At 38.8% G+C, this 72,089-nt stretch overlaps 2 protein-coding genes across 2 annotated transcripts in view; both read left to right on the forward strand.

The window, feature by feature from the left end:
* The first annotated feature begins 1,306 nt into the window (after positions 1-1,306).
* Positions 1,307-24,125, forward strand: kcnj19a (potassium inwardly rectifying channel subfamily J member 19a). Its single transcript, XM_079605925.1, has 3 exons — positions 1,307-2,322; positions 16,389-16,605; positions 21,863-24,125. The coding sequence occupies exons 1-3, from the start codon at positions 1,654-1,656 to the stop codon at positions 22,483-22,485; spliced, it is 1,509 nt and encodes a 502-aa protein (XP_079462051.1). The 5' UTR covers positions 1,307-1,653; the 3' UTR covers positions 22,486-24,125.
* A 23,869-nt stretch (positions 24,126-47,994) lies between these two features.
* Positions 47,995-72,089, forward strand: part of LOC306994931 (uncharacterized protein) — a 47,637-nt gene continuing 23,542 nt past the window's right edge. The window contains exon 1 of the mRNA XM_079605933.1: positions 47,995-48,129. The gene's annotated coding sequence lies outside the window, so the exon portion shown is untranslated. The remainder of the gene's footprint in view (positions 48,130-72,089) is intronic.

Below are 72,089 nucleotides of genomic sequence, written 5' to 3' on the forward strand. Positions count from 1 at the left end.
TGTGACTAAGAAGAGACAAAGACGAGCTTGTGACTAAACTTGGAAACCTCAGTGGCTCCTCAAACCTCGTCCACCTGCCAATATCGTGAATGAAGTGATGCACACATTTGGACCATCTGCTTGTTTGCAATGCAAAGTTAAATAAATAACTGGTTGTTTAAGTACAGCGTTTCCTTTATTCAAGAAACACTATGTAAATGTGTTACTGTAAGAGTGTCTTGGTCTAGCATTTGTCGGCGAGTCATAGCAAATACGGTCTTAAATATAGCCTATAGCACTTCATCTAACATGAGATTGACAGAATCTTAAATGACAGAAAAAAAACTGAGCGCCCACATATATAGCTACAGCCATGATAAACCTCATAACCCAACCTAATGGGATGCACTTATATAAATATATGTGTGTGTGTGTGTGTGTGTGTGTGTGTGTGTGTGTGTGTGTGTGTGTGTGTGTGTGTGTGTGTGTGTGTGTGTTATTATTGTTAATATTAGGTATTTTTCTGTTTTTAATTACTTTAAGGTGAATTATTAAAGGGATAAGTTAATTTGTCCGCACAGCTGGATGCCCACAAATAAATACAACACATTTTAAACTGCTAAAAAAAATTGTTTTACTGCACTCGCTCATTTCAGTCAGCAGATGGCGCTGTGAGTTGATTAATTGACTGCGGAGAAGCGTTCAATTTTGAAGGACAATTGAGTATGATTTTCTTCTTACCTTCAGTGACAAGAAATATCATTTGAATTTTTTGATTCAAATACTAACATGACAAAACAAGATATTGTGTCAGCTTTACCAGAACACCAGACCGACCGAGCAGCGTATTGATTTCTACATTGGACTGGAAATCCAATCTTCTTCTCATGCTGGGGAAACACACACACACACACACACACACACACACACACACACACACACACACACACACGTGTTGTTTTTTATGGTTTATGGGGACTTTCCATTATATGCTGTAGCCTAGCCTACAAACTGTATATTCTACACTTACCCTTACACTACACTTACAGCACAGTTGGATTTTGCATTGCATTAGCCTACTGTACAAACTGTTCCCCTAACCCTAAACCTTCCCATCACAGACAACTTTCATAATTTTTACATTTAAAAAAAAACATCACTTGATTTATTAGCTATATTGTCATCTTTGTGGGGGACATTATGTTCTCATAACGTTCACCAGGACCACACACACACACACAAGCATATTTTCCAGTAAAAATAGTATTTCGCTCACACAAGCCCCCTCCTCCCACCCGGTCGTCCATCACACCCACTCTCTCTTCTCTTTCTTCTTCTGCTGTTCATGCCATATCATGTGCAGAAGAGCTGAAAGTGCACAGAGAACACAGTCCGTGCATTTCACACGGACATCCAGAGAAACCCGACCAGAAGAGAGACTAGTGCAATGATGCTACAGTAAACTGACATTATAGCAGTGCACCTTCAGCTTTCCTGACCGTCCGGAGGGGTAAAACTTGGCAGACAGACATTGCCCTGCCTAGCGACCTTGTCAGCTACTTTTGAAAGTGAAAAAGGCACCAAAGCCATGCTACAGAGAAAGTAAGTTTCCTTTTTGTGTTTTAACTTATGAACCCCTTCCCACCGGTTTCATGAAACAAACGTGCTGAAGTTATGGCAGCGCTAAGGCGTAAATTTGGAGAGGACTACCAGGTGGTGAACACGAACAGAGCCGCGACTTTCCCCATCGCGCCGGTGAAGAAGAAGCGCCAGCGCTTCGTGGAGAAGAACGGACGCTGCAACGTCCAGCACGGGAACCTCGGCGGAGAGACCAGTCGCTATTTATCCGACCTGTTCACCACGCTGGTGGACTTGAAGTGGCGCTGGAACCTTCTAATTTTCATCCTCACCTACACCATCGCCTGGCTGGTCATGGCCTCGATGTGGTGGATCATCGCCTATATAAGAGGGGACATAAATCATGGCCGTGACGCTTCGTACACTCCGTGCGTCGCCAATGTTTACAACTTCCCGTCAGCGTTCCTCTTTTTCATTGAGACCGAGGCGACCATTGGCTACGGTTACCGCTATATAACTGAAAAGTGCCCTGAGGGCATCATCCTGTTCCTGTTCCAGTCTCTGCTGGGATCGATAGTAGACGCGTTTCTCATCGGCTGTATGTTCATTAAGATGTCTCAGCCCAAGAAGCGCGCGGAGACGCTCATGTTCAGTCAGGACTCGGTGATCTCACAGCGAGACGGAAAACTCTGCTTAATGTTCCGCGTGGGGAATCTGAGGAACAGCCATATGGTGTCCGCGCAAATCAGGTGTAAACTCATAAAGGTGAAAACACACACTGCACTTACAGCGCAACTCGGGCATGTATTGGCCTTTATAATTCGTTTAGTTAGGCTATAGGCTACAATACAGTGAAGCATCAAGAGCAAATAAACTTATTTTTTTAAGAAATGCAGAATTTTAGACTTCTACATGATGATGTGTCATCATCTCTCCTTTTTAGACGCTCAATTTATTGAACCTCAGCCACGAGTGTAAAAAAAATAGTAGCCTACATTTATATAAACAGCTGGCTTGACAGAACCTTTTCATAAAAGGTAGCAATCATTACGGAGTGGAATTAGGTGATTGCATACACTAATATTGTAGGCTAGCCTATATTATAATTATCATGGCATATGGCAACTAAATGGCATATGCAACATAAAAACCACCATTACTCACAACAAACGGAGGCTTCTGTGAATTAAATTATAAGGTGATTTTTTTAAACAATAGTTTACAGTAAAATCGTGTGCTGTATATGCCTTACAGTTACAGTTAACCAGTTAACAGTTTATTTTACCACTGTGTGTTTCAACAAATCGCATGAGAAGAAGTGTTGCTAATTTTATCTTTAAATCAGCAAGCTGATTTAAATTGAAAACAATTATTTTATAGTTTCATTAATTAATTAATTAATTCAAGGTTCTTTATGTGCCAATCTGTAATAATGGAACAACTCGTTATAATCTTAGTTGCCGATTTAATGTTGTTGTTGGAGTATGTGCATAGGTTATGGGACAGTTAGTTTACTCTTTAGCTATTTAGTATAGTGGCATATTAATTGTTATCCTTGTAAGATTTTCATGTTTCTGTTTGGTTTCCACTGATGTCAGCCCACTTAGGTGTTTTGGTATTGGGACTGATTGTAACACCTAGTCCTATTAAGCAAATTGTTGTGTAATATAGGTGGAATTATTTTTGACTGTTAGAAATGTATGAGCATTAGTTGTGCTTCAATATCACAATATGTCATTGAGATAGCTAAGTGGCGTGACAGCGTTGAACTGTAAAAAGAAAGTGGTTTACTAGAAATGTATTCATCCATCCATCCATCCATACATCCATTCATTCATTCATTCATTCATTCATTCATTCATTCATTCATTCAAGTTAAAAATATGTTTTTAAATATTGTGTAAAACATTGAATTGCAGAAATGTCAGGGAGGTATTATAAGGATTTACTTTTCTTTTCTTTTTCTTTTTTACCAGGAAAGGAACAGGCCGTTTACAAATATTTAAATTTTAATCACATTTTGCATTGCTGAAATCAGTAGGAATAACTTGTCTGTTCCTCATAGAAAGTTTAGCAGGTTTTAAAAGATTGGCTTGATTCATTTCTCTCCTATTGTCATTCGTTTTTGATTCAGTTGTATGACAGTACAAATGTTATTAGCATTAATTAAGCATCTACACTTTAAAAAGCCTCTGGATCAATTCTGTGAGACGGGGTTTCCCAAACTGGGGTTTACGAACCCCTAGGGGTTAGTGGGGGAACTGCATGGGGTTTGAGAGTTGATGAAAAGCTAATAATTACTTAAATCATAAAAATTTAAATACATCATTTAAAAATGAAATCAAACAAAAAGATTCCAACATGAAAAAAGAAATCAACATGTTAAATGAATACAATATTAACTAAAATTGGTCATTTTTTAATGCCACATGTTAGACTGACAAAAAGTTTATGAATCCCTGGCTCCTGTTAGGCATAGTTCATTGAGTTAGTTCATAATTTGCAGTTCTCTATCAGAGAAAGCATGGCGTGCAAAGCTTGTTCAGAATAAGTGGCAATCAAGGGACCTGTGAAATGCGATTTAGCGGGATAGCTGTGTAACTGGAAATTCGAGGCGCACAGGTACCCCCTTCACAACTGATTACCAGTGATACATGAAAAGGCATGACATTTTATTATTGTAATCTCGACACGGACAGCCATCGTTACAGTTGAATGAGATGAGACTCCAGTGACAAAAGGATAAAAGAGTTTTACAGACGACTAACCGTGTCCAACATCTGCCACTCTGTAACTGGTGACATTTAAACCGACCTGCTCTGTAATTGGAAGGCTGTTCCACGACAGCGCACGGTTCTGTCGGTTTTAGAGGGTTTGTTTCCAAATGCAAAAAGTTCAGAAAATGTCTCTGGATTTTGAGCTCATAAGCCTCTCTAAGACTCCTGCGAGAGCTGAGGTCACAGCCAGAGAGATGCCGGAAAATCTGCATTTGCACACTTGTGAAGGAGGATTTTCTTTTTTTGTGGCTTGTGGCCTCAAGCGCTAACTTCCAGAGCCTTAGAAAATGCAGCAGAATAATTACAGATGCGCACGAGAGTGCAATGCTGGAGTTGTACAAAATATATTCTGAGGCGGAGAGGAATCGTTCTTGTCAATGGAAGCTTTTTCTGGAAGAACAAGCTTACATAACAGCTCTTGTAGAAACAGTATGCGTTTCGAAGCTACTGTGTGAGTCTGTCTGTCTGTCTGTCTGCTGTTCCACATCAGCTCGGTCAATGGATCAGGCTTAAAATGAAATTAATAAGGCATGGAAAGTTGACATGGACTGTAATTGATGATTGTCAGTCAAAGGCCACTGATAAGGTGAACAAAGAGGTCAGTGTAATAGAACGGAACGTTTGTGGCTCATATGCCTTGAAATTGTGAGATAATCTGAATCTATCCAGTATAATAATGTTAGGATAACTGATCTCAGCTCTCAGAACAATTGCAGAGTTAAAGCAGGTGAATATTCTTCAAAGGTATGGATGGATGACTTCTCAGGCCCTCTCCAAAAATCTTTCACAGAGCTCACACTAATCTAGTGCCAATGCCAATGATTAAGAGTCTTTGGTCAATGGCGTCTGACTCGATGAGAGAAGAAGAGGAGGAAGAACAGGGGATAAGCAAAGAAGGCAAAGTGGGAGATAGTTAAAGGTTTGCCAGAATAGTATAAGGTTGAGAGAGGGCATCAGGGAACACAAACAAAATAGAGAGGGAAAGAGAATTGAGTTTAGAAGATTAAGAAGGCAAAATGAAGAGCCAGAAAACTGACTCAATAAAGAGAAAGAGAGTGATGAAATGTGAGCATAAATTGGAAAGAAGAAATTTCTCTTCGCCCCCATAACTCTGTTCTCATCAGCATTTTATTATAGAAGCAATATGTGGCTTATTTAAAAGAACCCTTATACAAATTATTAAAGTACACAATATGTTCAATATTTATGAAATAAAAAATAATAATTGTAAAGGCAGACGGTATGTCCAAAGATTTCTGCTGTGACTACAGCACTGAACATCACAATACCAGTCTCCTCCGTCGCTGAGTTTTTATTGTGTAACTGAGGAGTTGAGCACCGCGACTCTACAGGGCATTTATTTGGAGAGACATTTTAATGGCATCCGTTTTGAAAGCCTCGTCACACATACACCTATGCCGTTACAAAAGAAAACCATGCAGATAGGTTGGTTATGTCTGGACACACAAATATTTGATCACTTGCAATTAATAGTGCGAACAGTCTGCCTGAAAAGATCTGATTTGCAAATAAATTCAGATTTGCCTGCAGTCGAAACATAGCCTTTGACACTGAATACCTAGGTGGCATTGCTCTGTGCTTTTTAATCACATATGCTATATTCTCTCTCTCTCTCTCTCTCTCTCTCTCTCTCTCTCTCTCTCTCTCTCTCTCTCTCTCTCTCTCTCTCTCTCTCTCTCTCTCTCTCTCTCTCTCTCTCTCTCTCTCTCTCTCTCTCGCCAATTTTTTGTTAAAGCCGGCATATCCTGTCCATTTAGACTCAGTCGCCCACACACACACACACACACACACACACACACACACACACACACGTCTCAGTCATTCCCAGTCACCTTTTGTCAGATCATGCCTCATCCTGCCGTGTGTGCTTTGATAATATTGATCATGCATTTGTAGTTTCATCTGTGAGATGCACACTCACATTGTATGATTAAACACGAACATTTACAGTGGATTCAAGACATATTGTGTTGTGTTTTGTGAGTGTATATTATGCATCATTCACTGAAAATAGTCACACCATCGGAGCCTTATACCATTCTCTTAAAGTGATAATTCACTTAAAATGTTTAATTCATTCATTAATTACCTTCATGTCATTGCAAACCAATGTGCTGTATTTTTTGAATGATTAAACTAATGAGAGATCTTTCCATGTTCTTTAATGAAACGTCACTATATCCCCCCCCCCCCCCACCCATCTGCTTATTGTATCTTCAGTTCCAAACAAATGAAATGTATCCATCAACCTTCCTCTCACCCTGAGTCACTGTCTCCATTGTTTGTGAATTAATAAACAGAGAACATAGTGAATAGGAAAAAAGAACAGATGAAAAGAGCAGAGAGATGAAAGGGGAAGAAATCGTTATAATAAGGGACAAAAAAGATAAAAAACAAGGAGAAGAGGAGACAGAGAAATTGAGTTAGCCATGTGTTTCTACACAAGAGCATTCTAATGCAACATGGAAGAAATGAGGAAAACTCAATGAGAAACATGAGCGGGAGATGAGAGGAGGAGTATGAATGAATAGAATAGAATAGAATAGAATAGAGCTCACTTGACGGTACCACAAGAAGTTTGATTTTTATACAGTGTCCATCAGGTTAGAAGCTATTTTTTTAAATATATATATATTAACAATCTAAGGCAGGGAAAAAATCGGGGAATATCTGACTTAAGTTTTATCATCATCAAATTATTTTTTAAAAATATATATGGCTCCAGAAGTATAACACTATAATAGAGTAAAAATAAAAAAAATAGTAAGTAATATTTGTGTAGCTCTTATTTCTTACTGTTGTTCCGTTGTGCCCCCTTAATTTAACTGAGCAGCAAAAAAAAAAAAAAGTTTAGTAACCATCATATCCAGCTCATTATGTTGATTCAAACTTGAAGTGGTTAATTTCAAATGTGGAAAATGTTGTAATTTGTCGATCCATTTTCAGTAGTTTTGCACATTATTTTTTAATGTATTGCCTCCTTTTCCACCTCTGCTGATATTGGCACTAGGGATGCACCGATATGAACATTTTGGTCAATACTGATCACCGATAATTCGTTATATTTGAAAGGCGATATATTGGCCGATAAATCTAAATACAAATACGAATTTTTGGATATGGTGGCTGATATATCGTGCATCACTAATAGCACATATTCATTCTCACATAAATTTGTTAAGTAAATAAATAAATACATTTATAAGGTGATGTGATTACCCAGAGAGACAACCCGTTTACAATTTAGAGCTGAACATCCTTGTCAGACCAGACCATGCACGCACGCACACGCACACGCACACACACACACACACACACACACACACACACACACACACACACACACACACACACACACACACACACACACACACACACACACACACACACACACACACAAAATGGAGTTTAGACATAATAACCTCATAAAAGCTGAGGAGAAACACACTCCTCAGCGTGTCTTACAGCGAAAACAAACAGATATTTGCTGTTGTGCAGACAGTCACATGTGCGCTGTGATGAATGAGTTAATTGCAGATAATTTGATTACAGAAGACAGGCTTTGACTCAGGAATCAGCTTGTGAGGTTGACTGCACTGCAGTGCTGGTCAGAATTATTTGAAAATATGATCAAAGATGGCAGTAAAAAATAAATCTGCATTGTTAATCCTTGTGATATCACATTATGAAATAAATGTTTTTCTCCAAAACACGTTTGGGAACAATTATTTGTCCCCTTTTATTAAATACTTTTTGCAACATCTTTTTGCCAAGATAATAGCTCTGAGTTTTCTCCTATAATGCCTGATGAGTTTGGAGAACACCTGACAAGAGATCAGAGAGCATTCCTCCAGAATCTCTCCAGATCCTGCAGATTCCCAGATCCATGTTGGCGCTTCTTCTCTTCAGTTCAGCCCACTCATTTTCTATAGAGTTCAGGCCAGGGACTGGGATGGTCATTGCAGATGCTTGGTTTTGTGCTCAGTGACACATTTTTGTTTGGATTTTGATGTTTGTTTTTGGATCACTGTCCTGTTGGAAGATCCAAACATGGTCCATTATAAGATTTCTAGCAGAGGTTGTCAGGTTTTGATTTGTTATCTTTTGGTATTTGATCGAATCCATGATGCCATGTATCTGAACAAGATGTCCAGGACATCTGGCAGAAGATTAGGCCCACAGCATTAAAGGTTGTATCAGCGATTTCAGGCCCAAAAATAAATGATCACATTCATCTAATCTTTCCTACCGATCGGCTAGCTGCCCGCCCCATAAGCAGGCTGTCAAAAAAACGCGTCTCTGTAGGCAGCCTAGGCTCTGAGATCTGCAGACAAAACAATGGTTTCACTAACCACTCAAAACCAAAATAAACAGTGTTCCAACCAATCACCGACAGAGGCTGGGTGTTGAGAGGTTTTGTGCTCGTGCACGGCTGCACGCGAAGTCGGAGCTGAAGAAGAAGCCGTGTCTTGGAATAAACACGATGGTATTCCCTCGCCCTAATCCTCCTCCTCCTCTTGGGGATTGACTCAGCCATGTTCAATTTATCTTGTTCATTGATAGACGCTGGCTTCTTCTTCATCTCCGACTTCGCGTGCAGCCATGTACGAGCGCAAAACCTCACAACACCCAGCCTATGCTGCCTACAGAGACGCGTTTTTTTGACAGCCTGTTTATGGGGCGGGCAGCTAGCGGATCGTTAGGAAAGAGTAGATGACTGTGATCATTTATTTTTGGGCCTGAAATCGCTGATACAACCTTTAAAGATACAGCAGAGTATTTCATTTAGTGTTTAAGTGGCTGCTGGCAAAAAAGTTTATTTACTTGTAAGTTCAAGTATACTTTGAAACATTTTATTGACAGATGAAACAAAAAAGAGATTTTTGGCAGCAAACACTTAATATTGGTTCAATGAAAGGTTAGATTTTAGCTTTTTTTTTTAAGTAAAATATGAAAAAGGATAAACAATGCAGATTTATTTTTTACAGCCATCCCTACAGAGAGAGAGAGAGAGAGAGAGAGAGAGAGAGAGAGAGAGAGAGAGAGAGAGAGAGAGAGAGAGAGAGAGAGAGAGAGAGAGAGAGAGAGAGAGAGAGAGAGAGAGAGAGAGAGAGAGAGAGAGAGAGAGAGAGAGAGAGAGAGAGAGAGAGAGAAAGATTGATTGATTGTTGAATTGTTGAGAGTTGAATTGATTCTATTGATTCTGTTCTGAAATTGAGTAGAGATGTCTGGCAAAGAATAGAATCAATCTGAACAATGTTCTTTACAACAATGTTCTTTAGAGTTCTATAGAGTTTATATACAGTACCGTTCAAAAGTTTAAGGTCAGTGAGAATTTAAAATATATTTTCAATGCATTTTTAACTTTCTATTCATTAAAGAATCCTAAAAGCAATCATGGTTTCTACAAAAATAATAAGCAGCGTAACTGTTTTCAATATTGAAAATAATGTTTCTTGAACAGCAAGCAACTCAGCAAGTCAACATTTTATATATATATATATATATATAAAATGTTATGTTATGTAATGTTATATTCTACTCTAGACCTAGTTCTATAGAATATTCAGAAATATGATTGATAGATAGATAGATAGATAGATAGATAGAAAGTAAAGAAACATTGCATAGAATACAGTAGAGTTGCGGGGATAGAACAATAGAATCTGACTAGAATTGTATTCTGATTACACTGGTCATAGCTCAATAAGTTTATACCAGTTTAAATTAAATTCGGGTTACAGTGGCTCCTTATTAATAGTGTGAAAGACATCTATTTCCATGTGAGTGTTCACATGCACAGCCCCACAGCTCTGCTGTCAAAGTGAGTCAGAGGAAGGCAAAGCAGTAAAATCCCAGCTTTTATTCACCCATGCACATGACTGAGTCAAACGGATGGCTGCTGGTACCTGCTGCAGTGGAAAGAGGATTCGATCCACGGTTTCTCTCTTCTTTAAGAGACTCCTTCTATTTCTCCTCTTCTTTCCTGTGGGATATGAAGAAGAACGACATGTTTGATCTGGCAGCTCGTTAGTCTACAAGGCACACATACACACACACAGATGAACGTTTGTGCACACAGACACATTCAAATGGCTTTTTGAATAACGGCTTTTTCACTTTAATCATGGAGGTGCTGTTTTTAAGATTACTTTGGCTGTCTAGCTCTGTGCTTTAAAAGTCAATGGATACTGAATTACGAGTACAGCCTTTAGCTTGACATCAATCAGCATTAATATAAGCATTACAAATGTACAACTTATCAGACCCATACAGACATCTCATCACTTCACATGTTATTCACATTAAGTAACTTTCTCATATTAAGCAGTTTAATATTATCACTACTGCCCACTGTGATTTTGTGTGAATGTCTGTATTTAGCTGCATTTTCCTGAAATGAGCAGGAAAGGTAATGTATGTGAGATATGCTCATCTCCTTGAACTCAGTAATCTGTGCTATTAAGCTTAACTTAAAGAGACAGAAGTAAAAAGATACCATTGCCTAGAGTGGATTTACAAAGCAGAAGAAAGCAACAGAACATTTGTGTTGAAATGACCAGCTGGAAAACAGTGTAATACCTTTCATACTCAATACCACAAACCTCCCAATGAACCCCACATCATGTGTAGGACAACGATGGCTTGTGTCCCATGGGTTGTGTATTTTAGTCACATGCCAAAAAATGGGGAAACCAAAAATCAGAGCAACAATCAAAGGTATGGTGACAAGTGACTTTTTCTAAACTTATCTCAATACTACATTTCTTATTTGTCTTTCTCATTGTCATGAAATCTGTTCAATATACATTGTGAGGTGAGCTTAATATCTACTTTTTAGTGCCCAAAATAGCAAAGATTGCACTACGTATGATGTTTGCCCTGTAGGCAATGTAAGGAAAACTTACAGTAAAGCTAATAAAAAAATTAAAACACCACAAAGTCATATCGAAAGGTAGCTACTACAAGACATTTATGGTAGAGATGTATTTTTAAAAAATCATTGTTTACAAAAAAAAATTATATAATCAATACTTATATAACACAAAACAATGATAGTTAACTAAAAGATAAATACCAAAATAATATTAATAACAAAATAAATACTAAATTGAAAATTTATTAAAGGGTTAATTTTGTCATTACTTACCCAAGTTGTTACAAACCTGTATGTTGAACACAAAAGAAGATATTTTGAAGAATGTTGTTAATCAAACAGTTGATGATTGCCATTGACTTCTATTGAATTTTTTTCCATAAGTCAATGGCAACCGTCAACTGTCGAGTTCAACAGTAGAAAGAAACCCAGGTTTTGAACAACACAAGGATGAGTAAATGATGACAAAATTTTAATTTTTGGGTGAACTATCCCTTTTATAATTGAACACTCAAATTACTATATCTGACTTGAAAACAATTGTAAGCATTTATCTACAAAAAAAATAGACATACACTACCATTAGTAAGATGTCAGTAAGTCCGTTTTAATCTTTTTTTATATTGATTTTATTTATTTGCTTAAAAATACTGTAAGAATAGTAATATAGTGATTGTAATTATGATATTATTGATATTGTGAAATTTTCAGCATCATTACTCCCGTCTTCACTGTCACACGATACTTAAAAAATCATTCTAATATGCTGATTTGCTGCTCAAAAAAACATTTCTTATTATCATCAATGTTGAAAACAGCATGCATGGGAAAGAAGACAGGAGTGCTGCTAAAAAAAATAGTAGTAGGGACATTGATATTTGGCAGGGATGTCTGTGTGTGTGTGTGTGTGTGTGTGTGTGTGTGTGTGTGTGTGTGTGTGTGTGTGTGTGTGTGTGTGTGTGTGTGTGTGTGTGTGTGTGTGTGTGTGTGTGTGTGTGTGTGTGTGTGTGTGTGTGTGTGTGTGTGTGTGTGTGTGTGTGTGTGTGTGTGTTTGAGAGAGAGAGAGATACACTGGATGTAGTCTGATGAGACTTCCTTGTGGGTTGATAAAGAGTTAGTGCCGCTGCACCAGAACCTCTGTGTGGGTGAAGGTGGTGTATCTATCTATCTATCTATCTCTGTGTGTGTGTGTGTGTGTGGTGTGTGTGTGTGTGTGTGTGTGTGTGTGTGTGTGTGTGTGTGTGTGTGTGTGTGTGTGTGTGTGTGTGTGTGTGTGTGTGTGTGTGTGTGTGTGTGTGTGTGTGTGTGTGTGTGTGTGTGTGTAATTTCCAAAGTATGTTTATTTTCTCCTCTTTTTTCTGAGGCGGAAATGTGTGCACAAGAGTATCTACGGTATGCGTAGAAATTATTGTGTGTGTGTAAGAGGTTAACGTTTTACATCATCATCAAAATTATATCTGGAAAAAAAAAAAGAAAAAAAAAAAGAAGCAAAATCACCCTTGAATAATTAAATAACATTTAACACTCAATATGCCGTTTTTCTAATTGTTGATGTGTTAATTGTTCATGCTGTAATCAATACACCCAGTCAATGGATCACCCAGCCATATCGGTTACTGGATCAATCCCACATTAAAGCTTTAATCAAGTCAACTAACAATCCAATAAAATCTGATCCAAGGCTGGTGGTTCAACCACGAATTCATTATGCCATCACTGTGACAAAAAGATCTGCTATGATGCAATGAAAAGCAGACATATTTTCAGAGTTTGATCTATGTGTGTCGACTTATGGTGAAATTTCCCTCACTGTCTCTGATTTTTTAGCCTGGCCAAGAATGTGTTTGCAAGAGAAAGTACAAGACAAGGAGAGAAAGAGCAATAAGAGTGAGATGGAAAGAATAATGGGGTAAGAGAGAGATAGAGAAATGTCATACTCTGTCTGTATGAGCACTATTAAATTGTTCTGCTTGGGTGCACTGGATGTAGTTATAGGCCCTGTCCAGCCAGCCTTCCCTTCAACAAGCAACTCAATAGATTCATCGCATGCTTTATAAATAAATATTCACCTTTCTTCACCTATCTGTTTAGCTGCATACAAATTTGTACACAAAGATGATTTGTATGTGTAATTGTGTAGTGTCAGATTTTTACATCTGGTGTGCTTCATTCATTTTCATTAAATTTCTTCTATCATAGCAGCCTCGATGCAGAAATGAAAGCACACCAGGTGTGGGTCCTCGGGGGAATTTGCCGAGTTTGTGGATTGGGTGCTGGTGAACTGCGTGTCCCCATGCACCATCTGCTCTGCTGAGGAGGACCCAGAGCCCAGCCAGCCGTCCACACTGCCCAGCACGGACTTCATGCCTGAGCCCACCGCTGTTTAAGGGCATGGTGGGAAGCCTAGCACACATCCCGCCAGTGTGGTTGAGCTGTACCTGACCTCTGGAAATTATTTAGAGGAATTGGAGGAGGTAATTTCCCTGATTCTCCTATCCCTGCTGGTTCCTGCCAGCTCGACGTCTCCTGTGTCTCCAGAGTCACCGCCCAGCCTCCCTTTTCCACCTCCTCATCCAAAAACAGCCAGTTCCCCAGCCCCGCCTCTGCTGGTTCCCTTCAGCCCCTCGCCTCCACCCTGACTCCTCTCCACGGTGTGGATTTACCTCGGGCCTTCCAGTCTCCAGCTCCACCTCGGTCTGTTGACCTAACTGCTCTGCCTTGGCTCCAGCAATTGACCATCGTCCTTGCGGTTTCACCAGGCTCCCTCTGGCTCCGCCTCGGTCAGACGTCGCTCTGCCTGTGCCACAGACTTCTGATCCAACCGCTGCGCTGTGTTTCTCCACTCATTTCGGCTCCACCTCAGTCCTCTGGCACCCTGGCTCCGCCTCGGCCTCCAGGACCATCTGTGTCACCCAATCTCGCTGGCTCTAGGCCTGCGCATAGGGGTCCACTTCCACATGGCCTCGTCTCCGTCAGTCATCCGCCCGGGGTTGTCAGCCAAGTCTCCACCATGGCTCCTCCCTCCCTCGACTCCGCCGTGTCCTGGCTGCTCTCTGGGTTCCCGCCTGGCTACTCCTGCTCCTGGCTCCTTCCACCGTCATCCCCCGCCTTGGTCTCTTCCACACCAACGGCTCTTAGTTCCTGCCATTAACATGCTTGTAACATCCTCCACCAGATCCCCTCCCCCTCAATTGGACTATTACTAATTGGCCGTCCCAGGGTGTACAGTAACATGAATGTTCTGTTTTAGTTTTGTTTTCACCCTGTTCTCGTTTACCCAAGTTTCTGTTTTGTTTCTGTAGTTCCTAATTCCACACACCTGTTCTGTTTTTGTTCTGTTCCTCTGGTATTTAAGCCCTGAGTTTACTGAGTTCATGTTTCTGTATCATCAATGTTATTGTGGCTGTTTATTGCTGATCATATCTCCTACAATCTCCTGTGTTTTTCCATTGTGGATTTATTGATTAAAGATAGCCACAGCATGACGTTATTATTATTATTATTGTTAACATAATTATTAAATACAAATGGTTCACGAGATTACAGCATCGTTGGGAGGACAGAATAATAAATAGGTAAATGGGTGTGTTTTGTCACCATGTAGATACCATGATGTTTAAAAAAATTAACATGATGGTATCTACATGCATTGCATAGACAACAATAAAACTGCATAGACATACATTGCATGTACTACAATGAAAGAGATGTGTCATAGTCAACTCTATTGTATTATGTCCTACTCAATTCAGTAATCTAGAAGTACATGCTGAAATTAAATAAAAATAATTTAAAAACATTTTAACCTGAAGGAAGGAAGGAAGGAAGGAAGGAAGGAAGGAAGGAAGGAAGGAAGGAAGGAAGGAAGGAAGGAAGGAAGGAAGGAAGGAAGGAAGGAAGGATGGAAGGAAGGAAGGAAGGAAGGAAGGAAGGAAGGAAGGAGGAAGGAAGGAAGGGAGGAAGGAAAGAAGGAAGGAAGGAAAGTAGGAAGGAAGGAAAGTAGGAAAGTAGGAAGGAAGGAAGGAAGGAAGGAAGGAAGGAAGGAAGGAAGGAAGGAAGGAAGGAAGGAAAGAAGGAAGGAAGGAAGGAAGGAAGGAAGGAAGGAAGGAAGGAAGGAAGGAAGGAAGGAAGGAAGGAAGGAAGGAAGGAAGGAAGGAAGGAAAATGACGATGACAAAGTTATTACCCAATCACCTCTGTAGGTCTAATGCACTTTGGCTGTTTAGAGATTGCAAATGCCTAGACAGTTTTGTGTGGTTTACATGTGGAATATGATTCCATGTGGAAGCTTTTTAATGCCCCTCTGAGCTGCAGTGTTTTAAGTAATGGACCTATTTATAAAGGGCTGTTGGTTTACATCCCACGAGGCTGTTCTACAGCTGTAGGGCCCTTTAGAGACACTCTTAACCTAAACAGCTCCAGTATGGCCACTGTAATGAGAGAGGAGGATATGGAGACGAGTGAGAGGACGTCTGCCAACTAACTGAATGCAAGAGTGATTTCTTCCACTTTGTATTTACAGCAACATTATTCATAAGAGAGTTTGTGTGTGTGGCTCCATCCTCTGCCTTTCCACACGAGCACAAACCCCTCACTAGCCTGTGTAGAAAGACATATCCTTCTCATTGGAGTTTCCTTCTCTTTTTTAGTTTGACATCGCCCTGTAAATCAGTAGGTCTTAAACTTCACTCGCTCTCTGAAAAGACTCTCGTTATCTTCTTAAATCACGGTTGAAATGACACAATGCTTTGTAGGCATTTTCTTATCTCACCCCAGCCTCCTCCTTTGCTCCGTCTGCGTTTTATTTCACTGTTCTGAGCAGTCATGCTTATCAAAATCCCCCATTCACTCTTCACTCTGTCTCCACTTGCCTATGAGGAATATTTCCCTTACACTCTAAACAGCATGAATGTGTCCCTCAATTTCAATGTATATATTCTGTCATTTTGGGTTTGATTACGATTCAGTTTATACAGCAGAAAAATTGTAAATACACATGCTGACATTCTTCTTTCCATTTCCTTTTTCCATTTCTTACCATCCTTGACTGTTCCTGCTGTAATTTGTCTCAGATATTGAAGGGCATAATCTTAAATTGAAGTTTTCAATGTAAAACGGATACAGATTGACTATAATGATGCTAATGTCTCTCACCAGTCTCGTCAGACCCCGGAGGGCGAGTTCCTGCCGTTGGATCAGTGTGAACTGGATGTGGGCTTTGGAACTGGTGCTGACCAACTCTTCCTGGTCTCTCCCCTCACCATTTGCCACGAGATCAATCCCAAGAGCCCTTTCTTCGACCTGTCCCAGCGCTCGCTCATGAACGAGCAATTTGAGATTGTCGTCATCTTAGAAGGCATTGTAGAGACAACGGGTCAGTCGCATTCTTCACTCCACTCTCCATTCCTTTAGGAACATCATTTGGCTTAATTAAGTTCATTTAGAATGCAACTCTGCTTGCATCCCCTCGGCCATTTTGCAGTAATTTTTTTTCTCGTTTTCATGTAAAAATACCTAAACATTAAAATATTTCGGGGTTTTTTCTTCTTGTATTATGCACTAATCTTAATATTTTTGATAAGAACAAAACAATCTACTGTTCAAAAGTTTTGGGTTACTTAGATTTTTTAAATATTTTTGAAAAAAGTATTTTATGCTACCAAAGCTGGCTGCATTTATTTGGTCAAAAATGCAGTAAAAACATTAATATTGTGAAATATTTTTACAATTTAAAATCATTTCTATTTGAATATATTTCAATGTATTTATTGGCAATGTTCATGGTTTGGTTTTTGCGAACTCGATCTGCTGCTGTTGAGTATTGCTGCAGATCTAGGCAGGCGCTGGGGAGGTGGAGGATTTCAGAGGAACTCTGATTGCTGCAAGACTAACAAACAGCTAAAAATTAACCAGACTATTTAAATGTTGAGCAACCAATCTCATTGGCTGCAGGATCAATAGCGGCCAATCAGCTTGTTCCATGCGGTAATGATGTGATTGCTAGCAGATTGCATAAAAGGACCAGCCTGTGCCCTCTAGAGTTTCATGACTGAACTAGATATTTCAAAATGTAATTTATTCCTGCAATGGCAAAGCTGAATGTTCAGCATTACTCAGTGTCACATGATCCTTCAAAAATCATATACTTATACGCTGATTTGCTGTTCAATAATAATTTCTTATTATTAATGTTAAATTTTTTTTTGCTGATTAATATTTTTTGGGGAAACCATGATATATATTTTTTCAGGATTCTTTGATGAATGATGAATTGATGAAAGTTCAAAAGAACAACATTTTATTTGAAATAGAAATGTTGTGTAACATTATAAATATCAGCCACTTTTGATCACTTTAATATGTTAAAAGCTAAAAAAATCTTAGTGACCCAAAACTTTTATGCCAATGCAAATTTAATTTTCTCATGATGAATTCTCTGAAAACAAGTATTGTCTTATGCAAATTCTCTCCTCAAGTAAATTTATTTTGTTTTAATGATGTTTTGAAGTTTATTGGAAACCATGACACAATTACTAATTAAGAAAATGATTTTTGTAGCAGTGTTCATTTATCATCGTTCATCTTCATTTATCAAATTGAAGTGAGCATATCACTTTTCCCACACTTACCTTCTAAACCTCTCTCTATTCTTCCTCACATCCCTCAGTCCTGGTTTTCCATCTGAATGGACATAATATACAGTCAGGTCAGTTGGGGTGTTGAGTGGGTTGTAATAAGGTGTCTTTCTGATTGCATTCATTCAGGTCTGTGCTTTAGCAGTGCTGTTAACTGTGCCTTGTGCATAATCATTTTTTCCAGTCACATGCTTGTCAGTTTGAGGTATGAGCTTCAGACCTCGCTCGAGTTCAATCGGTTCCTGGTGTCTTTTATGCTGGCAGAGTGTGAGGAAGTTAAGTAACTGAGAAAGGCAGAATGGGATTTTCTTTTGAGGATGTAAGAGGAGTAGGAAGACTAAAGCAGTTCTTTTTCTCATTTCATTTTTAGTGGTGTTTTCTAAACATCACTTTTACTCATATTTAGGGTTAGTGATTTGACAATTTGCCTATAAACATAAAACGTTGACATATAGCAAGAGTGACACCTCAAATCATTAAGATGATTCATGCTATTAATTGCATTTCCAAATAATAGCATTTTTCTCACAATAAAATGAATGTAAAAATACAATAGATTTAAAGGAGTGACTTAATATGTACCAGATTAGAGGCTTAAATTTTGTATTTTTACACACTATTTTAGGATTAATTAATGTTGAATTAAAAAATATATATATTTTTTTTCATATTTTCACAAGTTTTAGTCATTTTATTATGTGATTTTGTCATTTTTATTGTTTTTAATTAATTTATTTCTGTTTACCTTTAATTTATATTTCAGTTTTATTTTTAGGATTTTTAGTTCTTCAAACTTACTTTATTTAAGTTAGTTTCCAAGGCAACATTTTCATAAAGGTTTTTCAAAATGTATATGTACTTTGATTTTTAGCAACTTTAGTTAATAACAACTACAACACTGGTAAATGGTGGTTGAGGAGATTCCCCCTGTAAAGCGCTTTGAGTGGCGTGAAAAGCGCTATATAAATGTAATGATTATTATTATATATATTATAAATGACCGAAACTTGGACAACCTTAGCAACCGCAGCAACTCCCTGGAAAAACACTGACATTTTTATCAGAAAATTCTTTTTGAATTCTTTTTGTGACTTCTTTCACACCTTCTAACCTTTCAGAGGACACCAGAAATTTTATTCAGTTATTAGTTGTTTTATTGTAAATTATCTTTGATAAAATGGAAACACCATGCAGGGGGCCTTTCAATTTGAACTCTGGCTCTATCAGAGAGACAATATGAGATGGAGACGAAGCGAGGGAAGATATTACATTACAATGTGTCAGCAATGCTCATTATGCAGCTGTTACCGCAGTGATAGACACAAAACTTATCAAGCATATCAGTGCACACCAGAGGAAGACTCCTGTTAAACCATCTATTAATTCACTTACTCTTTAAATTCAGTAATTAATTTTTTGTCAGGCCAGTAACGGGGCAAACAGTCATGTGGTGATTTAACCACCCTTCTGTTGGGGATCTGAGGTCTGTCATGTACTCATAAGTGCTTATTGATCCACTGAAGCCTTGGACACAGACAGAAATGTCAAGTTAATCATTTTACAGACTCAATGTTACAAGACAAAGCTATGGCTCTGTATTCCTTTTAGGGCATAAGGGCTTTGCATGAACTTTTGCACCTCACAGAATCAAAATGACTCACTTTAATTCACATCTTCTCTTTGTATACCCTAATAAGAAATAACAAAGAACGAAATATATGTGCAATTTGGTTAAATAGACTTGATGCAAGTGTGAAATAGGCTTTCTTTAATCAATGCCATAGATCAGAGACGACAGACCCTAATTATGTATGCCGACAGAGTATTGCGCAATCAAGAGTCTTACTGTGAAATTTGTCTTGCTTTAAATAAGAGCTTAAAAAGCTGCTTTCAGCACAGAGAAACCATTGATACATTCACAAAACTTCTTCCAGCATTGATCCATCATTTAAGCCTTTAGCTGAAGCCAGGCCACCCCACTGCTACTCAGCACGACCACTCCGGCTGCAAAATATAGAATTATCAGTGTGATTAATCCCACATAAACTGGTTTAATTACATGGGATGATGCAGTGCCAGCAGAAACGCTCACAGAAAGTGAATTGTTGGGATTTTCATCCTTCTGTTCATTTTTTATATTAGATGCTCCTAATTAGTATAGGCTATCTTTAATGCTAATTATTTAATCATGAGCAGACCCACACAGAAGCTCTGCAGACTTGGAACACTTTTCACTGATGAAGTTACATACAGATCCCCTGCCCATGCATATTTGTTTATTACATATTTGACTAATTTGATGCTTTCAGTTATCCGTATTACTCTCAAGCGCAGTTTAATGGAAATAGTTTGAAGCCACATGCAGCAGAATTAGCCATTATTCTGCAACACGCAGGGCTAGTGTTTAATTCAAGAACGAATAAACATTTTTGCGTGAAACGTTTGAGTGAAGATGTGTGTTCGACTGATAGGTGTATGACGTCACCGTATCCGGAGCCGTCTGCTCTCTAATCGCTCTCACAGTACTTTGATGTCATACACAGCTCTGCGCAGCGCCGCTTTAAGTCCAACACACACCTGATGATTCAATGTCTCACCCATAATCACTTGTTTCTTCATGAATAAATCAGTGTTTTGAATAAATCACTTGAGCGGAAGATTCAATGACTCACTCAAATAACCGCATGTTTTGTTCATTAATGAACCAGTGTTTTGAAGAAATCGTTGAGTAAATGATTTAATGACTGGATCACGTATTTTGTTCATTAATGAATCAATATTTTTGAATGAATCAATTAAATGAATGATTCAATTACTTATTTAATCACTTGCTTGATTCATGCACAAATCTGTGTTTTGACCAAATTACTTGAGTGAATGCCTGAACAATGCATTACACTGTAAAGTTTAAACCCTATGCTTAAAATAATGAATTGGTTTGAATAGGGTCAACTTAAATTAAATAAATTAGTTCCATCAAATTAACTTTTACGAGTATTTATAACTTTCTTTTTCTTATGAGTTCACAAAACTGACACATTTTAATTAATCCGAATTGTTTCATTGTTTTGGGTTTTATGAACTTGATTCTTTTAATTTAGGCAAACTTAAATTTAACTGAAACTTGCAGAAATTTCCCAGCATGCTTTGCCATGAAACTCGAAAGGGAGAATAAATGCTAAAATGTACTTAATTTTTGAATTTTTTTACTTACAAAAGTTCATGTAACTCATTACCCAAATTTTCTTATTTGGGTTTACAGTGTACTTAATTGCAATACTTGATTCGGTTTATATGTTTCAGTGAGAAAATTGGTTCAATGACCCACTCATAAATATAGTCATTTGTCGCCAACTACTGGCAATATAACCAGCAGAAAAAGAGACACTGAAATATCCCCACCACTACACAGACTGACAGTCTCAGCCAATAAAATTTGAGGACTGGAACTATTTCATAATAAAAGCATATACCTTTTTAAACACCATTCTGTTTGAAAAGACACAAATGCTACTTCGGCATAACAGAATACATTTTACATCTCTCTTTTGATTTATTGGTTTATACCCATGAAAATAATGACAGAATTACCCTGCAGAGAAACAACAACAATGCATTCTTAAGGAACACCAATTGTTTAGTGATTGCTCTATTGATTTTATCGAGGAGCAGATTGGGTTTTCAGTCTTCCTGGCCGGGTTTAAAAGCGAAAGAGCACGGCTGTGTAAAGCTATGGCTGGGCTGTGTGTATGACTCACTGAATGGCCCTCTGGCTGAATTATGGTTGCAGGAGTCTTAAAACTCTGCCTTCTCACGCACATTATGTACTGAGAGTCTTTAAATCCCATTCTAGGAAGACAAAGGAATAGAACAGTATAAATCATTCTCATGGCCAGGCCAACCTGACAATGAAAGCCACCTTATCTGAAATACGTTTCAACAGTAAACCTTTCTTCTCTATTGTAATGCTTGTTTATTATACGCCGTCTCTCACAGGTATGACATGTCAGGCTCGTACCTCGTACACGGAAGATGAGGTGTTGTGGGGTCACCGCTTCCTGCCCGTCATGTCTCTGGAAGAGGGCTTCTTCCGTGTGGACTACTCCCAGTTTCACAGCACTTTTGAGGTGCCCACGCCACCCTACAGCGTGAAAGAATACGAGGAGAAATCCTCGCTCCCCTCTCCCCTGCTCACGCCGCACCGCGAGAAAGTGTTTTCCATGGACTGCCTGGAAACAGGCGAGGGAAGCGCTTCTTGCAAGCTGCCCAGTAAACTCCAGAAAATGAGTTCGTCTGGCAGAGAAGATCTGCAGAGGAAGGCGCTACGCTTGAGCTCGCAGCACTCCGAAAAGGCTTCGAGTACTGGGGACCTTCCCCTTAAACTACAGCGGCTCAGCTCTAGTCCTGGGCAGGTTGACGGAGAGGCACGGTTCCACCTCAAAGCACTCAAGGTGGGTTTCCAGCCCATGGCCTTGTCCACTGGAGACCTCCACCAGAGGAGTCTGCCTCCCACCCCAGTGGTCGTGCCCACGCAGCAGCACGCTCCTCCACACACGCCTGGTGGCCGAATGGAGGACAACCTGCCTGCCAAATTAAGGAGGATGAATGCAGATCGCTGACCTGGAAGTGCTTTTGGAACTTTGTACTGAGAGCAGTTTTTAGGGTTTATTTACGATGAGCACAACTACTTCCAGATTAGGGCAAAATTATTGTTTTGTTCTGGACTGAATAAGGACTCTTATAGAGTAACGGTAATGGGAACTTTCTGACTGCACAGTGAATGCATTGGCTTGACCTGCAAAAAAGGTATTAATGTATTTTTAATGAATATTTCATGACTTCTTTCACTGTAAATTATCTAAAAATCCATACAAACAAACCACGTTTTAAAAGTTAAAATATCTAAAGATCGTGGAAACAAAATTAATTTAAACTCATTTATTTTTATTTTTTATTTTTTTTACTTGAAATGAGATCAATTTACTTGATAATCATGACTTAAATAACATTTGTTTTGTTATACTGTATATAAACTACCGTTCAAAAGTTTGGGGTCATTAAGATTGTATTAACTTTTTTTTAAAAGAGAAATTAAAACTTATTCACCAAGGATAAATTAAATTGATCAAAAGTGACAGCAAAGACATTAATGTTACAAAAGTTTTCCATTTTAAATAAAGGCTTAAATAAAATGTTTCTTGAGCATCAAATCAGCATATTAGAATGATTGATGAACTTCTGAAGGATCATGTGACACTGAAGACTGGAGTAATGATGCTGAAAATTCAGCTGACATCACTGGGATAAATCACATTCTAAAATACATCTAAATAGAAAACATTTATTTTAAATTGTAATGATATTTCAAAATATTACTGTTTTACTGTATTTTTTATCAAATAATTGCAGCCTCTGTAAACATGAGATGCTTCATGTAAAAACATTTAAAAATCTTACTGACCTCAAACGATACCTTATATTATTATTATTGTTATATTATTTTTTGAATGTAAGTATATATTGTCTTCACTGGTAGATTTTTTTCAATTGTTTTTGTTTGTTTATACTTAAAATAAGTGTAAAGAATTGTCAGTGCAATGCAAAGGTCATGGGTTCAATGCAGGGTAAGCAAGTGATTTATCAAAACTGATATGTGAAAAAACTGAATCCAATGCAAGTCACTTTAGATAAAAGTGTTTGCCAAATGCATAAAAAATACATCTATATTAAAGCTACATTCTCTGTGAACAAGTCTTAGGGTCTTAACATCTCATGCATTGCTGATTCCCAAGTAAATTTATGTTTAACTCAAATTTAATTTTCAATGATTTTTAGATATTTTAACTGGAAAATTAGGCAAAATACTTAAGAATATGATGTTTTGCAGTGTAAGAACTAGTTGGAGGTACAGATCTAGTAGAAAGCATGAGAGATGGCATTGAGTTTTTTTCTGTCAATTGTCTGGTTTGTTTGTTTGTTTGTTTGTTTGTTTGTTTGTTTGTTTGTTTGTTTGTTTGTTTGTTTGTTTATTTGTTTGTGTTTTCTTTGAGAAAAGCACCAAACTCTGGAAGTACTGTGTGATTTGAATTCCCTGTTTACTGGTGGCTAAATGGTCGCCCAGTGTCTTTCACTCGCACACTTAGAAATGTCACTATTACACACAATTACGTATGTGCATGCCTAATTCTCCTACTAGCTATGTATCATACAACCCTCTGGTATCCTAGTTACAATTAATAAATTCTATTTGTAAAGCTGCAACATGGTGTCTGTGTAGTAGCCTGTCTGTCTACTACAGAAGAGTAAGATACATATTAATTCAGTTTAATGTCTTAAGAAGGGCTATAATACATCTCTGGGACATACATCTGACTTTGAGTTTAGTCTATAAAACGCTCTTTCGTGAATTTCTTTAAATGCATAAAATGCCATTAAATTGAGGACACATTATGTTGTAAGTCCATTTCAAGTCTAACAACTTGCTCATTATTCATGTTAAATAACCTTGTACTTTAAACAATTCTATAAATGCATACATTATGTATTAATGACCACTGAATGTGTCACTAGCAGAGAGAGAGCTTATGTAACAAATCATCAAATAGACACAATGCATTCTTGAGGATACATGACATTTAAAAAACGGATGTAGAATAGCTTCCATCAGAAAATGGAATTCATAAATTCAGTCAATACATTAAACTCTGACGCTGTCAGGATGAAATCATTAGGCTGGTGACATATTCATATTCAAACAATTTTTCTGTCACCTTGTTTGATGCATGGGGTGAAATTTTAATGTTCTAATTATTACCTGTAGAGAAAAAGAAACACACTAAATGACCATTTTGTCTATAAACGATCCATTAGGACCTTTTACTGTGATTGGTTGAGAGGATAATCACTGTGGGCTTTACTTGTGATTGAAAGTGTAGTGATTGGTTGACAGAGTAAGTAGTTAGAGGAGTCATCGGGTCAGACAGTAATAAATGATAGGTAGTTCTACACACACACACACACTAGAAATTAAAGGAATTTTATTTTTAGAAATGAAAGGTAAAGGAAATAAAAATAGTGTTAAAATAGCAATATTAGTAGGGTCAATGATGTAAATGAGAAATCCTTTAAAAATCTATACTTAACACTTTTTGAAATGTAATTTTTGTAATTATGACTGTTTGATACATGAATTTGATTAATTTTATACATTTTCAGCAAGTGTATTGATTAAACAACTCTAAATATGTCAAGTGTTGTTAATTAATCATTATTACACTTAAGTTTGACACATGCAAAAAAAAAATCCAATAAATAAAACAAATCAGAACTTAAGAAAGCGTTCAAGTCAACTTATTTCAATTCAGACATTGAGAACATTTATTACAAATGTCTATGTGTATTCAAGTCAATCTCTAACTGTCAACTGAATGAATTGACAGAACATTTTTACTGTAATACATTTGAATAAAAATGATCATCACATTAATAAAAAGAAAGAAAGAAAGAAAGAAAGAAAGAAAGAAAGAAAGAAAGAAAGAAAGAAAGAAAGAAAGAAAGAAAGAAAGAAAGAAAGAAAGAAAGAAAGAAAGAAATTGGTTTCAGCACCATGGACAGGACTCAATATTGTTGAGTATTGAATATTGAATATTGTTTGAATGACAAAACCTGTCCATTTAGCACCTCTACAAAATAAGAGAGAGAGATCTCAATAAAGACAGATCACGTGTTACATTTTCAAAATGAAAGAAATCTCCTCTTCTGTAATATATGTAATTGGTGCATAAACATACAGACCTAAATAACAGAGACTTGTGTCATGTCATTTCCTGTCATATTAAAACAGATTATACAGTACAGAACTTCCTTCTACTATCCAGTCTACATCATGCTACTCTTTTCATCTTTTCACATCAGAGTTTCAGAAATGACAAGTTTTCTCCGGATCATTCCTCACAGTGTCTAATAGACTAATAACTCTGACAGACTGCTGGTATAAAAATACTTCTGACATTAAAGTTTCAGAAGAACTTAGAGGACTGAAGGAAAGGAATAGGACATGAAGAGTCTCTGAAAGGTTTGATGAAGGTGAAGAATTATTCTGGACAATGAGACAACAGACAGAAACTCGCAGGCCTGAATGTCTTACAGTAGTAATTAATAATCATGACCGGTAATGATTAAGACCATTTATCACGGGGCGCTCTGGAACACTCGACTCTGATTGGTCAGACGAGGTGTTCAGCGGTCTGATATTTCCTAATATTTTCCATCGTCCATCATGGCAACGCTGTTTATCAGTCAGACGCTCGTCGGAGTAGCTGAAAACTTCGCTACTACTGTCATGTCTTTCATATCACACACACGCTCTCTTGTTTCATACAAAGACAACAGCCATCATCTTGCGTCTCGATCGCAGTGAAAATAACCCCAAAGCACGTCTGTATTAATGTTAGGCTAACTACTGTAAACTTATTGAAGTATTGGTCTTGTTGCAGTGGATTTTCTTTAGCAGACGCTTTAAGATACAGGTCAATTAAATAATATCATCTAAACTTAAAATAATATTTCATCTGATTAATTTATGGGTAACAACACCAATTTATTTTGTGAGTATTGCAATATGTGGGACAATGAAGGCTACAGCTGGTCATCATCACAAAATAATAATGGCCTCCACTGCAAAAAACAAAAAACAATTGGTACAGGATTTACTATAACAATTTTCACTCAGAAATTGCTTGTAAATTTCAGAAATAATTACAAAGAAACGACTACAGATTGAATTAGAAAATAAAATAGTAGAAATAAAAAAATAAAAAAAAATAGTAGAAAATAAATTGTTTTTAAAAGTTGTTTTTCTGAAATAGTTTTTAAAGTGCTAAAAAAAGTTAAATAAAGTGTAATTAAAATTATGTAATAATAATAACTAAAAAGTAACTAAAATAAATGACAATTGCTGCAGGCTAAAACAAGTGAACATCTGGATTGCCATTATATTTAACGTCAGATGTAGCCATTATAATAACAATAAAACGAGAATACTGTTTTTTGAACATGTTTATAAATAGTCCAAAATGATTTGGGGGAACATCATAGCCTCAGTTTAGAGCACATAGACCACACTTTGTTCAGATGAACATTTGTATTTTCTTTCTTTGAGAATTGTCAACTGTCGCACCCCTATACCACCCCCACCCCCACCCCCAAAACAAGTCTGATCACCTTATTTTCCTGGTTGCATGTGTTCGCATCGATTCGATAGAAGAGAGTTTATATGAAGTGTACCTTGTTACACTCTAAAAAATGATGTGTTGGATTTACTTAAAATATATATGCACCATTTTTGCAGCATACTTTTTAAGTAATCCCAACTTGAACAATTTTACTAAAAATTAACAAGAAAACCTGTGTTTTATGTACTTAAATTTTTAAGTAAAGACTATTACGTAAACTCAAAATTTTAAGTACATATAACACAGGTTTTCTTGTAAATTTTAAGTAAAATTGTTCAAGTTGGGATTACTTAAAAAGTATGCTGCAAAAATGGTGCATATATATTTTAAGTAAATCCAACACATTGTAGGCCACGTGAGATCTATATAAATCTTAGTTGTGTTAACTTAACATGTAAGCTCATATATAAATAAAATAAGACAATTAAATGAGTTGAACCAACTTAACCTTTTTAACTTAAGATCTTGAGCTATTGGTTTGTTTACTGCACAGCTTCAATAATCTTAAATAAAATAAACATGCAAAACATACAAAATAAAGCATTTCACTTTATTTTTTTGCAACAAACTGCAAAGCATGAAACCACACTTTAAATTTACAACAAAAGTATTGTCTTAGAGAGTATTGTCTTACAATCATTTTAATACATATTTTTTTCTCTCTCTCTTTTTTCAATTCTATCTTTACAAAAGCTTTAAAAAACTTTAAAAAAAAAGTTTCACTCTTTGCAACAATACTTTAAATTCTCAACATTCACTTTTGGATTGTACAACAAACAACCTAAAAAATGATGCATAATCCTTCAGAAATAATTATAGTATTATAATGTTTTGAAGCTCAAGAGACCTTTTTTATTATCATCAATGTTGAAAAAAAATCAGTTTCAATTTTTTTTCAAGGTTGATGAATAGAGAGTTCAAAATAACAGCATTTATCTAAAATAGTATAGAAAATAATGTTGAAAAACCATGCCACTTTTGATCAATTTAATGCATAGAAGTATTGATTTATTTTTTAAGACCTTAAACCTTTAAATAATTGCATCTTAAGTTAAAATATATTCAAATAGAAAACAATTGTTTTCAAAAAATCATAATATTAGTTTTTTGCTGTATAATTGGATCAAATAAATGGTGGGCAGAAGGGACTCCTCTTGAAAATATTAAATCTGACTAATTTGTACAAATAAGTCAATTATTATATAAATATAAACATTTGTATATTTTATATTTAATTAAAAATTATATATATATGATCTACAATCTTTATTTGATGATAAACTTTTGTTTAAATGGTTTACATTGATCATTTCGAAGGTTTAATAGTAAAGAGTCGTTGCTGTCATGCATGTTAATATCGCGTTTGAATTAAGATTCGCCATTATTTAATGATTGTGCACACATGGAGCTGTAACCAATTTAATATTTGTATAACTTACCCAAAAAGTAACCCGCGCCCAAGCAAGGCCTGGCCGCTCCCCTTTTCCCGCGATATAGAGATTATGAAATAAATATATTTATCCGAAAAATCAACAGGCAAGATCGTTACTCAAGTGCTCGTAAGGCCTGTACGAATTTCTCCGTGGGGGAAAGAATGTTCGAATTGTCCATTAATGCACAGCCTACGTGCCAGGCATTGCATTGTCATATATTTCGAAATATAACAATGACTAAGTTATTAAAACACTTGACCATGCGTTCGATGGAAGCACACTAACTTTAATATTTCGAACACAGGTTATAGAATATTAATTCGCGCGCGCGCCACCTCTTTTAATATTTAGCAAAGTAGTAGGCAAACGTTTTCCTATGTAGGCTATTCGTAAATAACACGTTTCAAAATGTTAAAGCAAAGTTCAGATTAAAAGTTAATTTCTGGACGAAAAATGCAAATTAGGCTGTTAAAAAAGTGAAGCACTTACCTCTTTTCAGCGTGTTCCTCACGTTGAGTTTGACTATTTTTAACCTACACATTAAACAAGTGTTTATTAACATTTAAAAAAATCTAATATTTTACATATAGGGCAAGAAAGCTTACCTTTCGCTTATAGCCTACCGTTTTCACACAACAAAATGGCTACGACAAATGTCTGGTTCTGAATTTTTGGCTGGAAAGGCATCATGGGAAATTTGCATATCACGTGGCTCATAAAGTTATTTAAAATGTTATGTTAGATTTACTTAATTTTGATGCAATTTTTATAGTAGTTGACATTACTTATGTTTTTTTCATTTTATTTTTGCATACATTTAAGTTCACTTGGTAACTTATATTTTTGTGTTACACATACTATATATGGTAAGTAGAGGTTGAACAGTTATGAATACTATTTTTTTTGCGTTTAATCTAACTACTTAAATAAGTAATGGTTGTTCAGCCAACGAATCGTTTTTTAGAGTGTAGAGTGTGAATGTGCTTGTCTGTCATTTGGAGAAAGCAATGAGAAATGAGCATGTCCACTCAAAGCAACGGCTTGAATGAGACAACATTAGGCTACACAAGACATGTTCCTGATCCATCATCGTTTGTTTTTCTGGACCAAAACTTCCATCAAACAATCACAGCCAAACCCTAAAAGCAATTTGAAGATTGGAACGGTGTATGTTGATTCAGGAATATGTTGTACTTGCAAGAACACTAAGAAAAACCACCACAAACAGCCTTCTTCACTAAAACTGCATGTAAACCATTATAGTTTATTTTAAAAAAAACTAAAACTTGGAAGAACATACTGCTGTGTTCCTCCCACTACAGTCAAGGAGGACAGATTTGCTCATATATTTGGTTAGTCAGCAGATGTCTTTAGCAGATGTATCATACACTCTCTATAGAAGACCTGACATCTTAGAACATTCATAAATGTCTGTAAAGGGCACAAATCAGTGAGATTTAAACAACAATCTCCTCATGAGTCTGTTAGGCATCACTGGAACATGCCGTGAGTGAGCATTTCTCAAGCAGACCTGGAGATTTGTTCAATATAAACTCTGTAACAGAGTACATCACACAGTGTTCTTTATCTGCTGTGTGAAGCTGAATCAGCCTTTTCACTGAGGCATATTATGTGCTTTTATCTCCTTCTGTGCTTTATTGCTTTTCTTTTGTGAATTACTAGTTCTTACACCTTGGATCTTCACGGTGAACTAAACAAGTTTCAGTTGGTTGGCTAGCGGCTATTATCTTGTAGCATCATTTTTGACTCAATGGAATTAAAAAACTTGGCAGACTTGAAGCTGTTGTAAAATATGAATAATTTCTCCCGTAAAAATTTCAGACAGAAATCTGCTATTTAAAATATGATTTTTTTTTTTGTTTAATGTCACATGCCTGTAATTAAATTAAAAACAAATGACAAAATATGATATATATATATGTAAATATATAAAACAACATTTTGTTAAGTGCCACATGTAAAATGTACATAATTCAAATGTTTTCTGCATATCTACAGTTTCAGAGAATCTCTAAAAAGTAATTCAGGGCTCCTGTAATGACAACTTAAATAAATGCATGGTAATTGCAAGTTAAAAACATTTTGAGTTTGAAACATTATTTTGTTGAGTTTTGTTGGCACAATACTGTTGATCATTACATTAACTTGATATTGTGAGTAATTTAAACTCAAATTTCTGTCAAAAACGTACTCGGTTACTAACGTAACCTCGGTTCTCTCTAGGAGAGGGAACGAGTACTGCGTCGAATCGACGCTGCGGGAAAGATATTTCTTTGTCGAGATTGAAGCCCAAAAATTAATCCTTAATTTTGTAATATGTAAAACGCTTTTCTGTAGCATACAACCCTAGGCGGAGCAATACAGCTCGCCCATTGGCTGCTCCGCCAGAAAAGCACAGCCTATGCGAGGCCAGTGACGCTGACCAATGAGGGCGCTTCGCGCCCTTCTGCGTCATCTCCCGCCGAAACAGGCGTGGCCTAGGTCTATAAATACCAAGCATAGCTGCTTCCACTCCGATTTTTGTCACAGAAGCGACACATCGTGGGCATGCACGGCATGAGACGCAGTACTCGTTCCCTCTCCTAGAGAGAACCGAGGTTACGTTAGTAACCGAGTACGTTCTCTTACGTAGAGTTCTCTCCTACTGCGTCGAATCGACGCTGCGGGAACCCCTGTAAGACGCCGTGCGTGCTCTTGGACCGACCCAGACACCCGAGGGCGCGCGCACGCGCCCCGGCATGCCAGAGCCTACACCAAGAGTATACAGGGAGAGCGGCTAGGATAGCATCATCCCTTTATAATAGGGCCCCTAGGGGCATAATAACATATATATGTAAATAATAGATATATATGGGGGGGGGGTAAATAGCATGCTCATGGGACACATTGTCGGTGAGTGATGCTTAAACATTAGTGACCTGGGCCGCAGTGCGGGGCAGGAACACTATACCTGGTCTTAGACCGAGAGCAGTTTAGCCTGCAACGCGGGAACCTCTAGGTTATAGAACCTTATAAATGTAGACGGGGAGGCCCAGCCTGCCGCCATACAAATATCATGCAAAGAGATTCCGCTATACCAAGCCCACGACGAGGCCATGCCTCTCGTAGAATGTGCTCTGATGCCCAGGGGGCATTCCAAACCTCTAGATGCGTAGGCTAGCGCAATGGCATCCACTACCCATCGAGATAGGCTCTGTTTCGTCGCAGCACGCCCTTTAGAGCGCCCACTGAACGAAACGAAGAGCTGCTCCGTCTGTCGAAAAACAGCGGAGCGGGACACGTAAGCTCTTAATGCCCTGACCGGGCAAAGAAAGCTATTTCCGTCCTCAGAGGCCGGCAGAGCCGACAGGGAGATGACCTGAGCCCTGAACGGTGTGTTGAGGGACTTAGGTACATACCCGTGCTTCGGTTTCAACACGACTATAGAGTCGTTGGGCCCGAACTCCATACAAGAGGCTCTTACTGAGAGCGCTTGCAGATCCCCCACACGCTTCACTGAAGCGAGAGCCAAAAGAAACATGGTCTTGAGAGACAGATGTTTCATGTCAACTGAGTGAATAGGCTCGAAAGGGGCCCCTTTCATAGCGTTCAACACTGTAGAAAGGTCCCAAACGGGGACTGAGGGAGGCCTTGGAGGATTTAACCTTCTGGCTCCTCTAAGGAAACGTACCACCAGGTCGTTTCTGCCCAGTGCATGGCCAAGCGTCGGATTGACGAACGCTGATATGGCTGCCACATAGACTTTGAGCGTGGATGGGGTCCTACCCTTATCCAACAGCTCCTGCAGGAAGGAGAGAACCTCCGTTTCACCGCACTGAAGAGGTGATAGACCTTGGTCTGAACACCAGTCAGAGAACACCGACCATTTGGAAGCGTAGAGCCGTCTAGTAGACGGGGCCCTAGCCTGCTCGATCGTGTCTAACACTCCTCTTGGGAGTTTAGCGGGTACCCGTTTATGGCCCACACATGAAGGGACCATAGCTCTGGGTGAGGATGCAAAATCAAGCCCCTGGCCTGCGAGAGGAGATCCCTCCTCACCGGGATCGGCCACGGAGCAGTACTCTTGAGCTGCATCAAGACTGGGAACCAGGGTTGATTCGTCCAGTATGGTGCTACAAGAAGCACTGAGCATCCGCTTTTCCTGATTCGCTCGAGCACTTGGGGCAGGAGCGAGACAGGGGGAAAAGCATAGAGCGGACGGCGGGGCCAGACTCTGGCGAGCGCGTTCGTGCTCTTTGAAAAGAATTCTGGGCAGTGAGCGTTTTCCTGGTTTGCAAACAGGTCTATCTCCGCTCTGCCGAACGTTTTCCACAGCAGACGCACTGTTTGTGTGTGTAGGGACCATTCTCCTGTCGGAACATTGTTCCGTGAGAGTCTGTCTGGTCCTACATTCAGGCGACCAGGCACATGGATCGCTCTCAGCGAGCGCAGGTTGTGCTGGGCCCATACCAGTATGCGTTCCGTCAGCCTGTAAAGGTTTCGGGATCTCACGCCACCCTGGCGGTTTATATAGGCTACTACCGACGTGTTGTCCGAACGGACTAGGACGTGGTGTCCTTTTATCCGAGGACAGAAGCGCCTCAGCGCTAAGTCCACTGCCATCATTTCTAGGCAGTTTATGTGCGGTAGTTCGACTCGTTTTGCCCATTGGCCAAAAAACGGTCTGCCTTCGAGCAGTGCTCCCCAGCCTGAGGTGGACGCGTCCGTGGACACCACCTTCAGGCTCGAAGAAGTCCCCAGGCTTACACCTGACCGGTACCAGTCTGACGCTCTCCATGGTGTCAGGGCTGAAACGCATTCCTGATTGACCTTGAGGCGATAACGACCGTGGACCCATGCTCGGCGCGGTACACGCGCTTTTAGCCAGAACTGCAGTGGGCGCATGCGCAGCAGGCCCAACTGTAGAGCTGTCGATGCTGCGGCCATGAGGCCTAGCATTTTCTGAAATCTCTTGAGCGGCACTATGTGGCCGCTGCGGAAGGATTTCGCCATCCGCAGGGAATTTCGCCTGCGTTGTGATGACAGTCGAGCTGTCATAGACAGCGAGTTCAGCTCCAGTCCTAAAAAGGAGATCCTTTGACTGGGAAACAGTGAACTTTTCTCCCAATTGACTCTCAGACCCAAGCACTCGAGGTGATCGAGAATTAGGGTCTTGTGGCGGATGAGTTCTGAAGGTGATTGAGCTAGAATCAGCCAATCGTCCAAATAGTTCAGAATTCGAATGCCGCGGAGTCTCAGGGGTGCCAGCGCCGCGTCCATGCACACTGTAAATGTACGAGGTGCTAGAGACAGGCCGAATGGCAGGACTGTGTACTGATATGCCTGGCCCTCGAAGGCGAATCTCAAAAATCGCCTGTGACGTGACGCAATTTGTATGTGAAAATACGCGTCTTTCAGATCTATTGCCATAAACCAGTCTCCTCGGCGAACCTGCGCGAGGATGGCTCTGGTCGTGAGCATTCTGAACTTTCGCTTTGTCAGCGCTTTGTTCAGATGCCTGAGATCTAAAATGGGTCTGAGACCCCCGTCTTTTTTCGGTACCAGAAAATATCTGCTGTACAGACCCCCTTCGCTCTGAGCTTGAGATAAAGGCTCTATGGCCCCTTTGCTCAATAGCTTCGCTATTTCGGCTCGAAGTAGATGTGCTACTTCTGTTTTTACCGTTGTTTCGACTTTCTCCGTGAAACGGGGAGGGCGTCGATGAAACTGTAGCGAATAGCCTCTTTTTTTGGTCTCTAGCACCCATTCTGAGACCCCGGGAAGTCTTTCCCATGCTTCTGCACGTGTGACTAGGGGTTGAATGTAATCTGGGCCCTGGTCGCGAAATGGCGGCGACACGAGAGCAACCGTGTGCTGTGACATGGACGCCGTGGCGTGTGAGGCGGGGGGCATGTTTAACACAGTATGCATCCCGCGCGCGCTCGGCTCTCTGTGTCGAGAGAGAGCGCGCGGGACGAGTCCCGTAGGGCTCGATATGTTTGTGAATAAACGTGGGCGCTTGGTGGCGGGCACATTTATAACACCGGGGACATTGTGTTTGTGTACTGACTGACCGTTCGTTAGTTTCGTTTTTACAGAAACCGCGGAACGTGCAGTGTGTAGTGGTTGTGGGCACTGGATAGTGGGCACGCTCACTACATGCAAAGCACAATCGGCATGAGCCGATTTTATGTGTGCAAACCCTGTGTTGAACGGGGCTGTGCTTGTGTGAATGAATGGGCACTGGGTGGGCATTGCAGTTACACACATTACACCATCGGCCTTGGCCGGAACACCAGAAATTAAACTCTTTTTTAGATTTATCTGGGTCGCCGTGAAAACGGCGTTTGTGTGCAGGCAAACGGGCTTTACGGCCGGTTTGTTGGCTGCTAAATACACTGGTACAAACACGGAACTTAGGGCTGTACAAGCGAAAATCTTTGGTGGAAGTCCGGCCGCAGCGGGACCCGAACACCGTCTTTTTCCTAGCAGGGCTAGGATGGCGCCGAGGCCTCGGGCTTGAGTGAAATCTTGGGCCGAGGACCACGCGGTGGCGGGCGGCGTCCGGCGGAGCGAGACCGTGGTCTCTCTCGGGCCTGTTGCTGCTGGGCCGGTGCGGCGGGCGCGGGGCGCTGCTGAGTTCGGGCAGGCGGCTGTTTAGGGCGGCCTGTTACGGAACTGGAGCGCTTTGGCAGAAAATGTCTCATGGCCTGCGAAGTTTTCTGTACCTCGGCGAATCGGTCCGCGAAGTCCTTCACGGAGGATCCGAAGAGGCCCGTCGTTGAAATGGGAGCGTCGAGGAACGCAGAGCGCTCCGACTCCGCCATTTCAGAGAGAGTCAGCCACAAATGTCTCTCGGAAACAGTAGCTGAGGCCATAATCCTGCCGATGGCGTGTGCGGCGGACTTTGTAGCGCGAAGAGCTAGGTCTGTGGCGCTACGTAAGTCCGGAACACTGATCGCGCCCGGGCCTTCCTCGTCTAGCTTGCAGAGGAGGTTAGCCTGGTGGATTTGGAGCACCGCCATGGTGTGCAGCGCCGATGCAGCTTGTCCGGCGGCGGAATACACGCGGCCGTTCAGAGCTGACGATGTGCGGCAAGCTTTCGATGGTAGGACTCCCTTAGCCCGCCGTCCAGCAGAGGGTGGGCAAAGGTGAGTCGCTACGGCCTCCTCGACCGGAGGGAGAGCGTGGTAGCCTCTGTCTCGAGCACCGTCCACTACGGAGAATGCTGGCGAGGCAGAAGTACGCACTCTGGCTGAAAAAGGCGCCTTCCACGATTTCGCTACCTCTTCGTGAAGCTCAGGAAGAAATGGTGCGTGTCTGGAGGGGGGCGCAGCGCGGTCTCCAGCGAGGAAGCGGCCATCCAGCCGGTTGAGTGCAGGTTGTTCGGGCGTCGACCACTCGAGGCCGAGGCTCGACACGGCCTGTGTGAGCAGACGCATCAGCTCTGTCTCGATGCTGATCTTCCCTCCTCGACGTTCCGGAACGGCGGGGGAGGGGAGATCCACAGAGCTCGCCCATCCCTCGCTCTCCGAAGCGAGAAGCGAACAGCAGTCGTCATCCCCCTCAGATACAGCTTGCTGGTCGTCCTCCATAACGGACAAAGCGGCGTGCTGTGGCTGTTGTCCGTCGGTGAGCGACTCGAGCGAAACGTTGAGAGGAGCTAGCGGCGGCGGCGGCGGCGAGCTCCTCGTGGAGGGAGGTTCCGGGACCCGCTGAGCGCGGCGCTTCTTACGGCGCGGCGCTACAGGGGGCGGTTGAGCAGCTTCAGCGAAAGATGCCAGGCGAGTCCGCAGAGTCGCGATTGGCATCATGTCGCAGTGATGGCAGCCGCCATCACCGAGAGCGATAGCTGCATGTTCCTCGCCCAAGCAGGAAACACATAGTTCGTGGTGGTCCCCGTCGATGAGCGCGGCTCGGCAGGAGCCGCAGGAAACGCGAGACATCTTTAAAAAGACACTCGTGCTCTTTTGTGAGGAAAAAATGTGTGAAGCAGTAGGCGAACACACACACAAAACACACACAAAGACTGAAAGGATATTCCACGCCGGAGAAGCGCAGCAGGGAACGGCGGCTGAAGGCGGCGATGACCAGCGGCTTCAGGTAAGGGCTCGTCCTGCTGAGGTGCTGTGTCAGACGGCTGTGGTGGCTCGAATCCGGTCCAACGATGCGTGTAGCTTCGTGAAGTAAAAAAAATCGGAGTGGAAGCAGCTATGCTTGGTATTTATAGACCTAGGCCACGCCTGTTTCGGCGGGAGATGACGCAGAAGGGCGCGAAGCGCCCTCATTGGTCAGCGTCACTGGCCTCGCATAGGCTGTGCTTTTCTGGCGGAGCAGCCAATGGGCGAGCTGTATTGCTCCGCCTAGGGTTGTATGCTACAGAAAAGCGTTTTACATATTACAAAATTAAGGATTAATTTTTGGGCTTCAATCTCGACAAAGAAATATCTTTCCCGCAGCGTCGATTCGACGCAGTAGGAGAGAACTCTACGTAAGAGAACCTGTTAGTGTTTAATGTGATTTCTGTAATGTTGAAGATTTTGTGGTTACCAGCTGAAGAGTAGATGACATTAAGGTAAACATTGACAAGCACTGACTGCACTAATGCCAGTGACAAGTATCTTAAGTTACATTTATCATGTTTTATAGCGATTTGAACTAAAATATAAGAGTAAATACCAGGGATAATAATAATAATAATTAATTACATTTATATAGCGCTTTTCTCTGCACTCAAAGCACTTTACATAGAAGAGGGAATCTCCTCAACTACCAATGTGCAGCATCCACCTGGATGATGCGACGGCAGCCATATTGCGCCAGAACTCCCACCACACACTAGCTTACTGGTGGAGAGGAGACAGAGATGAAGTCAATTAGTATATGGTGATGATGAGGAGGCCATGATGGACAAAGGCCAAGGGGCAAATTTGGCCAGGATGCCGGGGTTACACCCCTACTCTTTCGAAAGACATCCTGGGATTTTTAGTGACCACAGAGAGTCAGGACCTCAGTTTAACGTCTCATCCGAAGGACGGTGCTCTTTGTCAGTTTAGGGTCCCCGTCACTACACTGGGGCGTTAGGACCCACACAGACCACAGGGTGAGCGCCCCCTGCTGGCCTCACTAACACCTCTTCCAGCAGCAACCGGGTTTTCCCAGAAGGTCTCCCATCCAGGTACTAACCAGGCTCAACCCTGCTTGGCTTCAGTGGGCTACCAGTCTTGGGCTACAGGGTGATATGGCTGCTGGCCATTTGATACAACTCAACAAGTTGAAGCAACTTTTATTTTAAATAATCTAATTTAAAATGTGTTGTTATGTTACATATTGTTCCTCTAAATCAATATAGTTTGTCTGTTGAACATAATTTAATTTGAAGTTGTCATAACTCTTGCAGTTTTTTAATAACTTGCAAAGGGGGGAGGGGGTATTCACACATTTTAGAGTGAGGATAAGATGCCAGTTTGGTAACTGAATGTCCTCAAGGTATATCTAGAAACTAGTCTCTCTAATGGATGACCTTATGTAACTGCTGTTTGTCTGTGGCTGTGCCTATTATCTATGACCAGTGTCTAGAGTCAGTATGTGCTTGATGTGGAGAGTATGTCTGGCTCTGTCATTGGTGTGAAGAGATGCTTAACTTTGTGGGAAAATCTGAGAAAATCAGTGCTGACTGAAGATGTGGTCTGTATGAAAACTCGAGATGAAATAGTCTCACTTCACTGAACAGACGGACTCAATGCAAAACGATGCAAGGGAGATGATCCACTTGACATTTACTTGATTGCATTTGCCTGGACATGAGCAAACACATTCACACACACACACATATATACACATCTTAAATAAGCTGAAAGAAATCATATTTGTGCGGCTACAATAAGGGCAGGAGAGCAGACTTTCTTATTTTCTGTAGGTGGTAACCAAACAGAAACTTCCAGCATACTGACTAAATATCAGTCATGAATTATTGAACAGATTGACTGAAAAGACTCCTGTATGACCCCACATATGCATACAGTGAAGAAACACATAAACAGATGATACTTTGAAATGGAGTATGCATGTGAAAAACAGTTTAAAAAAAAAGGGTTACTGTGAGAATAAAATGAGAAATGTCTCATTGTGAAATGAGACATTCGAAGAGAATGTCACAATTAGGATAAATAAAGTCATAATTACCTTAAGTAATTGTTTTTTAAATTAACTATTTCATGTTATTGAATCAATTTGTGAACAAGGTTCATGTAAATAGAAAATGTAGTAATCAAATACTGTAAACGACCAATTGATTCATTAAAATCTAAAAATATATACAAAAAGAACGAAATATTTACTTTAACCCTATGTTCACCACTGTTTTCAGCTCAGAATATTTACATTTTGGTGATGAAGAGTACAATTAGTACAAAAAAAATTACTATTTTTAGAAGAACAAACAATTCATCTAAACATCTGTGATGTAAGCAGATCGTACGAAAATATTACAATGAAATTGTACAAATTCATACAAAATCGTCATAAAAGATAGGCTCCAAACTGCCATTAGAGGGTGCTGGTTTTATTAACTGTATTTAAATCGCAAAATGTTTCATTTAATGTTTTTTTGTTATATATATATTTTTTTTATTAAATCATATCATCTAAATTTTTAAATATATTGTCTCTTTAAATGGCTTCAATAGTTTGACTTTTTTTTACCTCGTAGTGCTAATCACTTTTTTACCGTTTAATGTTGTCCCCCGATCTCCTCTACTATAGGACAAGCCTGATGAAACCTCAGGCTGAACTTTCAGAAACCTCTGGAATGGCCTCTCTGTCGGGTTCCCACAAAAACAAGTTGACAGAGCCAATCAGGAGTGACTCATTCACTCAGAGGCAGCCAGTTAAAATGAAAAGCAATGTGTGGTGCTAAAGAACATCATGAATTCTCTGATTACTTTCTTTTGGTCTTCCAGGAAATAAAACCTTTCCTCAATCATCCTCTTATTCTTTCGCTCTGTTCTTTTGTTGTATTCCACTATCCTTAGCCCATTTTCTCTCCGCATGTGCCTGAGGAACCATGGAGTTCCTCTCTGTTCGCTTATCCGGTTTCTCCAGATTTCTGCTCTTTCTTTTCCTCACTTTCTCTCTGCTGCAAATCTTGTGTGATAGTTTTGTTGTGTGGGTTCATGGTGTGCTCCACTGCTCTGTGCTCTCGGAGTGTCCCTAATCTCCAAAACAAAGGGTTTGCTTTAAATCCCCCTGTGCAAACACACAAACGCTCATACATCCACACACAGGCCAGAGGGCACTGTTTGAACATCTGCTCATTGTCGCATTGTGCCAAAGCACTGCTTTTCTCACTCATCCCATGCCATTCTTTCTAATTATTAACACAATAGATTTACCTCTTTGTCCTTTTTACCTCAAATTGTCTATTTTTGATCCCTATAGTCTTTTTAAAAGTGAAATGCATACATTTAACAAGCTCTCGAAACCTGCCGAACTAGAAAGGTGCTCTTCTGGCACAAATACTGTCTTGAAATTGTAGTACATCAAATTATATCATATTAGACAACTCATTTTGACCAAATGTTGAGATTTGCATGTCCTTCCTGGATAAGACGTTGAAGAAAAATAAACTAGAAAAAAAAAAAGGTGATTTAGTCTGGCCTAAGGCAGCATGTGAGTCAGGGCTGCCACTGCACAGTGGTATTTGAACATAATGCATCATACAACATATTGAATCACTCAATGCTGCACAAGCTTTAGTATAAACACTTACTCACTCTTGTCATATAACATATATTTTATCTTTCTAGTTTTTATTTGGACAATTAAAAAATAGTTTGGCCATGCGCAAGTTTGTCGTCTTTTTCATCTTTTACTGCCATTTGTCAATCTGGATGTGGATTACATACATTACATCGGTGGAGGTGAATATTTTCATTGAATAACTACTTAAATTCTACTTGCCTAAAGCTGTGTGTACTGTGTTTTCTGCGCTATATAATTTTTTACAAGAGTCATGAAAAAGAGTTTGTAGTCCGCATTGAGTCTCATGCAATAAAAAGACTACAAAATAATGGTGAGAATTGTCTTTCTCACCATTGAGTTATCGTTGCGGCCTAACGTAAAGCAATACGCAATCAAGTGCAGTTTCAGATCCAGAGAAAAAGGTACTCAGTTATAGGAACTAGCCACCAGGGTGGTCCCCTGACATGTTCTGAACATGAAAATGTTCCCCTAGGGCCTGTGGAGTGACGTAAGCCGACTGACAATGGCGTCATTTAGCGCTGCATTCAACACCGTCAACAACTCCATATCGTAAAGTGCCTGACCTTGGCGCTGGTCCATCTATCACTGTTTTACATATTTGTGGACGTGGAGTTAGTTCATGGAGTAAGTACATGTAAACTGTGTGTTTACATAGCTTTTTTAAAATGGCGGGTTCTGGAGTTTCATGTGTCATCCGTTTGGCCAACACACACTGATGTCACTGGTAATTTAGTCCCCCAAAAGGTATTCCTATTGAACAACTAAAATTGTTCCCAGTTCCTGTGGTGCAAACACACCATAAAGCGGGTATTTTCGTTATTAGTTATAGGAACTATGAAAATGTTCCACCTCTAAATAATGTGTTAAAGCCCCAATGACTCTTATAATCTGTTTAGTGAATCAAAGTCATACAACGCAACCAGTCTGATTCCCTCCAAGAAATGACTCGGCAAGCTCTAAAAACAGTTATCTTGGATGGTCCTGAAAGTGAGTAAATTGACAACAAATTAGAATTTTTTTGGTCAACTATCCCTTAATGAAGCAAAATCTGACTCACTTACTAAAGAACAATTTATCATTATTTTCAGCGACGAGAAATTCAATTAAATCAATGAAAACATGTTTGTAGTTAAGTCCCATTAAAGAGTTTTTTTCTTAGAAATTCATCAAGGATGCATTAAATGGATCAACAATGTGTGACATTTATAAAAGATTTCCATTTCAATCAATGCTGTTTTTTTTTAACTTTCTATTCATCAAAGAATTGTGAAAGAATCATGGGTTCCACAAAAATATTAAGCAGCACAACCTTTTACAACATTGATAATAAAAATAAATGTTTCTTGAGCAGCAAATTAGCAAATTTTACTGTGTTTTTACAATGTAGCTTTGGTGAGCATAAGTGAATAATATTTGGTGAGCAAAAAAATAAAAATAAAAATCCAGAATCTTGAGTGAACTATACTAAGATATATAATTTTCAAAATGTGAAGATGTGTATGGAAGGCCGTAACAATAAGAATTCAATTGAACTTTTGACATCAGAACAATAATATAGTCAACACATGCTTTGTCAACCGTGAGCCCAGGTCATCTGATGCCCGCGCACACACACACACACACTGATATTTGGTCATGTACATGCACACAAAAGGAAAAACAGCTGATTTCCATGCATTGTCCATTGTGAAAAATATCCTTTCAGCTTATCCAGGCAGAGTGTGAAAAAAAACCCAGCCTGAGTGCCCTCTTCAAAACACCATGGCAACTCTCCAGTCAGCTCTGGTTTATTTCTTAAAATTAATTCCTTCTTTCAAACCTTTCATCCTCCAATAATTCTCGCTCTCCTTCTTTCTTTTTCCCTCCACCATTCTTTCGTTGCCTTCTCTTAAAGAATCTATACAGATCTTATATTAAAATTGCAATGCCAACTATGACTACAAAAAAATGGCTTCCCTGTGTGATATTTTCCATTTTTTCAAAGACAAAACCCAAGTAAAGGGGATGGCATAGGAAAAACAAGCAAATTACTAATTGACCCTAGACACAAATGGCCTCAAATCATGGTCCTTTTTTTTTTTTTTTGTGCTTCTTTTAAATAAAAAGGGGTGAGTGATGAATAATGTATCAACGCTGGTTTTCAATTTGTTAGCATGTTAAACTGCCTGAGCCATCCTTCATTTTTCCAGGCATGGATGCAGGAAAGGCGGAGTGTTTATATGGATGGGCGCTTCCCAGCACTAATGGAATGGGAAATAGTGAGTAAAGAATAATTAAAGATAGCCGTTTGAATCCTTTCAGTTTGAGGAACCTTGAGTAAAGCTCTCTCTCTCTCTCTCTCTCTCTCTCTCTCTCTCTCTCTCTCTCTCTCTCTCTCTCTCTCTCTCTCTCTCTCTCTCTCTCTTCTCTCTCTCTCTCTCTCTCTCTCTCTCTCTCTCTCTCTCTCTCTCTCTCTCTCTCTCTCTCTCTCTCTCTCTTCATATCGCTATCATTCTCAAATATAGACACCATTTCTCCCACAGTGCCTGACGTATGTCTTATCAATAGTTCTGTTCTCATTTAGTAGTTCAAATTGCTGGAGAAATGAGTCAGGATGATAAATATATATTTGTTTATTTGTTTAATGAAAGGGAGATGAACACACCTGCTCTGAGTTACAATGAACTCAATCCGTATCCACCCACAGCGCCACACACACACACACACACACACACACACACAGAGAGAGAGAGAGAGAGAGAGTAGCACACCTGTGTTTTGATGTTTACAAGCAGACATAAATTCAGACTGAGGTGATTATCTGCATGTCTGTGTTTTGTAAAGATGAAGCCACTTATGTAAACAATACTTGACATGTTCGTCGCCTAACCTAACTAAGCACTAGCCCTGCGCAATATACACAGACAATATCAATAATGATAGAAAGGGAGAGATGTATATCTATATTTGTCATTTTAATTTGCCTTTGAATCTTCGATTTTAAGCTATGAGACGGAGAGAGAGAGAGAGAGAGAGAGAGAGAGAGAGAGAGAGAGAGAGAGAGAGAGAGAGAGAGAGAGAGAGAGAAATAAAAGAGTAAAAGAGTCAGACAGCGTCAATGTCTTTGTCATTTTGTCACTTTGTCACTCTTGCCACTTTGTCATATATTATTTGAGGCTTTATAAATATCCTCCAGGAAAAAAACAATGAAGGGTATAACATCCCCATTCCATTTGACCTCCTACTTCTGTCACTCACGCCGAGTCTCAGGCTCGTCTGTGCAGCTCACTAATTATATATTCCACATTTGAGTTCTGATTCAAAGCAGATGAAAATGAATTTATGTTTCGGTAGAGTGTTAGGTGAATTAATTAAAGTTCATTATACTGATAGAAATAAGCAGAATTAGCACCTGATTAAACTGAAAAGGCCTATGTGTGTGTGTGTGTGTGTGTGTGTGTGTGTGTGTGTGTGTGTGTGTGTGTGTGTGTGTGTGTGTGTGTGTGTGTGTGTGTGTGTGTGTGTGTGTGTGTGTGTGTGTGTGTGTGTGTGTGTGTGTGTGTGTGTGTGTGTGTCAAGTCAAGTCAAGAATATTTGTATAGCGCTTTTCACAATACAGATTGTATCAAAGCAGCTTCACAGTATTAAATTAAAATAATAATAAAACGTCCATGTTTGGTAATGCTAATCAATAGTAATATTGATTGATTCATTAAATTGAATATCCCCAACTGAGCAAGCCAAAGGCAACAGTGGCAAGGAAACGAAAAACTCCATCAGGTGACCTAATGGTGACCTAAAACTCCATCAGGTGACCTAATGGAGAAAAAAAAAAACCTTGGGAGAACCCAGGCTCAGTCGGGGGCCAGTTCTCCTCTGGCGGTTATGAACTAGAGGCCGGATTTAACTATAAGATTAAAACATTTATATGAATGCCTGGTTAAAGAGATGCGTCTTTAATCTAGTTTTGAACTGGGAGAGCGACTCTGAGCAACGAACAGTATCAGGAAGGCTATTCCAGAGTTTTGGAGCTAAATGTGAGAATGCTCTCCCTCCTTTGGTGGACTTAGATATCCTAGGTATAACCAAAAGCCTCGAATTTAGCGATCTTAAAGAGCGCGATGGATTATAGGGCGATAGAAGATCCGTTAAATAAACTGGAGCTAAGCCGTTTAGGGCTTTATAAGTCAGTAACAATACCTTATAATTAATACGGAACTTTATAGGTAACCAATGTAGTGATGATAAGATAGGTGTTATATGATCATATTTTCTTGATCTGGTAAGAACTCTAGCGGCTGCATTTTGGACTAACTGTAGCTTGTTTACTGAGGATGCAGGACAACCAGCTAATAGAGCATTACAGTAATCTAGTCTCGAGGTCATGAATGCATGAACTAACTTTTCTGCATCAGAAACTGATAGCATATTACGTAGCTTAGCAATGTTTCTAAGGTGGAAAAATGCCGTTTTTGTAACATATGAAATATGATTTTTAAAAGACAGGTCGCAGTCTAGTATGACACCCAGGTCTTTTACTGTAGAGGATAAAGTAGCAGGACATCCTACTATGTTAAAGTTGTATTGTGAGAGGTTTTGTGGGCGGTTTTTTGAACCGATGAGTAGTACCTCCGTCTTGTCTGGATTTAATAGAAGAAAATTACGCGTCATCCAATCTTTTATATCTTTAACACACTCTGTCAATTTTGATAATTTAGCGTTTTCATCCGGCCGTGATGAAATATATAATTGTAGAGTGTCATCAGCATAACAATGGAAACTAATTCCATGTTTCCTTATAATATTTCCAAGTGGCAGCATATATATTGAGAATAATAGAGGGCCTAGCACAGATCCCTGCGGCACTCCATAGTTTACTGAAGTTATGATCGATTTTTTTCCATTTAAATAGACAAAATGGTAGCGGTCAGATAAGTATGATCTAAACCAGCTTAATGCTTGTCCTTGAACGCCAGTATAATTTTGTAGTCGATCTAAGAGTATTGTGTGATCTATAGTATCGAACGCAGCACTAAGATCAAGTAAAACTAGTATTGAGATACAGCCTTGGTCCGAAGCTAAAAGTAAATCATTAATGATTTTAACGAGCGCAGTTTCAGTGCTATGGTGCGGCCTGAATCCAGACTGAAACTTTTCATAGATGTCATTTTCTTGCAAAAAAGAGCGCAGTTGAGCGGACACAACTTTTTCTAATATTTTAGACATAAATGGAGGATTTGAAATGGGTCTATAATTTGCTAGATTATGTGGGTCTAATTGTGGTTTCTTAATGAGTGGTTTTATAACTGCCAGTTTAAATGTTTTTGGAACGTGACCTAAAGATAGAGACGAGTTAATAATATTGAGTAGAGGCTCTTCCACTACAGGTAACACTTCTTTCAGTAGTTTAGTTGGTATAGGATCTAATAAGCACACGTTGTTGTTTTAGATGAAGTGATAAGTTTATTTAGCTCTTTTTGTTCTATAGTTGTAAAGCGCTGTAATTGTTCTTGCGGGGTGATAATTGAGGCTGATTTATAAGGCGCGATTGAAGATTGAGTGTTAACAATTGTGGTTCTGATGCTTTCTATTTTCTCAGTGAAGAAGTTCATGAAATCATTACTGCTAAACTGTAACGGGATATTTTGGTCAGGTGACGTTTGTTTATTTATTAGTCTAGCCACGGTGGTAAATAAAAATCTTGGATTATTTTGGTTGTTTTCTATTAGTTTGCGGAGATGCTCAGCCCTTGCCGCTTTTAGGGCCTTTTTATAACGTGACATACTGTCTTTCCACGCGATTCTAAAGACCTCTAAATTAGTTTGTTTCCATTTACGCTCTAATTTACGGGTTTCTCTCTTTAGAACATGCGTAGTATTGTTGTACCATGGTGCTTTACTTTTCTCTCTGACCTTTTTTAATCTAATGGGTGCAACAATATCCAATGTTCTAGAGAGAATGGTGCTCATAGTGCTAGTTACTTCCTCTAATTCGTCTGTTTGTTTGGGTTCAGGCAGTAACTGAGACAAATCAGATAAGCAATTTGAGAAATTATCTATGGTGGATGGAAGGATTGTTCTGCCTGGTCGGTAACGCGGCGCAGTATGACATAGTACTGTAGTCCGTAATATACAAGTTACCAGGAAGTGGTCACTGACACCATCACTTTGTGGAATGATATCTATATCGGTTGGATCGGTTCCGTATGATATAATTAAATCGAGTGTATGATTAAGACGATGAGTTGGTCCGGTGACGTTTTGCTTGACCCCAAAGGAGTTTAATAAATCTGTAAACGCAGCCCCTAACGCATCATTTGAATTATCTACGTGTATGTTGAAATCTCCAACAATTAATGCTTTATCGACGTTGACCAATAGATCTGAGAGAAAATCTGCAAACTCTTTTAGGAAATCAGCGTAGGGCCCTGGCGGTCTATATACGGTAGCCAAGGCTAGAGATAATAGGGATTTTTTCCTTACATCTAAGAGCGTAACATTTAATACAAGTACTTCAAACGAATTAAATTTGTCACCTGTTTTCTGAGTAACATTAAGAATATCTCTATAGATTGTTGCAACACCGCCGCCACGACCAATCAGACGGGGCTCATGCTTATAACAGTATCCTGGTGGAGTGGACTCATTTAGACCGAAATAGTCATTTGGTTTAAGCCAGGTTTCAGTAAGGCAAAGTACATCGATGCTATTATCTGTGACTATTTCATTTACAATAGCTGCTTTAGGTGTGAGTGATCTAATGTTCAGAAGACCTAGCTTTAGAAATTGTTTTTGTTCACTAATAGCGAGATTTTCTGTTTTAATAACAATTAGATTTTTCCTAGATCCTACAGTAGATTTATTATTTGATCTCACTAAACGAGGAATAGACACAGTTTCTATTAAATGTTCTACACTAGTATTTATATCAATTAATTTGGTGCAGCAGAGACTGTGATTTGGATTTTTGGTAACTAGTCAGACGGTCTTTAACGTCTTGGAGATGTTATCCGACAGAAGATCCGCTCCATTTCTACTTGGGTGTAAGCCATCAGCGCGGAAGAGCCTAGGACGCTCCCAAAATAGATTCCAATTATTTATAAAGAGCAGTTTCTGCTCATTGCACCATGACATTAACCATTCATTTAGCGCGAATAATCTACTGAACTTCTCATGCCCTTGTCGATACGTGGGAAGCGGCCCAGACACGATGATCGTTATTTCAGGCGATGCGGTGCGTACCGTCTCGATTAGGTTCCTATAATCCTTTTTCAAAACCTCCGTCTGCCGCAGCCTGACGTCGTTCGCTCCTGCGTGCAAGACGACAGCTCCGACGCGCTCGTCACCGTTCAAGATCTCGGGTACCCGCGCAGCGATATCAGAAACACGGTCATCAGGAAAACAGTGGCTACGCACCTTACTTTTACCTGACGTAGCGTGGACGTTCCGAACAATTGAATCGCCGATAATCACAGCATCGCGTTCCGTTTCGCGAAGAGGGGAGAAGCGGTTCTGAGTGGAAATCTCGAAAACCGGGAGGGGCGGAGAGATTCTTCGCGTCTTCCGCTGCGAAACAACCCAAGCTTCGTGACGGCGCCTCGGAGCCGGGGTGTATGAAACTTGTGAGAACCGCCTTGGCGCACGGGACCAATGCTGAGAGACGCACGGTGTTGACGCAATCGGAGTCTGCGGATTATTAACTGATTTGTGTGCATCGACGCGAGATGTTTCAAGAGCTAAACGCCGGTCTCTTAGCTCGGCTTGTCTCTCTAGAAGGTCGCGGATCTGCTTTTCTACAGCTTCCAGCTCAGACTGCACCGCCTGCAGCTCGAATGTGTCCTCACCTGCACCAAAAGGTAGACAACATAACGTTACATTTGATATATTCGCCATTTAAACAGATGGACAGTAAGTTAGCAACGACGCTACCAGTGATGCTATCAATATTAACGCTAATTTATAACTGAAATCTTGGATATAATCTGTCTTTTTAATGGTACGGGTGTGATGTAGACGCACGATAGGCGAGAAAATGTTCGTTTGTAAGTGAGTGTAAAGAAGACGCGCTCAGCCGTTCGACCCACAGGTGTAACGGACCGTTATTGGGTCAATCGGTTTGAGACGCGTCTACTCAACAGTCCGCGTTGTAACTATGAGATTTTGAGCAGCAGTGCTTCTCAGTGAGTAAAAGTAGAAAATGTTCGTTTGTAAGTGAGTGTAAAGAAGACGCGCTCAGCCGTCCGACCCACAGGTGTAACGGACCGGTATTGGGTCAATCGGTTTGAGACGCGTCTACTCAACAGTCCGCGTTGTAACTACGATATTTTGAGCGTCAGTGTTTCTCAGTGAGTAAAAGTAGAAAATGTTCGTTTGTAAGTGAGTGTAAAGAAGACGCGCTCAGCCGTCCGACCCACAGGTGTAACGGACCGGTATTGGGTCAATCGGTTTGAGACGCGTCTACTCAACAGTCCGCGTTGTAACTACGATATTTTGAGCGTCAGTGTTTCTCAGTGAGAAAAAGTAGAAAATATTAGTTGTAAGTGAGTTTAAAGAGAGAAATCCCGGATTTTGAATCAAATCGACGGAGCTCAAACACAAACAACGCGTTCAGGAAGTGACGTAACAGGAAGTGACGTAACAGGAAGTGACGTAACAGGTGTGTGTGTGTGTGTGTGTGTGTGTGTGTGTGTGTGTGTGTGTGTGTGTGTGTGTGTGTGTGTGTGTGTGTGTGTGTGTGTGTGTGTGTGTGTGTGTGTGTGTGTGTGTGTGTGTGTGTGTGTGTGTGTGTGTGTGTGTGTGTGTGTGTGTGTGAGTGAAAGAGAGAGCGAGGGAGATAGACAAACAAATGAAATTCAGTGCTATGGCTGTATGGCTCTGATGTTGTTGGTTCCGGTATGATAAATTGCTTTCCTCATTACACTCTGACAAACCCTTGACTGATTTTAATATCAGTCAGACCAGCACTGCTAGACTTTAATCTAGTCTCCAAATCACGAGATATAGAAGCTCAAATGCATCATTACGCCTGAACCCGGCTGCAATCAATTCTGTGAGAGTTTGTCTAAAGATGCATGATGAAAACTTCACAGGTTAGAGAGAGATTATGGAAACGATGCCTTTAAAAAAATACTGCGCAGTTCCACAGATGCAGTTGTGCGTATCAAATAGCTTTGCCCTTTCTAATAATGTTGCAGAACATTAATTTATTTAGGAATCTCAGAGGAAAGCAGATTTATTATTTGAGTTTTTAATATTTACAAGACAATGGGAAAAATAAAGTGAGAGCAGTGACATGAAGGAAAAAAACAGATCAGATTTAACACACACAAACACAAACACACACACACTAAACCCTAATAATTTAGTAGAATTATATAATTGATTTCAATATTGAGTAAGCTAACTCATACATTTTAATTGCTCTTGGGACAGGGTTCAGTTCCCTTCATGCATCATGGATGAGATAAATGCAGATATATATATATAACAATTACAGAAGATAAATGAATAAACAAATAAATGAAAATCCATAGATAGTCCTTAGTAAGTAAATAGTTCCAGTGGGACCAAAGCAAATATCACCTCATGCCAACCAACCAGGCCTTATCGCTGATCCACAATAAAATGTTCTTTGGCAGCAAAGGTTCATATATTATATAATTTCCTGTTGGCATATGTCTGTGAGGAAAGCCAAAAACGAATGACACTGGATCTCATTTTAATTGCATTTAACACAATTACATGCAATGCATTAAAGTCAACGTGAATTGCTATTTGCAACATGCTTTACTTTGGCAAAATTTTGTGTGTGACAATAACATCATTTATTTTATTTTATTTTTTTATCAATTTTTATTTCATGTTGGCATTTCAGTTTTACATTTTAGACACATGCGGCATTCCAAACAACATCTACAGCTAGGGAACACATTTCATTTAAAGACGATTTTGAATTAAATTTCCCTTGTGCAAATGCAAATGGATATTATTTTTGGTGTGCTTCCGTACCTCCTCCCATGTGGAAAGCAGGTTTAAATATGGGAAAGGCAGAGGAATGTTTTACAACGGAGAGAAAGAGTGCTGGATCGTCCACATAGTACACCCACACATGCTGGCATACCGTACAGTGTTGTATCCTCCATCAGTGTCTCCACAAGGTGTTATTTCAACTGTTAATCACATACTTCTCACACACAGACACCCTTCAGAGAGATAAGTACTTGTTGCAGCCCTCCACAGAAATAGCATGGCATGTGTTCCAAGCTATCAGACGAAACACATACACTTTGTGTGTATGTTTGATTTCGTCCTGATTAGACACTTAATTTGTTACAGGAAATACATTTGATTGCAGGCGTGACTGGTTAAGACAAGTGTAAATACACCACTCAGGGGTTTTGCAGGTGAGAGAGTGTCTGTGTGGGTTTCACCGACCGTCGTGGTTCTCACCCACAGTAATAAGTGTCAGCATGGCACTCTCCTGATCTACTCCTCTCTTCCTTCATTACCATCCTATCAACCGTCCTTCACTCCCCAGGGAAGCACAGAGACAGAGCACACACACATACACGCACACCACTTAACAGCCATCTCCACGTCCCACTAAACACCCCACATGTCACATGCACTTCACTCAATACACAATCTGCTTCATGATACAGCAGCAAATTACCACAAAACCTTCGCTATTTATTTTCTTTTTCCGCTGGAGAAATTGGTATTCACCATGCATCCTTTTCTCTGATTTTTGTCTTCCCACAATATCTTGTTTGTTTTTTTGTTTTTGTTTTCAATTACATTTCAACTAGGCTAGTTGTTATACAGAAATGTATTCAGTTTTGCATAGCGCATTCGTGGCAGATTTTGAAGGGCGCTGAAGACAAGAGGAGTAACTTTCCAGAAAAGCAGACTGACATGTGACAATGAGAATTCTAATTCTAGTCTTTCTGTCATGTGTGAAAACAAGATGCAGTAAGATGCAAGTTAGAAAGCCATACATACACTACCGTTCAAACGTTTTAATGTTTTAGAAAGAAGTCTCTTATGCTTACCGAGGCTGTAATTATTTGATTTTAAAAAAATGCAGTAAAAACAGTAATATTGTGAAATATTGTTACAATTCAAAATAACTTTTCTATATTATTATACTTCAAATGTAATTTATTCTTGTGATGGCAAAGCTGATTACTCATTCTAAAGTGTTGATTTGCTGCTCAAGAAACATTTCTCAATGTTTCTCATGTTTCTAATTTCTCAGCAACAACAAAAAATATTGAAAACAGTGCAGCTTAATTTTGTGGAAACCGTTATATACGAGTCTTATGAATAGAAAGTTCAAAAGAACAGTGTTTGTTTGAAATTTAAATCTTTTCAAAAATAAAAAATGTCTTTACTGTAACTTTAGATCAATTTAATACATCCATGCTAATCAAAATGATTAATTTCTTGTAAAAAAAAATCACTATTATGTTCAGTTTATCTTTAGTTTCATTTTCATGGACTCTTATTACAGTATGTTCCTCTTTGTTGCTGTCTGCCTATGTTCCTGTTTGCACATCATTAATCAGTTGTCATGGTGATTCATTATGTTTCCTAATTAGAGCACACCTGTTCGTCATTTAAGTTCAATCACCCTGGTCATTTAAGGCCCTGTTTACACGAGAACGCTCGTGGGTGAAAACGTAAAAATATTTTATCGGATGTGCCTTTTGTTTACACGGCGACGGCGTTTTTGGGGCTTAAAAATGCAAAAAAGTGAAACCACCCTCCAGAGTGGAAATCTTAAAAACGCTCGACCATCGCGTTCCCGTCTAATGGGTAAAAACGGTAAAAACGCAAAAGTCTGCTAGACAGTGACACTAAAATATAGCATTAATTTCATTGACAAAAAAATTATAATTCTGAGCGACACGCAAAGAGCACCGAGGGTTAAATCAGCAGCTTTACTGTATTAAACAAAAACAACTGGGTTAGGGGCTCTTTCACTTTCAGTGCTTCACATTGCCACCTAGCCGCCTGGAGTGCACACTGCATCCAATTTCACACACTTTTGCGTCACCATATGCACGCAGATTTCCCCCTCATAACGCTCGTCTAAACGCAGAATAAAAAGTAATAACGCAACGCCACTTTTGCGTTTTCTCTTCAGATCGTTTCCGTGTAAACATGTCCTATGTTCCTCCTTTTCATTCAGTTGGTATTGTTCGTGTATCACATGCTGTTAGATTGCCTTCCTGCTATTGGATTACATGAGTTTGTTTTATTAAATAACCATTTGTTTGAGGAAGCTTGTTTGAACCTTTTTCATCATCTTCACCTAAACCTGCTTGTGACAACAATCACTTCAGATCACAAGAAGTTGTTAAAAGTCCCTGTGAATATGAACATGCCTTCAGAACATTAAAATACTCGTTTACTCACCATCATGTGGCACAAAACATTATCACATGGTTCCCAAAGGTCTTTGCCATTCACTCACAAATGAGTGACAAGCGTTTTTTTCCCTTCCTATCCTATAGCACACACATAAGGTGAGTAATTAATGACAGAAGTTTCATTTTTGGATGAACTATCCCTTTTAAAAAAATGGAGATATGAGAACAAACATTTTTTATGGAAATCCTTTTGTTTAATGACTGCAGGTCATAGTCAATACTCTTCAGGCTGGTGTTATATTTAATCAGAGAATGACACTGTTTCTCACTGTATGTGTTTTTTCTAATACATGAGAATCATAGGTTAAACAGAACGACAGGATTCCTAAATCAAAGTGTCACTAAATTTCACATTAAAGGAGAACTCCGGTCAATTTTAAAATTGAGCTAATGTTTTTGTAAATTTGGAGTTCAAATTTCGAAGTCCAAAGTAGTCGATTGTCGAGTTCACGCGCATAATCATAGGTATCTAAACCTATGCGCATGAACTCGACAATCGACTACTTTGGACTTCGACCGAAAACAGGATGTAAATACAGGTATGTGCGCTGGCTGAAATAACTCATTTTTTTCATATCTTTCACATCTACTGTAGTCAGATTCACCCGTGTTTACTCTGAAGGAATCATCTAACATGGCTGGGCACTTGTATGACACATCAAGGATGTTAAGAGGCTCAAAGCAGGTTTAAAACGTGCCCCATTCAAGTCAACAGGGTGCAAATTTTAAAAAGAGGATAACACGGTGTAGGCAACACCGATTTTTGTCGTTGTTCTCTGTATTGACAGCACTCCAAATTTACTAAAAATTGAGCTCAATGTTAAAATTGACCGGAGTTCTCCATTAAACAGGTGTCCTGGGTGCATCAGATTGTAATTTCCTATGCAATAAGTCATCATAAAGAAATCCTTCAGTTCATGCAGTAAGTGTCGTGACAGGAAGTCCACAAACCTCTGCGTTGTACACTTCACACATTTACAAGATGTGCTCTTGTAATTCATTAATCCAAATCCCACAGGGTTACGTGCAGTACATTTGGTTCTCTCGACTCGCACACCATGTACAGTAATATCAATATTTACTTGATCTATAATCACCTAAAACATTATTACTGGAATAAATGCATGAAACGACCTGCGCTCATGCACAATCACTCCCTCGGCGTGGCTAATTTGTTTGCCTGACTTTGTAAACATGGCAATATTTCAGCAGCGTATAAAATGTGTGCGGCTGTATGTTATTGTGCATCGGGTCTGTTTGAACACCTTTAGATTAGAGTCATCGCACACACATGCACGTACATGCAGATCCACGTGCACACACAAAACACAGTTGATCAGCCAACCAATTTTAGGAAACAAAGAAGAGACAGGATGTAATTTCAGTCCAGTCCATAAATCGACATTGGTTGACTGTCTGGAGCTCTGCCGCATGTTTAACTATAATGAAAGCCAGCTATAATTCAGCACGGAATATCTGAATAGCTGAAGTAATGCAAGTTTAGTCTTTGATTATGATAATATATGTACATATTTCTACAATTGATTAAGAGAAGCAAATGTGCAACGCCCGACACGGTCAAAAGCATTTAACATGGCTAATTTCCATGGAAAAGGGGGGAGGTTGCTTTTGGTCTTCTACACAGGGGTGACAGGTTAAGATTCAGGATAGCCTGAAGGTTGCTGGTTCGATTCTCTAAAGGAATCGCCATTGTATCCGCTGCATACTTAAAGTCAGTTCATGATGCAGAAAACATTAGTGAGTGGTTATGTAGAGATAATAAAGGACTTCTACCATCAGGCTATAGAATATTGGTATTTAAACTTTTTGATGCCAAGGACCCCCTTCCTAAAATATAAAGCTAGCTACATATTAACTAATTTTATACTAAGTGAGAAAAATAAGTGCGATTTTGACAGCATTTTGTTTAAAAATTACACTACCATTCAAAATATTTTAATGTTTTATTCAAGTCTGCATTTATATTATATCATTTGAAATAACTGTTCTCTATTTTAATGCGTTTAATTGATTTCTGTGATAGCAAAGCTGAATTTTCATGGTCCTTCCTAAGTCATTCTAATATGCTAATTTGCAGCTCAAGAAAACTTTTCAGGTAAATTTTTAAAACTGTTGTACTGCATAATATTTTTTGGGGAAACCATAAATTTTATGAAGCTGTCACAAAAAAACAACAACAACAACAAAAACAGATCGGCCACTTTCAGGTGGGCCAGCATCTCTGCAGGAAACTATTTTAGGAAGTGTTTAAGACCTCCTGAAAGAAGAGGTGCTGTGGTTATCTGTCCAATTCACACTTCACGAAGGTGAGAAGAGAAAAAAAAACGTATGAGACAGACAAGCTATCACATGCACACCACCCCCCTCATCAGAGAGTAAGGGAAAACAGTACGGTTGTCACAGGAACGCTGATGAGGCGTAGCGAACCTAACAGGCACACCGTGCACCTTATCTCCAAAGCAACTATGAGCGGACACATGTGTAAAGTGGGTGACAAGGCACTGGTGTGTGGCCCTCCAGCCCTCCAGCAAGGCCATCTGTCCACACACATCACACCAGCCCTAATGAGGCAGATAAAGGTCAGCTCAACACCGCTCCAGTCAGGAATGCCCTCGGCCAGCCCAAGGGACAGATGTCCTGATTACAAAGGGCCACTGGATTAGAAAAAGTGCTAACTGGTGCGATACCTGGATCAGTACCCTGTCGGAGAAGAAAAGTCGGAAATAATATACTGGATATTTAAACCCTCATGTTCTGGTTGACTCTTTTTATGAGAATATATTCTAAGCAAAAATGTGCATTAAACATCCTCCATGAAAAAAAAAAGGAATCACACAAACCCATGTATGAAACATGGAGATTGGCATGATTTTATTTCAGTTAGCCTAATAGCTGGTTTGATTTGCATTGAGAGATGATCTCATGTAAAGTACCCCATGCCATAGGTATGGTGAAGGGTGTGTGATGATGTGGGGGCTGTGATGAATTTTAATTCCAAAATCAGTTGAAAGTAAAAAAAACAAACAAATTAAAATCTGCCTGCCTCTATGTGAATTTAACATAAGGGTGTCCTGACTTAAGGCTCGGTTTTACTCTAGTTTGGACGCGTACACGGACAGCGCAGAAGCGGACTACTTGTATTAGGCCTACTGTCTGCTGAGATCGTTACGCGGACCCTCGCGCACTCGCGGACGCGGAAAGTATAACACTAGCTTAATGCACCCTGTATTTTATAAGGAAGAACAGTTATTTATTTACGACACATTATTTATTCACAAAGAAAATTGGTGTCCTTACAGGTTGGAGTTTTCCTCATTTTTTAAATTAAGGCATTAAGATCAATTTCCAAAATATGACTTTTTATTCCTCTTTTTAGTCAACTTTAGCATGTGTGTGTTCACTTATAAGCACTGTATATTTTAAAATATCTGTTGTATAATTAATATTTTTTCACATCATATTGTTTTAAATACCAAGTCAGTATATATACATGCAGGGCCGTTGCTGGTGGGGTGAAAGGTGGTGACAATTATAGGGGCCCCCGCTGCCCAGGGGGCCCCCACAAAATCCAGCAGTTATACTATAGGGACACTATATGAATAATTATAATATTTATTAGTTGTATGCCTGAGATTTAAAATGAAAACCACAAAAAAACATGCAACTTGGTTAAATATTTTTTCCAAATAGCTGCTTCTCTTACCTCCCTAAAAATGGTTTAGTCCGATCTATTTATTAGTTATTAATAAATACCCCGCCCCAGCTCGTGAAGAGAACCAATCAGAGTTGAGGCGGCATTGCCTGAAGACGTTAATCTGGTGGAACTGACTCACTGGAAAAATGTCGGGAAAAAAATTATACAAATATGGTTATCAGAAACGCCACGAAAAGAAGGAGAGGGAGGCCAGGAGAGTTGTTGGATCCCAGTCAATTAAAACCTTCTTTAACGCAGGTTAGTGTAGCCTATTGTATTGTTATTTCGCTGAGAATCAGAAAACTACCGTCTTCTTTCACTTTTCATTAACGGGCGCGAGCGGCACTACAACCGACTGAATGATTACGCGATTAAAATCCCTGTCCTTTTCACTATTGTAAATAACTTGACACGAGACACGACGCATTGTATTATGCATAATATGACCTGCTGGCTGGTGATGTGTTTATTACATCAAGAAACACGAATACAACTGCACTTGAATGAATAAATGTATGAGCTTTATTTCAATATTATTTTACCAGTTCCATATTATCTCTATTAAAATACATAATAAGATAAATCTTTTTTAAAACTTTGACTACATTCTTAAGACTGTTACTTACGTGGTTTGACCATACGGCAACATAGGACGAAAAGGGTACCCCATAACGTCAATATGAGACGGAGACATAAGCGCACCAGCAGCGCCCCCTAACGGTACCCTAACGCATACCTAAACCTAACCATAACCTGAACCGTCTCATATTGACGTTATAGGGGTACCCTTTTCGTCGTATGTTGCCGTATGGTCAAACCACGTCAGTATGTGACGTTTTGAGATGAGACTGTGTTACAACCATAGACAGTATATAAACTGGACACAGCGACCCCATATGTTTCAACGGAGAGCAGTGAAGTCAATTAGAAGCACTTACTTCCTGATCGCAAGGCGAACTGCGCAGGCTCAAACTGAGCTTGACGACGTAGATGTGACGTGAGCAACCTGTAGGTCTTCTAGTAGCTGTGCCGAGAGAAATCTGAATCATTCCCTTCCGAATCCCGCAGAGACGGAGAGCGTGAGTATTAGCTGTCCATGAGCTAGCAACGGGAGCAACTTTATCACTCTCTATGGGCTAGGGCTGAACGATATTCGATTTTAACATCGACATCGCGATGTGCGAGTGAGCGATAGTCACATCGCCGGAACATGCGATGTGAAGGGTAGTAGCACATAGCACCAGCGGGAGATATTACGCGCTTCATGAGGCACGCGCGCGGTCTCTTGCTCTCTCTGCCGTGCATGCGCTGCGCGGTTTGGAGCACAGTCTCTGTCTCGCGGGCGCGCTCGCTCTAGATTCCGGAGATTTTAACTTATTCGCGGGCATCAGTGAGCCGCTATCAATATGCGGGAGACTCCCGGAACTTCCGGGAGACTTGGGATGTGTGTATCTATAATAATATCGGCATTAGAATTATTGATTTTTCATTAGGCTATTTTTTTAGTGCTCCCTCAGCTCTTGATGCGCGTGGTGGGAGCGGCGACGCTGACAGAGGCGGTAAAGCTGCTGTTTAAATGTGTTCGGCTTTTCTGTTTACAGAAACATGTTCTCTAATCTGTTTAGAAGATTTAATACAAAATATATTAAAGTTTTATATCATTTTGTTTATTTCATATGATTATGACCACCAACACCAACACTGTTTTACTTTGGCACTTTGGCTAAGAAAAGTTGACTTAAAAGATTGTGAACCAAAATGCTTAAGTTGTTTTATAAAAATATATATTTATTTTAAGTTATATTGTTGTAAACCAATCAGGGGGTTGGTGTAAAGCTGCTGTTTTATTTAAAAATGTGTTCTGCTTTTGTGTTGAAATGTTCTACAGAAATGTTCTAATTTTGGAATAAAATATTAAGTGACCTTTTTGTCACTTGTAATGAAGCTTGCTTATTAGTGAAATTATTAATATCAATATCAATTATTATTGTCTTTAGCCTGGAGTTATGGCTCTCAATATCGCAATATATATCGTTGGGGGAAAAAATATCGCAATGTAATTTTTTTCCAATATCGTGCAGCCCTACTATGGGCTTCTCCCTTGACTTTATGCCTCCACGTCCCTCGATTGCTTGCGAGCTTCTCTGCCTGTCCATACGGTAATTTTTCGACTTGTGCGACAGAGTCGCGCGGGTATGACGCAATCGTTAGCCTGTTTTTACAAAAACTGCTTCTACGGGGCCATAACGTAAGATACAAGGTAATGGAGCCTTTTATACATTTTCGTGTTTCTTTAGAAATAAACAATGGACAAACGGTGTCTTTAAACGCCTCAGATGTAAAGTTATTCGCTGTCAAAGTGACGCCAAAATGAATGGGAGTCAATGGAATGCTAACAGCAGGTGGGGGTCCGCTAGCCAATGGCGGCGCCCAGGTCGGCTTCAATATCTTTCGGAACACTGCCCCCCTGGTTACAACCCATAAAAACATTATTTTACCGTTCCTTTTTTAAAAATTGGTTTTCTTATTATTTAATTTGTATTTATTTATAGGCCTAACCTTTGATGACTTTACACCTCACTTCACTCCACTTCAAGCTTTTTGTTAATTTTTATTAGTTGTAATTTTATAGAATTTTAAGATACTCAAACTGCAAAAAAATGCCTTTCTTACTCTACTGTCTTGTTTCCAGTCCAAATATCTCAAAATTCTTAAATCAAGATACATTTACTAGATAAGCGAAATGCAATAAAATATTAAGTCTTGTTTTCTGTTGAAATAAATCAAATTTAAGTGAGTTTTTGCTTAAAACTTGTCAAATAATCTGCCAATGGGGTAAGATAAATAATGTTAAAACAAGATAATTTTTCTTACCCCATTGGCAGGTTATTTGTCTTGTTTTAGGCAAAAATATCTTATTCTATTATTTATATCTAAAAATACTGAATAAGAAAAGCATTTTTTTGCAGTGTTGTCAGGAATAACTTTATAATTTATATGTAATATTTAGAATAATAATAATATAATAATTTATATAAAGAAATTTTCTATTTAGGCCTATTTTCTTTTTATATTTAATGTTATATTTGTTTATTTTGCTTTTGCTGATGTTCATTAAAATCTTGATTTACATTTATTTGTTATCTGCTTTGTTATTTTGTAAGAAAACCCTAGTTACATGTGGGCCTCCATGCATATTGTACAGTACGCCAACAATATATGAGTATGTATGCAGAAAATATATTGGTGGAGGGTGGTGGGGGGCCCACATCAATTTTTTTTCAGGGGGCCCCGGATCCTCTAGCTACGGCCCTGTATACATGTATAGTATGCAGACTAACTAATATTCCTTTGTGGAAAGAAAAAAAATCACAAATCTGTACATCACAGATCATCATCATCAGGGTAATTTTGGGTGAATGACTAGCAGAGAAATGACACGGTTTAATGATGTTTCTTATGAGACACATGAGAGCAGAGTGACCACAGGTGTGTGCACGGAGCACTGAACCAGCAAACTACATCTGCATCAGTCCACCTCCACACTGCACTGCACAATAACCTTCCTCTCTCCGTCTCCATCATGCTCCATCAATGCATCAGGCATTGACAACTGCTCTGATGGTCATTATCACAATTGAAAGTCGTGCATGCTTCTAGCTGGATCAGTACCGGACTCAGATGAACCCTCCCAAAAGAATCCTGAGCACCAGACATTGTGATGACGACTTTAGGGATGAAAAAAAAAAATCTATTTTCCTCCAGCGCCCAGAGCCCTGGGACCACGACAAATTGAAATCTGTCGGTCATGAATCTTCAATTAAAGGGAGTATTTGGAAATGTATTACTCTGCAACTTTGCAGCAGCTGTCACAAAAGGAGATCAGCCATGCTAATGACTTAGAGCCGTCAGGAAAAGAAATATTCATAAAATGATTGGATGTCAAATGAACTGGTTTCATTACTTTCATCACTTTCACGTCACATGGCCACAATGCATTATTATGCTTTACAACGAACTAGAGAGAAAAAATCCTTTGGCTGAACTGAATTTAATTTAATTCAATACAGTGGTTCTACTACACATCGGAAATGGGTTTCTTAAACATTAAACTAAACTGTGAACTTCGGACTGGTGAATTGATACAATATGATTGCATTTCAAAGTAAGCAAGAATATCTTATGCAGCTAACTATAGGGAACCACAGTACACATTAGTATGCTATATCCATTTCTATCCTATGTTGCTGGTGACAGGAAACATGGAGAGACAAAATGATTCTCTCTCATAGCATTTGCACAGTAATTGTAATCAAAAACCCAGTATAACAGAAACTATTCTTAATTTGAACATAACTCTTTAAACACTCCCCATTCATCATTTTGGCAGGTGGGAATTGTAAATCAACTGCTTGAACCAAGGACACATGGCTTGACTAGTTAGCACAACCCTGCTGGTACAGTATATGTTGTAACTACACCATCTGGTTCCAGTACTGTTATTGTTAAAGCTGCAGTCCATAACTTTTTTTGTGTTTAAAATATACAAATATTATAGCCTATAATGAGTGAGTAATTAACTAAAAGTATTAAAAATATATATTTTCATTAACTGAAATAGAATGAAAAACTTAAACTAAAAAAGAAGACTTAAGTAACTGAAATAAAATATTATTAAAATGTTAATGTAGGCTATTTTACTCAAATAAAAATAAAGTAATTTTATTAAATATAAAATGAAAGCATACTACATATATAAATATTATTATTTTTTACATTTATATAAAAAATTACAAAAGCACATATTACTAAAACTTAACCTAAAATTAATATGAAAGCTGAAAATATTCAAATAAAAGTTAAACGATTTTTTTTCACAAAGGAATAGTCTGCATGTATTTAAAACAATAAATGTGGATACATGATATTGGTGGGTTGTAACCAATCTGGCTCTAAATTTAAACGCAATGAAATTAAGCTCAAAATATTAAAGAATTGTGCTCCATTAGATCATAATAATAAATAATAAACTGAGCAAGCAGAAAAAAAAATTCTGAGAGCATAGTCCATTGTACAGTGCTATGCATAAGTTTAGACACCCATGCTAAAGTTGACTAAAAAGAGGAATAAAAAATCATCTTTTGGAAATTGAACTTAATGCCTTAATTTAAAAAAATAGGAAAAATCCAACCTTTAAGGACACCAATTTTCTTTGTGAATGAATAATGTATCGTAAATAAATAAATGTTCTTCCTTAAAATACAGGGTGCATAAGTTTGGACACCCCTATGTTAAATTCCCATAGAGGCAGGCAGATTTTTATTTTTAAAGGCCAGTTACTATATGGATCCAGGATACTCTGCATCCTGATAAAGTTCCCTTGGCCTCTGGAATTAAAATAGCCCCACATCATCACATATCCTTCACCATACCTGGAGATTGGCATGGAGTACTTTCCATAAGATCATCTCTCAATGCAAATCAAACCAGCTGTTAGGCTAACTGAAATAAAACCATGCCAATCTCCAGGTATGGTGAAGGGTATGTGATGATGTGGGGCTATTTTAATTCCAGAGGCCAAGGGAACTTTATCAGGATGCAGAGTATCCTGGATCCATATAGTAACTGGCCTTTAAAAATAAAAATCTGCCTGCCTCTATGGGAATTTAACATAGGGGTGTCCAAACTTATGCACCCTGTATTTTAAGGAAGAACATTTATTTATTTACGATACATTATTCATTCACAAAGAAAATTGGTGTCCTTAAAGGTTGGATTTTTCCTATTTTTTTAAATTAAGGCATTAAGTTCAATTTCCAAAAGATGATTTTTTATTACTCTTTTTAGTCAACTTTAGCATGGGTGTCTAAACTTATGCATAGCACTGTATCTTTATCTTACTCATAAGGCAAAGAGAGCAATAAAACAAAATTATTTGACTTACAACTTTATTCGATAGCTCACTCCATGGCATTATAAATACTTGCAAACTGTATTTGATTTTAAATAATCATATTTTCAAAATGAATTTATTTAAATTGCTTAAAATCAGCATAAATCTGTCAATTGTGAAATCAGTTAAAAAGTATGAACTAAGTTTAAATGCGGCTAACTGTGGAACAAGATTCAATCAGTTAAAATACTGGGTTTGTTTATAGTAAATATATAAACCTGGTAGTTGAAAAAATATGACATGAGTTTATTTGCTTATATGTTAAAAACTGATGGATTTATATATTCTATCAAAATACAAACACTTCAATTTAGCCCTGTATTTTTTATTTAAAAAATTCAGTTATGTTTATTTAAAGGTGCAAAGCACATGCATCTTTACTCAAGTTTGACAATAACTATTGCATACTATTCCCTTTCAACATTTCAGTGAGAAAGTAATGACAGGAAAGAGGAAGTGAAGGGAAGAGATGAAAGCCTGCATAAGTGTAAGGCACAGGTGAGATCCAGTGAGAGTGAAAATTGACCTCTGTCCCTCAGGACTCCGGTGCGGTGTGAGAATGAACTGAGACCCTCATCACGGATATATAGCCTGCTTTTAGACAGAGAGATAGCTTGAGAGAGAAAGATGTACTGATGAAGTGAGAAAAGAGAAACAGCTCTTGCAGGTGGAAGAGGCAAAAACCTTTTACAGCCCTGGTCGACTGACACATGTTCCATAATCAAGTGAAAAATATAGTGTGTGTGGCCGTACAGCAAAATTACCTTCTGCTTCTGCCTGTGAAATATAACAGCATGTGTGAGACTGACAGATATGAAAGAGGTGTTCAGAGTAATAGCAAACATTCTTCACACACACTCCAGACGTCATCCACACAGACACGCACATACACAACGCGAGACGCACTGAGAATGTTTAATCCTCTTCTTGACCTCAGATCTCCTTCACATGTGTGAATAGCCCAGTCCCACAGCGCCGCAGTAAATGTTAGCATTAGCATTTTGGCATTTCAAGTGTGTTTGCAACACTGATTGTGTGTGTGTGTGTGTGTGTGTGTGTGTGTGTGTGTGTGTGTGTGTGTGTGTGTGTGTGTGTGTGTGTGTGTGTGTGTGTGTGTGTGTGTGTGTGTGTGTGTGTGTGTGTGTGTGTGTGTGTGTGTGTGTGTGCTTATATCAACACAGAAAAAAAAGTCCCATCTCCTTATTCGCACTCGTTGACCTCCGTGCACCTAAAGCACAAAGCAAGACTTGGGGGGGTGTTTACAGTGTTAATACAAAAATGAATAAAAAAATTAAATCTACAGTAAATGTATATTTACTGTAGGTGTGGTTGTTTAAGAGTTGTAACACATTTAGTGTCGGTGACTGTAACTTTGTTTTGCTTTTCTCCCAATTGTGACTTTTTATCTCACAATAGTGCATTCTTCCTCACAACACAAGTGACTTTTTATCTCACAATATCTTACAATTTCAGTTAGTTCTTATAATTGTGACTTTTTATCTCAAAATGGTGACTATATCTCACAATTGGACCTTAATATCTTCTAATTGTGACTTTATATTTTACAGTACTGACATTAATATCTCCCAGTTAGACTTTATATCACTCAATTATGACTGCCTCTCATTACAGTGACTTAATATCGCAAAATATAACTTTTTATCTTGTAATTGCAACAATGTGATTATTTCTTCGCAAAATATGACTTTTTATCTTGTAATTGCAACAATGTGATTATTTATTCATTTAAACCCTATCTCACTTCTTTTTTATTTTATTTTTTATTATTCCCATGCATTTTTCCCATTCCCATGTCCAAATTTAATGTATTGACTACTTATCCCTAAATGGTGTAAATAATGCTAAAAACAAAAAGGGCAGTTACAACCTGCTGTACCCCATTAGTGAGTTGTAACAGTACGTGAGGTAGGTTAACATTAGTTCAAATTAATTACGAATTTATCATGGTGACATTCTTTTTTATTGTCAATCAGCACTTCAAGTTTCTAGATGTACCTACAAGATGATCTTTAAATGCTGTCTTAAATTCTTGCAGAAAGCAATGTGACGGGATGAATGGAAAACAAAATAAATATCATGGCTTTAACAAAAAAAAAGTTTTTACCTAACATAAAGGTCTATTCATGACATCACCCACACACAATACAGCATGCTGGGAATAACCTTTAACCACAGTTGCTGCTAATGCTGTGTGTAAGTGTGTGTGCAAATGCAGGCGTGTTATTGCGTAAAGCAGTGTAGCAATTATTTCTATACACAATTTCTAACAATGTCAGTCTATCGTGGGGGGCTTTTCTCATTCTGACAATTCCACACAATGGAGGCTAAAGGTTTTATCACAGCACAGATAAAGTCAGGGATATAATTAAACTGTCCTGTGTACACCCATAGCTTGAGCTAGCATATCAGCTGAAGTGGCACTTTAAGCAAGACAAGTACATAATGGCTAGTTTTATCATTTCATGGTTAATGTAGTATGGTTTTATGCCTTGTACGCTACAGCACAATAAATTCATGTCTCTGAGTGCAATTTGTTACTCAAGTGTAACCATCAACTGATTGATTCATTCCTAAAACTATTAAAGGAGAACTCCAGTCAATTTTAACATTGAGCTAATTTTTTTTGTAAATTTGGAGTGCTGTCTATACAGAGAACAACGGCAAAAATCGGTGTTGCCTACACCGTGTTATCCTCTTTTTAAAATTTGCACCCTGTTGACTTCAATGGGGCACGTTTTAAACCTGCTTTTAGCCTCTTAACATCCTTGATGTGTACAAGTGCCCAGCCATGTGAGTGATTCCTTCAGAGTGGACACGGGTGAATCTGACTGCAGTAGATGTGAAAGATATGAATAAAAATTTCAGCCAGCGCAAATACCTTTATTTACATCCTGTTCTCGGTCGAAGTCCACAGTAGTCGATTGTCGAGTTCACGCGCGTGATCATAGGTAACTAAACCTATGCGCGTGAACTCGACAATCGACTACTTTGGATTTCGACCGAAAACAGGAACTAAATACAGGTATGTGCACTGGCTGAAATAACATAATTTGTATTCATATCTTTCACATCTACTGCAGTCAGATTCACTCGTGTTCACTCTGAAGGAATCACTCACATGGCTGGGCACTTGTAATGACACATCAAAGATGTTAAGAGGCTAAAAGCAGGTTTAAAACTTGCCCTATTGAAGTCAACAGGGTGCAAATTTAAAAAAGAGGATAACACGGTGTAGGCAACACCGATTTTTGTCATTGTTCTCTGTATTGACAGCACTCCAAATTAAAAAAAAAATTAGCTCAATGTTAAAATTGACCGGAGTTCTCCTTTAAGCAGTGTGTGTATTAGTGTGAATGACTAAAGCGAATACCCATTTGATGAATGCAATTGAATTTTCTTCCCTATACTGACATATTTCCTATTGAAACAAGACGTTAGAGAAGGACATACTTAAATAGCCATTAGTCTTTAGTTCAAGTTAACTTTTTTTCACTGTACAATACTTGCAAATAGGGGGAGGGACATTTGTATAAGATAGCATTTGATTGGACAAAAATGTCAGTCCTTTAATTTGTTTGGCTTAGAGACATTCCAAGAAATCTGATGTTTAGTACAATTGCTGAATATGTTGGTAAAGTGTTCTATGGACTGGACTTGTGTATACCTCCTCCCTTGTTTTGACTCGACTGCCTTTGTCTGACTGTTTAGAGATTTATTCAGAAGCACCAAATATGTCCTTGTGTGTATGTTTATCATTGTGTGCGACTGCTCCAAAACACGTTTCATCTGCCAGCTGTCGAGTCTATGACAGCCAAACTGGAAGCTCTTTGAAGTGTGAAACGCCGGAGCTGAGCTGCATTCAATTATGTGTAAAATTACACAAACACACACATATACAATAAAAGCACCCAATTTCACTGTGTGCTGGGTTCATTGAAGGATAGGTTTCAAAATCAGACATATACATCACAAACCCACAATTACTGATTAGGCTTATACACAATGTTGAGTGAAGACAGCACTGAACATGAAACTGCACATAAAGTGGGGTCCTAAAGTCTGAGACTACACTGTAAAAAAGTTATTGTCAAATTAACAGTAACTTACTGGCAACAATTATCCAGTAGTTGCTGTATTTCATTCAACAGTAAAATTACCGTAAGACTAACTACAGTAGTGTTTAGCATACTGTAAAATTAAATACAGCATTTTACTGTATTTTTTACCTTGCTAAAGTACAGCATTACACCGTTGATTTTCAATAATACTGTATAGTTATGAAATGTTATTTTTATTTATTTTATAGTGCTACTGTATAACCTGTAGAATATTTAGAAAACCTGTTGAAATGTTATTTCAATTGTTGATGGGAAATGGAAAAAAGAACAATTGAAGCTTTAACTGCACAAAAAAGTGTATTGTGTATTTTAAACAATACTTTAGTAGTAGAAATAATGGCATATAATAGAACAATAAAAATCTGTTTTAAAACAAGACTAAAGAACAATTTATAATAATAATTAAAATCTGTGAATAATTCATGTATCAAATAAATTATCCTGAATAAATTATAGGCTACGGTGGCCCAGTAGTGCACAACACAACAAAATGAATCCACAACACAACGGAAATGTACAACAGGTCTCTGAGGTCAGGTCCTCACATACGTGTAAAAGCACGTGAATCAAAAATTAATTTCTAATATTTTATAAATATTATCCGAATTATCATAAAAAATAAAAATTCATCACTAACCAGATATTTATGGCAAAAACTTTGCAGGCAGACAGCGACGCGAGGCAAAGGCTCTCAAAGTTGCTCAGAGAAGGGAAGTTCTTCATACAATGGCAGTGTGTGGTTGTTTTTCGCGGTCATTTCGTATTAATGCATTTAAATTTACAGTAGGCTACCATGTTCCAAACTACATCGAAACCTTAGTATCATGTAGGCTACACACAGAAATGTTGAGAATAAATGAAATACCTTGAATATGCGGTCAGCTATTTTATCAGCTATAAGGTAGAATCCATGCATGAAGATTTACTACTCACCACATGACGAAGTTCCAGGTCGGCAGAGAAAGCACGATGCACTGACATCACAGAAAACTATTTAAAGAAAATGCGCTCTCATGCACCCCCCACTGATAGAAATTAAGAGTGTTATGGTCACCCAGTGCTTTATGTAAGAATAACATTAGTTGGCTATCAATTTCACCCGCAAAATTTTGTATTGTGTTTTTCGCGGTCAATTTGAACTGCTGTATTTAAATTTGCAGTAACTGATAATTTCCCAGAATGCATTGCAAATCTACAGTAACTAACTGTCAATTGTGTGCACAGTACAGAACTGTTGAGAATACTACATAATACTGTGAAAACAACAAAATCTACAGTAACATACTGTACAAAGGTTATACAGCAATAAACTGTTGATAAAAACAGTATAATACCGAATACCGTGAAAACAACATAAATCGTTTACAGTGTACTGAACTATTTTGTATGCTTTTCTAAATTCTTAATGCTATTCTTTTGATCTGCACTGTAAAAAAAAAAAAAAAAACTCCTTCATATTTATGTACATACACATTTATGAAGTGTGTTGCAATACTCGTGATGTGCCTTATGAAAAAAAACTAAACATTTAGCCCACTATGTAGGAAATACTGAGATAAATATTGTGTATCGTCATTCAGCCAAACAATACAGAAATATGAGTAACAATCTATTTTGCCCAACCCTAATATCATGGCACAGTACATATCCAAAAAACATGGACCAATGCTACTTCTACAAATTGCTTTTTACTTACCCTTAGTTTTTTTTTTTAGTTTTTTTTTTTTTTTATCTCTAGGTCCTTCACATACTGTGAAAAGTCACTTTTAGTTAAGATTAACCATTAAATGTCTTATTTGATGTCTGTATTCTGCACCCTCTGGCTTTCCATATGATCCCAGAGCACTTTTTCTGTAAGACCCACTGTGGGGTCATTCTGATAGGGTCATGTTGCCTCATTTGGCTTAATTCGGTTTTAATAGGGTGCTGTCAAGCAGAATTATATACCACATGACACATACTGTCTACTGCAACATCAAATAGCTAGCTGCACATGTATTTGAAGCTTAGCATCCAATACACTCCCAAGGAACACAACAAATGCTCACAAAAGCAAGGTGGACCAAAAACAGCCTTTATCTTGTGAGACTGTATCCCCTGGGTTTTGTTTCAGGCCTGTTTAAGCTAGCCAGCGTCAGGAGAGCATGCATGAAGTGGTTAGCTTCTCTTCAGTAGATCCCCTCAGAGAGAGACAGAGGAGAAAGAGTGAGTGTGCATCTGGGGATCTGGCTTACTTATCACACACTGGCAGGACAGAACACTCACCACAGGGACCTACAATCATTACGCTTAGTAACTCAGCGTCTCCAGCTATAAAAACAGATACTCACAAACTGAGGACACATACAAATACAGAAACACTCTCTCATGATAATCATTTCAATATTAATACTACACTCTTAAATATAATGACATCATGGTTCCTTTACCATAAATAGAACCTTTCCAATGCACAAAAGGTTCGTATAGGTTATGGAAATATTCTTCACACTAAGAAAAACCAATGCTATCTCACGACCAATTCGTACGAATTTGTACGAGTGATTAAAAGGTGGCTAATTCGTACGAATTTGTACGACCTCACTCGTACGAATTTGTACGATTTGTCTAAACCCACGTGACGGTTGGGTTTAGGGGCGGGGTCAGGGTTAGGTCATTCGTATGAATTCATACGATTTTGGCAAATCGTAAAATATGTACGATTTAGCAAAAAACTTACAAATTCGTACGAGTGAGGTCGTATGAATTGGTACGAATTAGCCACCTCGTAAAATTCGTACGAATTGCCGTGAGATCGGGTTGGAAAAACAGGGTTCTTATAAGAACTGTTAAGGTTTTTGGGGAACCCAAAATGGTTATTTTATTGCCTCGCCACGAAAACCATCTTTTAGAATCTTTATTTTTAAGGCCTTTCTGTGACTGAAAAGGTTGTAATGAATTGCACTTTTTGACAAGCAGCGTCTTAAAGCGGCAGTTCAAATTATAATTGTCACTGTTTCCACAAAATAAGCAGCACAATTGTTTTCAACATATAATAAATGTTTCTTAAGGTGAGACACGGCAGGCAACAAAAAAAAATTTCCACTGTTCAATTTTGAGATTTTGGGCTATTTGTCTTCAATAACATGTCTTCTTTCAGACTTGTGCTGAAAAAAAGTCCAAAATACACATTTAGGTCTTTATTTTCCTACACTTTGTCTGTTTGCATGTGTAGATTTCCCTAAATTCAACAAAAGTCGGCGTTCTAAATCCGCGATCGCTGTCTGCTCCCTGTCATCACATACACCGTAGAAAGCTCTCTCTCTCCTTTACAATGCTGTCGGATCCGAATATGGTCATTTCCTGTTTATCAGCAACCAATCATGAAAGTAAAATGGGTGATTTAAATCGAAATGGTGATCTCATTGGCTGATGCCAATTTCTGACAACGCGATTCATTCAGAATCATCACGTGACGCACTCTGACATTTGTATTTATAAGTGTTGTCATGTTTTGGATGTTATGATCAGTGATGGATTAAGCAATAATGAGTTTTGGATGTTAAACAGTGTGATTTACTTGGACCTAAAGCATATTTTGTATGTAATTCATGGCTTTCAATAGAAATTTTTTTCTTTAAATGCCGTTTTCTCAAAATTCATTTTTTCTCACACTCCTAGTGACAATTTTCTACTTCACCTACATACACCAAACTTTACAGTTGTATTCATAACTATATTGTGAAGGTTTGTCCTGAGGGATTTGTTGATATATCATTCTTGACCTGATTTGACATTTTATGCCTTAAAATAGGGCGGAAATAAATGTAAGGCTATTGGTATTTTCTAATGGGTAACAAAAGGAGATATTCATATTCATAATCCCCTCTGGTAATGTCTTTTCATTGAATATGTCAACAAAATGCAAAAATAATTTTGAACCTTGTTTTTTTCAATGGTCAGATTCGTCACTTCAAAATATATGCAAATTAGCACATATTTAATTAGATATAGCCTGATTAGCATATTTAAACATAAAATTACAGAAAACTTGCAATAATTTTTTTTCTCCTATTCATGCGAGTAATCAACTGGTAAAGTTTCATGGTGATATCTGTAAGTTAAAATCTTTACCCTAGTCACCTGTAGTGTCTCGCCTTAAGGATCAAATCAGCGTGTTAGAATGGATTCTGAATAATCAGGTGGCTCTAAAATGCTGCTGAAAAAAAATCAGCTTTACTATGAGAGGAATAAATTATATTTAAAAAATATATTCACATTTTATACAAATTACTGTTTTACTGTATTTTTGATCTGGTAAATGCAGCTTAATGAGCACATACAGACCCCAAACTTTTTAACAGTAGTATGTTTTTTTTTTATATATATATATAATCCTGAAGTATATTTGTGCATTGGTCATTATTAAATGCTATTAAATGAAACGTTTATACATTTATATATGCAGCTATTTATTTTCTTAGAGTGCAGCAAAATTGCCTGAAAATTGGAAGTTCAGTAGGCCTATCAGTGAGCTGCATTTTTTTACTATTTTGTCCATAATAAACAGATTGCATTGCCATAACTGTATCTTTTATTATTGTATATATTGTATCTGCTATAAAACCTATTAGATAATATTCCGTCCATGACACAAAGCTAAAACATGGCAGAACACTTTTGCATGAATCACTTTTTTTTATTTTGTCCTTTTTGTAGCTTGACGTAATGTGGTCACTGGTCACATCTAAAAAATTCTCAAACATGAAATATCTCCCTGTGTGTTCATGGACAAATTAACAAACTAAGTTTCAGAACAACCTGAGCAAATAGATTCCTTTAAAACAGACCAGACAAACACACATAGCTACACACAATTAGCGGCTCTCCAGAAGTAAATGCAAGGGCAGGGTGGACTGATTTAATAAAGCCGACTGACAATGTACAAGTCTCTCCGCGCTTATTAAATGACTGCGATAGTGCAGCGGAGGAACTTTACTGTAATCCAGCCCTGTAGCACACGCTCACCTCTGAATGCGATTAGCATCGAACCAATGCACCACACAAGAAAAGTAATTAGTTGCTTTGATGTGAAGATTAATGGTTAGCGTTTAATCATTCTGGTACGGGTCAGGGCTTTTCATGTTGCTCAGTGCTGGAATCGGTATCAGTATCTTACTAATTGAGAAGCCATGTTGCGAATCTCTGTTGTGTAATAGATCTTCATCAGCCCAGCCTTGGACAGTCTCTCGTGACTGAGGAGACACAGCGAGAGAGAGATATTAATGCTCATGAAGAAACTGCTGACATGTGAAATTGGATTACATAATCTCTGTTTGTTGTGATGGCGTGTGCGTAACTGAATAAAATTCCGTATTATATCTATACTTGTGGCATGTCTTCTCAATTGCATGATTTGTGTGCGTGTGTATGACTGCGAGTGAGAGTATGAGGGTTTATATTTCTGAAACTAAATCAAACACCCTTGCCTGTGCTGTATGCAACATCCCGCTGTGTGCAAATCATTGAGGTAGACCTGTGAATACCTAGAAAGTAACTCTAGCTATTGTTAAACTTCTCGTTCCGAAAGGTCTAG

Source organism: Phoxinus phoxinus, assembly GCF_949152265.1.
Source record: "Phoxinus phoxinus genome assembly, chromosome: 1".
Classification (NCBI taxonomy): Eukaryota; Metazoa; Chordata; class Actinopteri; order Cypriniformes; family Leuciscidae; genus Phoxinus; species Phoxinus phoxinus.

Coding starts and splice junctions, on each gene's coding strand:
- kcnj19a (XM_079605925.1), top strand. CDS start 1,654: ATGGCAGCGCTAAGGCGTAAATTTGGAGAGGACTACCAGGTGGTGAAC. Junction 2,323..16,388: donor TCAGGTGTAAACTCATAAAG/GTGAAAACACAC, acceptor GTCTCTCACCAG/TCTCGTCAGACCCCGGAGGG. Junction 16,606..21,862: donor AGGCATTGTAGAGACAACGG/GTCAGTCGCATT, acceptor CGTCTCTCACAG/GTATGACATGTCAGGCTCGT.